Below are 51,534 nucleotides of genomic sequence, written 5' to 3'. Positions count from 1 at the left end.
AAATCTCCAATTTGTCTTCACTATTATTCTACAATGTAGAAAATAGTAAAATTAAAGAAAACCCTTGAATGAGTAGGTGTTCTTAAACTTTTGACCGGTAGTGTATACATATTTTTTGTCTAATAAACACTACAAACAGCCTACCCGACCGCTCGGAGGCTTCCGCATGGTCCTAAAGCACACTGTTGCCTCGTTTTGTATCACATTCCAATGATAAAACTGGTGGGATGGACAAAAATGCATGTCCCCCTGTCCCCAGTGAAATTTGCACACCTGCTTATTCCTGTCATAACCTCCTGTTGGTTCTACTACAGTATGGACTGACTCAGGCTCTGCCCTGGCTGTATTTCTGCCTTGTCATTGTGACTCAGCATTCTGGAGTCTCAAGCAGAGACGGAAGAGGAACAGAGACAGCCCACTCCTTCATTTTTTCCCTCAATGGAAGTCAACTAACTAAGCAGACCACTATCGCATTGTTGTCTGCTTAAGGAGCCACCTCCTTAAGCAGACAGTGGTAAATGGCCTGAGTGAACTATCTTCACTATCTTGGGCAAAGACCGGCTGATACCAGATTTGAAGAAAAGGAAAAAGGGAAGAAGGAGAGAACAGCAGGAACATATACTATACTATGCAACTTACAAACACTGTGTAACTTACGAAGGCATTTTTAAACAAATAGCTGTTTCGGGTGAATTGAAGGGAAAATACAACAACTTTCCTGAAAATGTTGTCAATTTAGTCAATCAGAACTCAAATACCAATATTTTTCTGTATTACTTTAAACTGTTGGTCTAACTATAACAGTTCAGAATGTCACCACCAATGTCAAAACCCATTATTCTATTTATGTTCCCTTCACAATGTTTGGGTAGTACATGGTCTTGAAATGACTAATTTCTTTATATATATTAGTATTTTCTCTCTCTTTATTGAGATATCAAGTTATGAATGAGAAGGGGGTGACAGAAAGGTAGAGGAATACAGATATGAAGGCGTAGGTTTGAATCCATGCCGCAAAGGGACATGTGTGGTCCAGAGTCAGCAGCATTACCACTAGACCAGACTATGGCACAAAATTAATAATGTCTAATACTCAATTAACTTAAAAGGAGTCGAGGCACTCAAAGTCAAGAAACTGCTGACTTGAGTACACACTTTAATTGCACTATCAATTCATTAAAAAGTATACATACATGGTTGTAAAGGAAATCATGTTCAGTCCTAATAAGCTGAAGATTCTATAATGAATGAAATTCAACAAGTATTGTGTTAGTCTACCTGAAAGAGAGGCTGATTACTTTGTTGTCGTGAAAGTGAACTGGGATAGAAATACATGATCAATCCAATTAAAGTGAGTGGCGTGATGCCAACTTTGGACCAACTACATTAAGTGTCAAGGCTTGGATAGGCCTATGTCTCAGAATATGGAATAGAATGTGAATGGTGGGCTTCTCACTCAAGTATTAATTCAAATATACAGTATCTTATAGGTTGTGGGCGGAAGCTGGAAAAACGTGAAGTTGATCGATCCCCATCGAGGGAGGAGCAGATTTTTTGTATATGACAGTTAAACATTCTTATAATAACTATAAGATTCTTGTAATAACTATAACTTATCTTGCACATTGTCTCATAAAAGTATAGTTTAACACTGCTTCTATCTAGGATGTAAACACAGCCTCAATTGAGGTCTGAAAAGTCAAACTGCTTGCTGTATGTGTTTGATGAACTCCCAAAGAGTGAAATAAGATAAACATCTGTTTTTGAGTGCACTTGAAAAATCAAATCAAATTTATTTATATAGCCCTTCTTACATCAGCTGATATCTCAAAGTGCTGTACAGAAACCCAGCCTAAAACCCCAAATAGCAAGCAATGCAGGTGTAAAAGCACGGTGGCTAGGAAAAACTCCCTAGAAAGGCCAAAACCTAGGAAGAAACCTAGAGAGGAACCAGGCTATCAGGGGTGGCCAGTCCTCTTCTGGCTGTGCCGGGTGGAGATTATAACAGAACATGGCCAAGATGTTCAAATGTTCATAAATGACCAGCATGGTCAAATAATAATAATCCCAGTAGTTGTCGAGGGTGCAGCAAGTCAGCACCTCAGGAGGAAATGTCAGTTGGCTTTTCATAGCCGATCATTAAGAGTATCTCTACCGCTCCTGCGGTCTCTAGAGAGTTGAAAACAGCAGGTCTGGGACAGGTAGCACGTCCGGTGAATAGGTCAGGGTTCCATAGCCGCAGGCAGAACAGTTGAAACTGGAGCAGCAGCACGGCCAGGTGGACTGGGGACAGCAAGGAGTCATCATGCCAGGTAGTCCTGAGGCATGGTCCTAGGGCTCAGGTCCTCCAAGAGAGAGAAAGAAAGAGAGAAAGAGATAATTAGAGAGAGCATACTTAAATTCACACAGGACACCGGATAAGACAGGAGAAGTACTCCAGATATAACAAACTGACCCTAGCCCCCCGACACATAAACTACTGCAGCATAAATACTGGAGGCTGAGACAGGAGGGGTCAGGAGACACTGTGGCCCCATCCGATGATACCCCCGGACAGGGCCAAACAGGAAGGATATAACCCCACCCACTTTGCCAAAGCACAGCCCCCACACCACTAGAGGGATATCTTCAACCACCAACTTACCATCCTGAGACAAGGCCCGAGAAAAGCCCACAAAGATCTCCGCCATGGCACAACCCAAGGGGGGGCGCCAACCCAGACAGGAAGATCACGTCAGTGACTCAACCCACTCAAGTGAAAGAGCACCAGTAAGCCAGTGACTCAGCCCCTGTAATAGGGTTAGAGGCAGAGAATCCCAGTGGAGAGAGGGGAACCGGCCAGGCAGAGACAGCAAGGGCGGTTCGTTGCTCCAGAGCCTTTCCGTTCACCTTCACACTCCTGGGCCAGACTACACTCAATCATATGACCCACTGAAGAGATGAGTCTTCAGTAAAGACTTAAAAGTTGAGACCGAGTCTGCGTCTCTCACATGGGTAGGCAGACCATTACATAAAAATGGAGCTCTATAGGAGAAAGCCCTGCCCAGCTGTTTGCTTAGAAATTCTAGGGACAATTAGGAGGCCTGCGTCTTGTGACCGTAGCGTACGTGTAGGTATGTACAGTCTTGATATGTTCGTCAAAAGAGAGATCAGGGTCCAGAGTAAATGTCCTTCACAGTTTTATTTGAGACGACTTTACAACCATCAAGATTAATTGTCAGATTCAACAGAAGATCTCTTTGTTTCTTGGGACCTAAAACAAGCATCTCTGTTTTGTCCGAGTTTAAAAGTAAAACTTTTTCAGCCATCCACTTCCTTATGTCTGAAACACAGGCTTCTAGCGAGGGCAATTTTGGGGCTTCATGCCATGTTTCATTGAAATGTACAGCTGTGTGTCATCCGCATAGCAGTGAAAGTTAACATTATGTTTTCGAATGACATCCCCAAGAGGTAAAATATACAGTGAAAACAATAGTGGTCCTAGAACGGAACCTTGAGGAACACCAAAATGTACAGTTGATTTGTCAGAGGACAAACCATTCACAGAGACAAACTGATATCTTTCCGACAGATAAGATCTAAACCAGGCCAGAACTTGTCCATTTGGGTTTCCAATCTCTCCAAAATAATGTGGTGATCGATGGTATCAAAGGCAGCACTAAGGTCTAGGAACACGAGGACAGATGCAGAGCCTCGGTCTGACGCCATTAAAAGGTAATTTACCACCTTCACAAGTGCAGTCTCAGTGCTATGATGGGGTCTAAAACCAGACTGAAGCATTTCGTATACATTGTTTGTCTTCAGGAAGGCAGTGAGTTGCTGCGCAACAGCTTTTTCAATTTTTTTTGAGAGGAATGGAAGATTCGATATAGGACGATAGTTTTTTATATTTTCTGGGTCAAGGTTTGGCTTTTTCAAGAGAGGCTTTATTACTGCCACTTTTAGTGAGTTTGGTACACATCCGGTGGATAGAGAGCCATTTATTATGTTCAACATAGGAGGGCCAAGCACAGGAAGCAGCTCTTTCAGTAGTTTAGATGGAATAGGGTCCCGTATGCAGCTTGAAGGTTTAGAGGCCATGATTATTTTCATCATTGTGTCAAGAGATATAGTAGTAAAACACTTGAGTGTCTCTCTTGATCCTAGGTCCTGGCAGAGTTGTGCAGACTAAGGACAGCTGAGCTTTGGAGGAATACGCAGATTTAAAGAGGAGTCCGTAATTTGCTTTCTAATGATCATGATCTTTTCCTCAAAGAAGTTCATGAATTTATTACTGCTGAAGGGAAAGCCATCCTCACTTGGGGAATGCTGCTTTTTAGTTAGCTTTGCGACAGTATCAAAAATAAATTTCGGATTGTTCTTATTTTCCTCAATTAAGTTGGAAAAATAGGATGATCGAGCAGCAGTGAGGGCTCTTCGATACTGCACGCTACTGTCTTTCCAAGCTAGTCGGAAGACTTCCAGTTTGGTGTGGCGCCATTTCCGTTCCAATTTTCTGGAGCTTGCTTCAGAGCTCGGGTATTTTCTGTATACCAGGGAGCTAGTTTCTTATGACAAATGTTTTTAGTTTTTAGGGGTGCAACTGCATCTAGGGTATTGCGCAAGGTTAAATTGAGTTTCTCAGTTAGGTGGTAAAATGATTTTTGTCCTCTGACGTCCTTGGGTAGGCAGAGGGAGTCTGGAAGGGCATCAAGGAATCTTTGTGTTGTCTGAGAATTTATAGCACGACTTTTGATGCTCCTTGGTTGGGGTCTGAGCAGATTATTTGTTGCGATTGCAAACGTAATAAAATGGTGGTCCGATAGTCCAGGATTATGAGGAAAAACATTAAGATCTACAACATTTATTCCATGGGACAAAACTAGATCCAGAGTATGACTGTGGCAGTGAGTAGGTCCAGAGACATGTTGGACAAAACCCACTGAGTCGATGATGGCTCCGAAAGCCTTTTGGAGTGGGTCTGTGGACTTTTCCATGTGAATATTAAAATCACCAAAAATTAGAATATTATCTGCTATGACTACAAGGTCCGATAGGAATTCAGGGGACTCAGTGAGGAACGCTGTATATGGCCCAGGAGGCCTGTAAACAGTGGCTATAAAAAGTGATTGAGTAGGCTGCATAGATTTCATGACTAGAAGCTCAAAAGACGAAAACGGCATTTATTTTGTGTGTAAATTTAAATTTGCTATCGTAAATGTTAGCAACACCTCCGCCTTTGCGGGATGCACGGGAGATATGGTCACTAGTGTAACCAGGAGGTGAGGCCTCATTTAACACAGTAAATTTATCAGCCTTCAGCCATGTTTCAGTTAGGCCAATCACATCAAGATTATGATCAGTGATTAGTTCATTGAATATAACTGCCTTTGAAATGAGGCAGTTATAGCAATACAAATTGTCCCATGAAGAGGTAACTCCGTTGACCATTTAGCCATTTAAAAAAAAAGCTAGCCAATGTTAGTTTGACTAGCCTAGCCTGCTACTGTAAATGTCAATTTGCCTGCTCATGAGGCTAGTGTTCCATTAGCTTTCTGTCAGTGACATTTTTTAAAATCATGTTTTGGTCTGATTATATGTCTCTTTTCAACTAACTAACTGCAGGTTTAAAGAAACATTCAATCATATACTTTGGTTAGAAAGCCAAATAAAAGCGTATAGCTAGAAAGATGTGTGTGTCATGTATGCTGGAATGTAGGTTTAAAAACTAAGATGCATATGCAAATTAGCCAACACAGCATATCCTACACATATACAGTAGCATACCTTGCAATACAATGTCCTCTAAAAAACAGCTGGGAAAAATGTATATAATTTGGTCTGCAATAAGAGAACCAGAGTTTGATTTATAAACCAGAGGACAACAGAATTCTATTCAGTACATGTTACAATAGTAAAACAATCTCTTTGTCACCTCGTCACACTGATTCTGTATTAAATGTAGTCTTTGAGATGGTCTAGAGAGCATGTGTATCTGTGGTTGGTGCTCTTCAACTCTAAAATGCACTATATCCCTCAAACTCTACTCTGAACCTAGAAGCCAGTTCCACTTTTTTTTTTAATTGTTCCCCTCTAATCAGGGACTGATATATACCTGCGACACCAGGTGTGTGCAATTTTACGAGTTGAATACTCCTGCACTACATTTACATTTACATTTTAGTCATTTAGCAGACGCTCTTATCCAGAGCGACTTACAGTAGAGTGCATACATTTTTATTACATTTTACATACTGAGACAAGGATATCCCTACCGGCCAAACCCTCCCTAACCCGGACGACGCTATGCCAATTGTGCGTCGCCCCACGGACCTCCCGGTTGCGGCCGGCTGCGACAGAGCCTGGGCGCGAACCCAGATAGCTGACTACTAGCTAGTAGCTAGTTAGCTGGCTAGCTTCTGTTGGGGGTTCCGGTTCTAAAGTAAAGAAAATAGCAGATCCATACCACATTGGGAAAGGCGGGTTGCAGGAGAGTATGTTGAAGTTGGGTTTAAGAAAAAAATATAAAATATATGCAAAGAAAAAAGATTTAAAAAATATATAAAAAGATATATACACGGGACATGACAAGACGAAGACAAAAGATGCCTGACTGCTACGCCATCTTGGAGAAAAAAAGGAAAAAAATGATCAGGTAGAACAGAAAACCAGCAGGCTCCAGGCCTCATAGGGTTCGAGTTGAATACTCCTGCACTAAAACGTAGGCAACAAAGAAAAGGCAACAGACAAATGCACAAACACTAGAGAAAACTAAGAAATATATTTTTATCTGCTATCTATCTGCGTTTTCTCTGGTATTTCTAAAACCACCTGCAACTGGACACGGACATGTGTAAGATAACTGGTTTCCAGAATTGGGAACGAAGAGGGTACTGCCAATACCAGGTTAGTTGTAGAATCTACTGCAGTGTTTTGATTTGGCAAACCTGTAATGTCCAGAAATGCTGGATAACAACAATCTTTGGTTATATCATATCTAGTGTAGCTACAATCTATGGATTATTTTGCCATGGGGCAGAGAGAAAAATGTTTTAGAGCTCAGGGATTCTTAAAAGATGGGACAGTCAACTTTTTTATACAAACATTTGTCGTAATATTAACAAAATGTGAAGTTTCTATTTTGACAGACCAAAGTATCAGCTATTAACACAATGTAAAGGAACAACCTCCTATTTTTTCATTAAATGCAACTAAGTGGATTTATGTCAACTCCGTCAGACACCATAAAAGGCATTTCATTTGTACAATTATTGTCAAACAAGTGTTTAAAGGCCTTGATTGTTTAATGCTAACATTTAGATTATTCATAAATGCGTAATACAAATTTCCAAACATATTTTTGCTTTGTTTTATAGCTATATTAAATGCTCCAGGGCTAATTTAGTTAGAAATCTGGCATGGTTTTCTAGATTTTGAACATAAAAGAACAATTATAAAGCTAACATTATGCCTTAGGTCTAGCACAGCAAATACATTAATTGTTGAAGCATATGTTGCAGAACAGTGATTACAATATTTGTTCAGAATATTGACAACAAAATAAATACATCTTAAGGGGGTTAGTTCCTCTGTAGAGATTGGAGAACCTTCCAGAAGGACAACCATGTCTGCAGCACTCGACCAATCAGGCCTTTATGGTAGAGTGGCCAGACGGAAGCCACTTCTCAGTAAAAGACACATGACAAGCCACTTGGAGTTTGCGAAAAGGCACCTAAAGGACTCTTACACCATGAGAAACTAGATTCTATGGTCTGATGAAACCAAGATTGAACTCTTTGGCCGTAATGCCAAGCGTCACGTCTGGAGGAAACCTTGCACCATCCCTACGGTGAAGCATGGTGGTGGCAGCATCATGCTGTGGGAATGTTTTTCAGCGGCAGGGATTGGGACACTAGTCAGGATCGAGGGAAAGCTGAACGGAGCAAAGTACAGAGAGATCCTTGATGAAAACCTGCTCCAGAGCGCTCAAGACGTCAGACTGGGTGAAGGTTCACCTTCACTAAACCCCTAAAATAAAGCAGGTTATTTTGAATTTTAAACCCCAAATCTATTTCGCATAAAGAAACAACCTGTCTTGGATCAAAAACTTTGTGGACTGGGAGGGGTGCGGCCCAGAGGAGAGCTATTGGGTTTCGGCAGCCGACATCCTGGACCCCAACATTGTCCAGGATTTCCATCTCCGCCGTCTGGACCGGCCCGCTCTTCGGCCTAGGTCCGTCCTCCTGGCCGGCATCGTCGGGAGGGAGTACTGTCACACCTACTCCCTCTCCCTCTCTCCAGTGCTCAACTTTCCCGGTCTACTAACCACGGGCCTTGGCAACCATTATTACGCACACCTATTTCCCATCATTACGCACACCTTCTCCCCATCATTACGCACACCTGGACTACATCATCACCTTGATTACCTTCCCTTTATTTAGCCCTCAGTAGCCTCAGTCATTAGGCAGTATTCTTTTGTTTTCATGTTCAGTACACATCCCCTATTTTGTTCATTTGCTTTGCAACATTGTTATTAAACTCTCCTTTTGCACCTGCTTCCTGACTCCCTGAGTATAGATGACAGCATGTAAATGTTAAGTTGTAAATTGTTTTTGGCCATGTTTTTTTGTAAAAAATATATACATATATACGATTACATGGACAGGGAGGACCTGATCCTATATCAGCACTCCTGTTCTGACAACAGACTTGAAACATTTAAACAACCTCTAGTCTGTCATGGCCTAGTATGCTCACCCAGATGTTTGAGAACACAATCCCCCCTTTCCAAATATGTAACCCAAAACCGTCTCCATTAGTTTGTCATAGCTACTATCTAGGTTTATTGCTTGTTTAAAAATTAAACAATGCTTCAAATGGGGGAAAGGGTATTTGAACATAGAAAGCCCTTGAAGTGTGTGCTCTGCTCTCTGTTACTTTGACCAACTCTTAGATTGAACCTAACTTTATAGCCTAATGTTTTGGAGACAATGAGACGAAGCCCCTTCAGACTTTTGGGAGTGACAGTCTTACTGTATGCTTAAACCAGTGTTGCAAAAGGCCTGTGACCTACCTAGCATTCCTTTTCTTTGCGATAAGTGACATCACTTTTTGACCTAATTATGTGTCATGCTTAGGAGAGATAGTAATCCATGATTCAGATCAGGAGGTATTTGAGTCAGTTTCATAGTATCACAAAAGGACAAATGTTCCTATAATTGCTGTCATTTCAACTGTTGCTAGTCAGCAGCAACCCTTATGAACTGTTGTTAGTCAGCTGCAACCCTCACTCATTCAAAGTGACCTTGTTTTAGCAGAAGGGCCAACTTCAGGAGTGAACATTATTTATAATGTAATTATTATTATAAGGGTTACAGAGAAAATCGGACAACTCTGAAATGAAAATGGATGTCTCTACCTTCAGCAAATTATATTTTACTTAAACCCTCCCTGAACGCTTGAGAATGAAACAAGTGACACTCCTCATAACCCAAAAATTATTAAAACAAAGTGGATAACTGTCACGATTGTCATAATAACTGGACCAAAGCGCAGTGTGATCTGGGTTCCACATCTTTTTATTTCTAAGTGAAACTCACAGCAAAAACAATAAATCTCAAAACGAAACGTGAAGCTAGCAATAGTGCTAACATGCAACTATCCATAGTCAAGATCCCACAAAGCACAAAGGGGAAATGGCTGCCTAAATATGATCCCCAATCAGAGACAACGACAAACAGCTGCCTCTGTTTGGGAACCATACCTGGCCAACATAGAAACATAATCCCCTAGATGACCCACCTCTAGTCACACCCCGACCTAACCAACATAGAGAATAAAAAGCTCTAAATGATCAGGGCGTGACAATAACCAGAACATCCTTACAGTTTAACCTCAGCTATTAGAAACACCAGAGCCTTAGATATGCCGTTTTAAAAACTGTCCTTCGTCCTGTCAGCATTACATGGCAACGCAGGAATTTTGATAGCGCACAGGTCTGCAGGGCAGAAGGTTGTGTGTTCACAGACCCCTATGGACAAGAGTAAGTGTGGAAAGATCTAATTCATAGTAAAAGCATTGCATGAGTCTATCATCGTATTTGCAGGTCCGAGAAAAATGTGCCTTTATAAACAATTCATGCAACTCTACGTAATTTTACATATTAGCAGAATATTTTTTTATACTACACAAATTACTCAAATTACAGGCTAAGAATGGACATGGAGATTGCCCTATGTGTTCATCTTATCCAGTGATGACCTGTCATTCAGGGCAGCTTTGTTTTTCATGTTTAGCTTTGTTTGAGCCTCACCTGTTTTGCATGTTATTCTGGCATTAATACGTGTCACATATCAGTTTGCAAACAATGTACAAAAAAGAAAAAGCATTGAGTTGATAAAGCCACATACAAACATTCTCTTTTTTTGCTTTCTTGAGTAAGGCAGCTCCAAAATGCAGGTGTTTCCGCCTAGCTCAGTGCTTTCTGTGGTGGTGGTGGTGGTGGTGGGGCAGCCAGAAAATACAGAGAGTAGGGGTTGGTAATGTTCTCTACTTGCGCCATGATTGGCTCAGTGTTCTGTCATTCATGTGGACACCACGTCACAGAAAAATGTATGGGGAGAGCTCGGAAATTCAAGCCCCTTGGGTGCTGCCATATAGTTACATTAGAAGTGCCCATCTAAGAAGGCTCAAGGTCATTGACCGCAGATAAAATTACCTCAAATCACGTTATATCTACCGTAGCTGTCACGTTCTGACCTTAGTTCCTTTGTTTTGTCTTTTGTTTTAGTATGGTCAGGGCGTGAGTTGGGTGGGTTGTCTATGTTAATTTTTCTATGATTTTCTGTGTTTGGCCTGATATGGTTCTCAATCAGAGGCAGCTGTCAATCGTTGTCCCTGATTGGGAACCATATTTAGGTAGCCTGTTTTCTGTTGGGTTTGGTGGGTGGTTATTTTCAGTCTTTGTGTGTCTGCACCAGACAGAACTGTTTTGGGTTGTTTCTTTGTTGTTTTGTTATTCAGTGTTCAGTTTTGATTATTATTAAATATCATGAACACTTACCACGCTGCACCTTGGTCCTCACCTTCTTCCACCGACGACAGCCGTTACAGTAGCTTTGATTGGAATGATCATGTCAACATCAAACTTTCAAAATCTTAGTTAGCAAGCTAGCAGTCATCATCATGAATTAAGTTGACAATCTACTGGCAAATCCTTTTCAATCCTTGTCATATGAAGGAAATTCTGAAGAGAAATTATAGATAAAACGTATCGGTGCTAATCGGCCATTGGACATAAACATTGCACAACAAATTGGTAATCGCAAATTCAACAATGAGTGGTTTGGAAGGAATCAGTGGCTAACTGCAAGCATTGCAAAGCAATCACTAGCCTACTATTCAGTTGAGTTGGTGTGTGGGGTTAAGGTTCTCTTTTCCAAGCTTAAAAGGATAAACATTCAACATTGGCCATGCCATTGGCCGAGTTCAAAACAACTGGAAACTTGGAACTGGGAAATCTCAGACTTCAGTGAGTTCAAGATAACTGGGAACTCAGAAAGCTCAGACTGGGAAAATACGTTTTGAACGGTCATCCAACTTGGAATTCCAAGTCGGGAACTCAGGCATCTTTCTAGAGCTCCGACCTGAAGATCACTGACTTCATGATTCGACCTTGTTTCTTTTGTAGAGTTTCCAGTTGTCTTGAAAGCACCATAAATCCAGAGAAAGCCAGACTTTGATGACAAAATTTGCCCACTAGGGGGGCCGCTGTGGGCACAGCACACATGTGAGCACAGCACAAACATTTGAGTCCAGAAAGGCCTTGTATGCTGCTGCATAAATTATGTAATATGCCAGAGAGATATGCATACTGTAGTTAAGAAAGTAATACCAAGTGTATGTTGTGTAGTAAGCTGTTAGTAGCCCATGTCCCTTACTCTAATAATTGGGTCCTTTTCCCCCTCATAACATAGCCTACTGTTCTCACTTGGTGGTGCACATGTAGCCTATAGCTTGTTTTAGAGAAATGTCATCAACAAATATTGTAAGAGCTTTCATTGTCTGCTTATAGGCCCCCTTTGTTTATCCTACGGTTCTGACTTGGTGCACAGGGACAATACTGTAAGAACGGCCCATGTTCTGCATTCTGCCGCTGTACATTTCAAAAGTGCTGACCAAATAGTTATATTCACTACGTTCGTCCTACTTTGCATATTAATGTCTTAATCGAAATTACGCATTGCCTCTTATCCGTTCGTCGTCCCCTTATGCCATCATTTGTGCTTCTCATTGTCAGTAGAAACAACTGATATGGCAAGTCAGCCATACCAGCTATCTGTTTTTAATAAAGGCAGTAATTGAGGCTGAATGAACTGTATTGCTGCCAAGTGTAGCAATGGTAAAGTGTTGAGACTGCTATTGGAACAGCTTTATTTAGGCCCTAACAGTTTGGCACCGTTATAATGCAATTAATGTATTGTGTAGTGCTTTGCTGACATGCATCTACATTTTAGTGGGGGAGTTTGCCCCACCAGTAATCTTATATTTCTCCAATGTCAAATCAGTGTGTCTTGTTTGCAACAAAACTGTCCCTGTTAGGAATCTGAGCATGGTACTTTGAACAACCTTCATTTACCCACCATCTTTGGCCTGAAGGCCATTCTTTTCCACTATCACCGTGACAATGGTGGAAGGAGACTGGGTCTCATGACTGTGGAAACAGACTTGAGCGGTGGTGAGTGGGCGAAAACATGCTGAGTTTAGGGAAAAAAGGGAAGAAGGAGAGAACAGCAGTAACATATACTATGTAACTTACTAAGGCATTTTTAAACAAATAGCTGTAATATGGTTGTTTCTGATGAACGTTGGAGGGAAAATACACCAACAACTTTCTGATAATTTGGACAATATACCCAAATCACAACTCAAATAACAACATTTTTAAATATTACTTTAAACTGTTGGTCTAACAGTTTAGAAAATCATCACCAAACCCCTTGGTTTTTCACACTCAATAGTTTCACGTGTGTATCAAGAACGATCCACCTCCCATAGGGACATCCAGCCAATTTAACACAACTGTGGGAAGCATTGGAGTCAACATGAACCAGCATCCCTGTAGAACGCTGTCGACACCCTTTAGATCGGGTCCTTGCCCCAACGAATTGAGGCTGTTCTGAGGGAAAAAGGTGCGTTTGCAATTCAATATTAGGAAGTTGTTCTTAATGTTTTATACACTCAGTGTATATATACAGTGCCGTAAAAAAAGTATTTCCCTCTTTCTGGTTTTCTCTATTTTTGTTATCAGATCTTCAACCAAAACCTAATGTTAGATAAAGGGAACATAGGTTTACAAATAACAAAAATGTATACTTATTTTATTTATTTAATTAGCCAAGTTACGCAACACCTAATTCCCCTGTGTGAAAAAGTAATTGCCCCTTTACACTCAATAACTGGTATTGCCACCTTTAGCCTGCAATGACTAAAAACAAATGCTCAATAACCATATGGGTCCATATTATCAGGCAGGTGTGTAATTTAGCAACAAGCATGATACCCTGTATCATGTATAAACACTGAATAATGTAGGCCTATCTGTTACAACAGAATTCTGTTACTGCCTACCATGCTATGTTGTTGTCTTAGGTCTCTCTTTATGTAGTGTTGTGTTGTCTCTCTTGTCGTGAAAGGCCTTTTGCCTTTTGGTAGGCCGTCATTGTGAATAAGACATTTTTCTTTACAGACGTGCCTAGTTAAATAAACATAAAAATAAATAAAGCACCTCTCTGCAGCTTTTGACATTATTGACCATAATCTGCTGGAAAAAGCGTAAGTGTTATGGCTTTACATGCCCTGCTATATTGTGGATCTAGAGTTACCTGTCTACCAGAACACAGAGGGTGTTCTTTAATGGAATCCTCTCCAACTTAATCTAAGTAGAGTTAGACATTCCCCAGAGCAGCTGTCTAGGCCCCTTATTTTTTCTATCTTTACTAATGACTTGCCACTGGTGCTGAGTGAAGCCTGTGTGTCTATGTAAGCTGATAACTCAACACTATACACATCAGCCACCACAGCAGGTGAAAACACTACAACAAATAAAGGGGTGCAATCATTTTCAGAATGGGTGGCAAGAAATAAGTTAGTCCTAAATACATGAATTTCAAAAACTAAAGGAATTGTATTTGGGACATAAAATTAAAACACTAAACCCTAAACCTCAACTAAATCTTGTAATGAATAATGTGGAAATGTAACAAGTTGAGAATAAACTTCTGTCATGGTAAAAATATATTGATACAACAGTAGCTAAGATGGGGATAGATCTGTCCATAATAAAGCACTGCTCTGCCTCCTTAACAACACTATTAACAAGGTAGGTTCTAAAGGCCCTTGTTTTGTTGCACCTGGACTATTGTCCAGTCGTGTGGTCAGGTGCCACAAAAAAGGACTTATGAAAATTACAATTGGCCCAGAACTGGGCAGCACAGCTCACCCTTAAATGTACACAGAGAGCTAACATTAACATTATGAACGTCAATCTCTCATGGCTCAGAGTAGAGATTGACTTCATCACTACTTGTATTTGTGAGAAGTATTGACATGTTGAATGCACTGAGCTGTCAGTTTAAACTACTAGCACCCCACAAGACATGCCACCAGGTCTCTTCACAGTCCCCAAGTCCAGGACAGACTATGGGGGGTGCACAGTACTACAGAGAGCCATGACATGGCTACTATTCCACATCAAGTAACTCATGCAAGCAGTGAAATAAGATTTAAAAATAGATAAAAATACAACTTACGGGACAGCGGGGACTGTGAAGAGACACATATGCACTAGACACACACACATGGATTTTGTGTTGTAGATATATGGTAGTAGAGTAGTGGCCTGAGTGCAAACCCTTAATGTGTTGTGAAATCTGTTTAGTAATGTGATGTTAGTTGTATTGTATAGAACTGCCCATAATTTGTCAGACCCCATGAAGAGTAACTGCTGCCTTGACAGCAGCTAATTGAGATCCATAACAAATACAAATGTTGGTAAATTAAGGAATATGCAAATTAATCAGATGCCATCTAGTGGGTTTTTTGGTTGTCAGATTATCACAAATCTCTGGCCCTGTGTGGCCTTGTAAAATATGTCAAATAGAATGACCAAGTTGTGAAACTTTAACCTAAATATAAACCAACTTAGTACCGTACAAATGTACTCAATTATTTTACCATGTCAATACTTCGTGGTTGTAAATGTTGGTGGCAGTTATGAAAAGAAAATAGTTTCATAGTTATTGAAAATGCTATTGCTGATTAGACAGTTCTCATTAGGCCATTTTCCCCTTTAACCAAATGGTTTATCCACTAGAAACTCATTTACTATATTAACACATTAGAAACATCAATATTTGTCAGTTAAACTATTAAAGTTAAGCTTGCCTTTTAATTACCAAAATGAAAGTGTTCAGTAATTTCAGTAAATTACCAGTAGCTTTGCAACCATATGAGAGCTCCAATAAGACCCTTATGGTGAATGAGAGGCTTGTAGAATCATTACTATTTTAGTATTCAGTTCATAGTTTACTGTAGGGGGACTATTGGGCATTAAACACAATGATTAGAGTAATTTCTTAGTAAGAGCTGAACTTCCATCACTAGAGAAATGCGCCATAACAGCTGGCTAACGGTTTTGATTGACCTCTAGGCCGTCTAATAAACTTGTGATGCACAGAGTAAAGGTCTACGTCAACTGTAGTAACCCATTTTACTCCTATGGACCTAGAGTAGACAGTTGGGCCCTTAATTGACATGGCACTATAACAAGATACAGTAGAGGACACGCTCTGTGGTAATGTCCTTTATTAACCTCCCCTATTGTTATGACCCTCAGTCACTAGTAGGTCTACAATTGTCAGTATTTATCACTAGGAAATTGAGATGCTCAGTTAGACGGAGCAAAGAACCCAAATAGACTGATACAACATCCATTACTACAGGTCAACAATTAGAAAAGAAACTTTAGTGATATTTTTTAATTTTTTTACAAGATGCCTTCACTCCAAAATACAGTAGTGTTGTCAACAAAAACACCTCAATGTTACAGCTGTGCACTGAACCAGTTTTACACTCTCCCCTCCATATAAATGATAAGCCAGTAGGATCTATCAGAGAATGCAGGGGTCCTGGTCGAGGCTGGAGGCCGTAGCCTGGGGATGGGAGTGGTTTAGCTCTGGCCTCCCAGGGTGTGCTTGTCAAACAGGTACTCTGCCATCTTGTTTTTGACAGCATCCATCTTGGTGAGGTTGGTGATGTGGTCTCCCAGCTTCTTAATGGCCTCCACCTGCTCGTTCAGGTAATGGGTTTCCAGGAAGTCACACAGCTAAAGAGGGAAAACACAGGTCAGACATGAGAATGACTACAGACTATTGTAGATACAGTAACACAAGAGCCTGGTGGTAATGGCATAAGTGCAGATAATGTTTCCAGCTTTTTTTTAACTAGGCAAGTCAGTTAACACATTCTTATTTACAATGACTCCTAATGTGGAACAGTGGGTTAACTGCTTTGTTCAGGGGCAGAACATATTTTTCCTGGTCAGATAGGGGATTCAATCCAGCAACCTTTGTTACTGGCCCAACGCTCTAACCACTAGGCAACCTGCCGCCCTTTATGCAAAATGATGCATTAGCTGCATTGTGTGTATAGTGTGCATCTGGGAACTATTGTGTGCGTGTGAAGCAGCAGGTCACACAATCCTGTGTCATTAATCATCAGAGCTACAACAACCTGATCATCTCCTGAGACAGTACCTGTCTTCTATGTGATACATACATGTGATGTGCGGTTCCTCAACTTACATGGGGGTCAACCTTGCCAGAGGCAATCTTGTGCAGGTCCAGCAGGGCCTGGTTCACATTCTTCTCCAGCTGCAGAGCACACTGCATGGCCTCCAGCCCATTGCCCCACTCATCACGTTCTGGCTTCTACACAGGACAGCGTGAACACAGAAGTGTTAAGGACTACTAGCAGACATTAAGGTTAGGATAAAGTGAACAGAGTTACACCCCTCACACTCAGTTCAGTGGTTAGAGACAGTATGTTCAGGACTACTCCAGGTTCTCTAGATCAACTCTGTAGACACTCTCCTTCATGAAGTAAAGACATTTCTATCAGTCTACAATCTAAAATGGGGTTTTCGATGCTCAGGCGCTCACCTTGATGTCCTGGAGTAAAATGCGTCCACCTCTCTTGTTCTGGAAGGAGAGTAGCTTGTCGGCGTGCTCGCGCTCCTCGTCGCTGTTCTCCTTGAAGAAATGCGCGAAGCCAGACAGAGCCACATCGTCACGGGAGAAATAGAAAGCCTGGGTGGATAAACAAGACAGTGTGGTTAGAGAGAAAAAAACACCCCAAACATGACAGCATTCTGTTGTGGCAACTAAACTTGATGACAAAAAGCATGAATCAGTCTAGTCCGTAGTCTACTTGGTAACCTGACAATTAACCTGTCAAGGAGTTGTTACGCGCTCTGTCCAAGGTAGGATAGATTCCCGGCTTCATTTGAATGTTATATCTACCTGAAAACTCAATAACAAAGTAAAACTCAAATATGAACTTCAGGGAGTTACATTTCTTGGCTCTTTAATTGTCTAGGCCCGTAGAAAAGTCATGTGAAAAATGGCATTTAGGCTCAGGAATAATAATACACAGGTAGATCAACAAAACGGTCATCTTGGTAGACTCATTACCATTGAAGTGTAGGTGTAGGAGGCGAACATCTCCATGTTGATCATCCGGTTGATTGCAGCTTCACAATCGTGGTGATAGTTCTGGCGGATCTGAGACTCCATTTTGGCAGATTTTCTTTTATATCAAAATGAAATGTACAAAAATAAACTTCCTTCGACTATTTTGCTATTACAGTTAGAGTAAGTATTACGTTATAAATCCGGAATGTTCTATAATGCGGGACGAAGGCAAAGGAGTTCCGTTCAATCACTGTTGAAGCAAGAACTTCTTCATGCGTCTTCCCAGAATTGTGAACTGAAAGGAACTTTGTTCGCTCTATTTATTGTTCCAAACGGAACGCGTCAGTGAAATCCACCCTCACAGAGCGTAGCCAATCACCATTAGAATTACAACAGGAACTAGGCGGATCATTTGACGACGAGCCCACTCATACACATGACCTAAAGCAAAGATTATTTATTATATTGACAAGAGAGACGAGTGACAACTCCAACAATGGAAATACATGTGCCCAACGATTGAAGACAGGCAAGACTATAACCAATGAGAGGGCAGGTACGCGTGTAAACAACAAGCACAACTAAACATCGTTTTTCTCAAAGTTGCCGGAATGCCACGTGGATCCACATATAATATATGTGTTGGCGTTTGTAAAAGCTTTTGTAAAAGCTTAAACATTACGAAACTTCTATTCGATCAAAATCCTTAAGTAATTTGACACTCTGTTATATACCTCCACACATAAACGGCCTTATCTCACGCGGACAGATTTTGGGCGGAGTAAATGCTCTCGCCTTGACCTCTTCATCTCGATCTGTTTCTTTGTTTATTACAAAGTAACATTTTATTGGAAACAACTAAAGGAGTAGTATCAGCCAAAAGCAATGCTACAGTGCAGGTCTAACTACAGCGGTTATTGTTGAAAAATGTGTGTGTGTTATATCCTTAGAAGAAAATAGGAAGAATTTGAACACTCATTCTAATATTAGGCTAATTGAGAAATAGTCTACGTTTACATTTGATTTAGGATATAAAAGGAGTTGAACTTTGAGACGCAGTTCTGTAAACTTCTGTTTCATTCTCTAAGAGCACATGTTTCAATAGCATATGTAGCTTAATTATTGACCTTTTACAGAATGCAGTCAAAAGAAAAACTGTAGGGTTATCACACTTTTTTATATCAGCTCAATGTTCAATATGAGGTATGGGAATACAGTAGTGGACAGAGAAAGAAAGGCTGGCTTTTGTAGAAATGGTATTTGATGATACACCTTTCGGTTTCAAATGACAAATGGTATATCAAAGTTGATTACATTAGCCTAGAAATAACTACACAAAACCAGTAGCTACATACATCTAACCATACATAGGTTATTAAGCTAAAACTGTGAAGTGGAAAACTTTTTACAGCTAATGAAAATCAAAGACTACAGTAATAAAGTAACCTTCCTAACAACTTCAGTTCACATGACCTGATCTTCCACAACTGTTGACAGGGTGCTTTCAGGGTGCTGGGTTATTGCTCAATACATCCATGTAGTTGCAACATCATTGGTATTCATAAGAACTAGAGCTGTGTTCGAATACTCATACTAACCGCACTAACCATACTATTTGTGATGTAAGTGGAGTATGTAGTATGGTTATTGGTCATAGTATGGATATAGTTAGTATGCCAAAAGTTCCCGGATGTCATACTAAATTAGCCAAAATACGAAGTATACAAGCAGTGGACATTATTTCCGTGCTTTCAGGGCCCATAATACAATTCTTCAGAAAACGGGCGTGGCCACACAACGTTTTCAGATTTTAAGAAAATAGTGGAAAATATGCAGCCGAAGTCAGACGAGAGTGGATACAATTTCATTGCTTTAACTAATTATGACAAATGTTAAGAAAATGTTCAGCGATGTAATGAATTTTCAAATAAGTTACAATTCTTTAGCTACGCTATCCTTATGAACCGCATATTATATCATTGCAGTAGTATGTACCGTTATGTTAGCTAGCTACCTAACATCAATTTAGTTGGCTATTAAGACATCAGGCTTAGCTAAGTGGTATAGTCATTGTGCGTTCTCAATGGACATTGTTAATTCGCTCTGGCTATCTACTCCGATTTCAGAGCACTCTCATCTGAGTGCACCAAATCGCAGATTAATTGATGAATTTACAAACGTAACACCCATTGAAAATAACCGGTGTCAGTAAACGTCTGCAAAAAAAATCGTATTAAATTGTTGCCAACACCATAGTTACAGTCACCAATGCTCTGGATAACATGAAAACAGCCTAATCAGCTCTGCTAGGGCGAGTAAAATGGTCAGAGTGAGGTGTTCTCTCATTTGTGTCTGGAAGTATCTAGCAAGCTAGCCAAAGTTAGCCAGTTAGCTTGGGCACTTGACTGCCGTTGTGAGGTCAGAACGCTCGGATCAACCCTACTCCTCGGCCAGAGCGTCCAGTGTGGGCTCTGAATGCTCAGAGAGCAAAACGCTTTGAATTTACGAACGGACAATCTGACAACGCTCTGAATTTACGAACGCCCAGAGCGTACTCTGGCACTCCAGATTGAATTTACGAACCCCCCGAAATCGTATGATGTCTAGCTAGTAATTTGTTATGCTAACAAGCTAGCAAGAGGTTGCATATCAACAGCATAAGCTTCTGGTAGACAGGCGATGCGCTAGTAAACTAAAATTATACCGTTCTTTTACAGTAAACTAAAATGTAACCTTTGTTTAAGTAGGCAAGTCAATTAATAACAATTTTTTTTTTTTCAATGACGGCCTATTCCAGACTACGCTGGGCCCAATCACAGCCGGGTGTGATACATGCTGGATTTGAACCAGGTACTATAGTGACACCGCTTGCACTGAGATGCAGTGCCTTAGACCGCTGCGCCACTCGGGAGCCCTATGAACTAATAGTATATGTTATGCAGTATGTACTCATTAAGTATTTAGTATATAGTATGTTAGTATGGGTATTCGAACACAGCTTAGGTCTTTTGGGGCAGTATGCATCAAGCCTCTCAGAGTAAGAGTGACGATTTAGGATCAGTTTGGCCTTTTAGATCACATTGAATAACATTACATTTACGGGGAAGCTCCTCCCCCCAGCCTCCACTGATTTATACAGCCCCTGGTCTTTCCTGGCCTAGTATGTAAGGTAGTGCCTCTACTCCAATTGTTTGAGAACAGGACCCCCTTTTTCCTAAAATGTAATCCAAAACAGACTATCTATCAGTTTGTCATAGCTACTATCTAGGTTCATTGTTTGTTGAGAAATTATGAAGCTGCTTCAAATGGGGGTAAGGGTCTTCAACATAGATAATCCTTGAAGTATGTGCCCTGCTCTCTGTTACTTTGATCAACTGTTCTAGGCTGAACCTCCCTTTATAGCGTAATGTTTTCATTATGAGCGCAAACAAAGTTTTGGAGACAATGAGTGGAAGCCTCTTCAGACTGTTGGAAGTGACAGTAGACTTATGCTTAAACCGGTGCTACAAAAAGGGCTGTGACATACTTGGCATTCCTTTTTTTTTGCGAAAAGGGACATCACTTTTTGACTAAATGATGTGTCGTGCTTAAAGGATAAGTGTGGGTGAGCATATAAGGCGAACGTCTAGCATCCCAATGGTTGCTTGTAACTCATCACAGGCAACTTTAGCTTTTTTTTTCTAATTATCAACTTCGCAATGATTTACAAATTTTTATCTACTTTGAAACTACTTAGCATGTTAGCTAACCCTTCCCCTAACCCTAACCGTAACCCTTTAACCTAACTCCTAACCTTAACCTTAGACCTAACCTTAACCCTTAACCCCTAGCCTAGCTAACTTTAGCCACCTAGGTAATGATAGCACCTAGCCACCGAGCTAACGTTAGCCACAACAAATTGGAATTCGTAACATATCATATGTTTAGCAATTCGTAACATATTGTACGAATTACAATTCGTAAAATATAATATGAAATGGATGATGGACATGCACAAATTAATACATACCATACAAAACATATCATACTAATTGGAGTATCTCAAATTTACTTTTACTATGTTACGTCTACCCCTGAGTCCAGGTTGTTCTAAGTGACCTTATTTTAGCAGAAGGGAAAACATAGCATTACAATTGAAATTGACAAAGAATTGTCTTAATTTTTTAATGCAAATCTCTTCTGTAATGTTCAACCCCGAGAACCTGTGTTAAGTTGTAAAAGTCATGAACTGGTCCATCATGTGACCAGCCGCACAAAGTTATAAACAGTAAGTAATACTGTAAATGGTTAACCATTACATAACTCTTTCTATTGAAGTTCTGAAGGGTGACACAGTGTTTTTAGTCTGTACTCTTTCCCCCTCCCCCTCTCTCCCTATTTGTCTCTCCCTCCCACTATTATTACCAGGGGCACAACTTGGTTTTAGATGTGGGGGGGACATATATATTTATATTTTGGGGGGTTTGAATAAACACTGCAAACAGCCTTCCCGACTGCTCGGAGGCATCCGCATGGTCCTAAAGCACACAATTGCCTCGTTTTGTATCACATTCCAATGATAAAACTGGGGGGGGGGGGGGGGACAAAAATGCATGTCCCCCTGTCCCCAGTGAAATTTGCACCCCTGCTTATTCCTGTCATAACCTCCTGTTGGTTCTACTACAGTATGTACTGACTCAGGCTCTGCCCTGGCTGTGTTTCTGCCTTGTCATTGTGACTCGGCGTTCTGTAGTCTCAAGCAGAGACGGAAGAGGAAGTGAGACAGCCCACTCCTTCACCCCCCCCACAATGGAAGTCAATTAACTAAGCAGACCACTATCGCATTGTTGTCTGCTTAAGGAGCCACCTCCTTAAGCAGACAGTGGTAAACGGCCTGAGTGAACTATCTTAATTTATCCACCATCTTTGGTCTCAATGTAGTTCTGTTCTGTTATCACAGTGCCAGTGGTGGAAGGAGGTGCAGTTTTGTGACTGCAGAAACAAACATGAGGGGTGATGAATGGGCGAAGACCGGCTGATACCAGATTTGAAGAAAAGGAAAAACGAAGAGGGATAGAACAGCAGGAACATATACTATACTATGTAACTTACATATACTGTGTAACTTACTGAGGCATTTTTAAACAAATAGCTGTGAATGGTTGTTTCTGGTGAATTTAAGGGAAAATACAACAACTTTTCTGAAAATGTAGTCAATCAGAACTCAAATACCAATATTTTTCTGTATTACTTTAAACTGTTGGTCTAACTATAACAGTTCAGAAAGTCACCACCAATGTCAAAACCCGTTATTCTATTTATGTTGCCTTCACCATGTCTGGGTAGTACATGGTCTTGAAATTACTAATTTCTTTATATATATATTGGTATTTTCTCTTTCTTTATTGAGATATCAAGTTATGAATGAGAGGGGGGTGACAGAAAGGTAGAGGAATAAAGATATGAAGGCGTAGGTTTGAATCCATGCCGCAAAGGGACATGTGTGGTCCAGAGTCAGCAGCATTACCACTAGACCAGCAGGTACATTTTTCTTCTGGACCTTCTTTGGACACTGTGTTAAACCTCTTTGGGGTACGTGGGACGCTACCGTCCCACCTGGCCAACATCCGGTGAAATTGCAGAGAGCGAAATTAAAATGACAAAAATCGTAATATTAAACTTTCATGAAAATACAAGTGTCATACATCTTTTAAAAGCTTAACTTCTTGTTAATCCAGCCGCTTTGTCAGATTTCAAAAAGGCTTTACGGCGAAAGCACAACATGCGATTATCTGAGGACAGCGCCCCGCGCACAAAAGCATTACATACATTTTCCAACCAAGCAGAGGTGTCACGAATGTCAGAAACAGCGATAAAATAAATCACTTACCTTTGAAGATCTCCATCTGGTTCTTTTGTTTGATAAAGTCCTTCTTTATATCCCAAAAAGTCAGTTTAGTTGGCACGCTTGACTCAGTAATCCACAGGTTTCCCTCGTTCAAAATGCATACAAATGAATCCTGTAAGTTACCAATAAACCTCGTCCAGACAAGTCAAACAACGTTTCTAATCAATCCTCAGGTACCCTAATATGTTAATAAACGATCAAATTTAAGACAGAGAATAGTATGTTCATTACCGGAGATAAATAACGAAGTGCATGCTCTCATCCACGCACCCGTGAAAACACTACAGCCAAAATGGGAGCCACTTACAAAAACTACAAATTCTTGGAAATTTTTCAAAAAACAAGCCTGAAACTCTTTCTAAAGACTGTTGACATCTAGTGGAAGCCCTAGGAACTGCAGTCTGGGAGGTATTCCTTTTATATTCCCATAGAGAGCCATTATAATCAGTGGTGAGCTCAACAACAACAAAAAATTCTGGATGGATTCTCCTCGGGTTTTCGCCTTCCAAATCAGTTCTGTTATACTCACAGACATTATTTTAACAGTTTTATAAACTTTAGAGTGTTTTCTATCCAATACTACCAATTCTATGCATATCCTAGCTTCTTGGCCTGAGTAACCGGCAGTTTACTTTGGGAACCTCATTCATCCAAACTTCCGAATACTGCCCCCTACCCCGAAGAAGTTAACTAACCTCCAGACGAGCTTCAATGCCATACAACTCTCCTTCTGTGGCCTCCAACTGCTCTTAAATGCAAGTAAAACTAAATGCATGCTCTTCAAACGATCACTGCCCGCTGCAGTAGTTTATGTGTCGGGGGGCTAGGGTCAGTCTGTTATATCTGGAGTATTTCTCCTGTCTTATCCGGTGTCCTGTGTGAATTTAAGAATGCTCTCTCTAATTCTCTCTTTCTTTCTTTCTCTCTCGGAGGACATGAGCCCTAGGACCATGCCTCAGGACTACCTGGCCTGATGACTCCTTACTGTCCCCAGTCCACCTGGCCGTGCTGCTGCGCCAGTTTCAACTGTTCTGCCTGCGGCTATGGACCCCTGACCTGTTCACTGTGATTACTATTATTTGACCATGCTGGTCATTTATGAACATTTGAACATCTTGGCCATGTTCTGTTATAATCTCCACCCGGCACAGCCAGAAGCGGACTGGCCACCCCTCATAGCCTGGTTCCTCTCTAGGTTTCTTCCTAGGTTTTGGCCTTTCTAGGGAGTTTTTCCTAGCCACCGTGCTTCTACAGCTGCATTGCTTGCTGTTTGGGGTTTTAGGCTGGGTTTCTGTACAGCACTTTAAAATATCAGCTGATGTAAGAAGGGCTATATAAATCAATTTGATTTGATTTGATTTATTTTAGGGGGTGCCCATGGAGCTGGGGATCAGAAATGTCCCGTGCGAAAGAAGCAGGTTGAGGTTTCCAGGGTTAGAGTAGTGCAGAATTTGTCATATGCTGAGGCAGTTAAGAAGTAGAGGAAGATGGGTCAAGGGGGAGAGATCCAAAGAGGAGGGGTGTGAGGAGTAGATCTGTACCAGCACAGAGGGATAACCCAACAAGTGATATATGTTTCAGTAAGATTGGATTTTTGGCATTTATAGTAATGGTTATCAACGGTACTGCAGGGATGGAACGTAAAGTCGCAGGAAATAGAGGTTGTGGTGGCAGCTGCAGAGAGGTATTTGGGTGTGCGAGTGTAACCGATGTGAAATGGCTAGCTAGTTAGCGGTGGTGCGCACTAACAGCCTTTCAAACGGTGACGTCACTCGCTTTGAGACCTTGAAGTAGTGGTTCCCCTTGTTCTGCAAGGGCCACGGCCTTTGTGGAGCGATGGGTAACGATGCTTCGTGGGTGACTGTTGTTGATGTATGCAGAAGGTCCCTGGTTTGCGCCCGGGTCTGGGCGAGGGGACGGTCTAAAATTAAACTGTTACACTTGACATCAGAGGAGTTTTATCTCTTATTCTTATCTGTATTTTTTAACTGCACAGTTGGTTAGGGGCTCGTAAATAAGCATTTCACTGTAAGGTCTACACCTGTTGTATTTGAGGCATGTGACTAATAAAATTTGATTTGATTTATTTTGAGTTGCAGGGTGTGTTAAGTGGTGGTGTCCCATCCTTTCATGCTGTTGGCCTGAAGTAGGACTAAAGAGATGTAAATAGTGGAGTATGGTAAAAAAAAAAAAAAAATTGTAAGTGTAGTTTTAGATGGTAGGGTATTTGTTGTATTTTTTGTTGTTGTTGTGGTTGTTGATTTTTTTTTAAAGCAAAGTATAAGGGAGTTATACTCCAGTCTAGTAGGTAGAGATAATGCAACATTTATTGGATGCCAACATGCCGTCAAATCTCATCGAAGAAGAGGGTCGATTTCACTGACGCGGTCCGCTTGGAACAATAAATAGAGCGAACAAGGCTCCTTCCAGTTCACAACTCTGGGAAGACTCATGAAGAACTTCTTGCTTCAACAGTGATTGAACGGAACTCTTCTGCCCGCCTCCCGCGCTATATAACATTCCGGATTAAAGTAACACTTACGTGAACTGTTTTAGTAAAATAATCTAAGAATCTCTATTTTTGTACCGTTAATTTTGAATGAAAATGGAGTCTCAGGTCCGCCAGAACTATCACCAAGATTGCGAAGTTGCAATCAACCGGATGATCAACATGGAGATGTTTGCCTCCTACACCTACACTTCAATGGTAAGGTGTATACCAAGATTACCGTTTTGTTCATCTACCTGTGTATTATTATGCCTGGGTTTAAATATTTTCTGTACGCCTAGGCAATTAACAGCCTTGAGGTAGACCTATCATTCAAATAAAGTTGATAAATATATCCTTGGACAGAGCGTATCGCCTTGACAGGTTAATTGGCAGGTTACCAAGTAGGCTAATGATTTTCCGCATCATATTGCTGTGTCAATCATGCTTAGATCCCTCAATAATAGAATGAGTCACGTTTGACATGTGTTTCTAAACAATTTTGTCTGTCCACGCAGGCTTTCTATTTCTCCCGTGACGATGTGGCTCTGCCTGGCTTCGCGCATTTCTTCAAGGAGAACAGCGACGAGGAGCGGGAACACGCCGACAAGCAACTCTCCTTCCAGAACAAGAGAGGTGGACGTATTGTCCTTCAGGACATCAAGGTGAGCGCCTGAGCGTCGAAAAACACATTTGCATTGTTTTTGTTGCGCTGTATACAAACGTAAACTTCTTCATAGAGGGTTCTCTGGTTGAAATGGTTCTTGTCTCAGTTGAAAAGGTTCTACCTGGAACCAAGTGGTTTATCTATAATCTATGGCAAGAAGTCTAAAGAACCCTTTTTAGTAAATCTAGAGCCTTTTTTTCTAATATTGTAACTTCAAGTTGTTTTGTATGAGTAGTCATTCATGTTAATACTGAGTTCAGTGTAAGGCACGCCCTATGTGGCTGCCCTGGTATTAGAGCAAGGTGGCCAGAGGAGATAATGTCCTGACTGCTTAGGCCTGAACACACTGCCTCCATTCCTTCATAACCACTGAAAGAGCACGAGGGGTGTAACTCCATCCACTCTATCCAAACTCTCCCAATGTTAATATAATATATGATCACTGGCCAGTTTCAAAACAAATTTTATTGGTCATGTCCACTTAATACAACAGGTGTCGACTTTACAGTGACATGCGTACTTACGAGACCATTCCCAACAATGCAGAGTCAGACATACTTGCTAAATAAAAAAGGATATGGTAACACAAAGAATAACAAGGCTATATACAAGAAGTACTGAGACATGTGCAGGGGTACAAGGTAGTTGAGAATATAGTACGTACATGTAGGTAAGGGGTAAAAGTGACTAGTGTCAATATGCTTGTCTGTGGGCTTATGTAGTGTGTGTCGGGGTAAAGTCTAGTGAGTGCGAAATAAGTGGTTAAACACATCTACTCAGACCCCTGTTTGCCTCCAGAACAGACTGAATTATTTGGGGCATTCTACAAGGTGTCTGAAATGTTCCACAGGGATGTTGGTCCATGCTGACACGATGGCATCAGGCAGTTGCTGCAGATTGTACGGCGATATAGTCATGCTGTGAACAGCCTGTTCCATCTCATCCCAAAGATTCTCTATTGGTTTGAGGTCTGGGGACTGTGCAGTGAACTGAACTTGCTGTTCCAGTGTAACAGTATAACTTTAAACCGTCCCCTCGCCCCGACACGGGCGCGAACCAGGGACCCTCTGCACACATCAACAACTGACACCCACGAAGCGTCGTTACCCATCGCTCCACAAAAGCCGCGGCCCTTGCAGAGCAAGGTGCAACACTACTTCTAGGTTTCAAAGCAAGTGACGTAACTGATTGAAACGCTAGTCGCGCGTACCCGCTAAATAGCTAGCCATTTCACATCCGTTACACCAGGCAATGATTTCCACTCAATTGCCCACTGGAGCCACTTGTTTTTAGCTGATAGGAGTGTGGTCGTCTGCTGCAATAGCCCATCCGTGAGAAGGATGGACGAGTTGTGTGTTCTGAGCTGGGGGTTCTGTAAACCTTCGGCGTTGCAAGCACCATGATCTATCGACTGAGCCACACCGGACCCATGATGTGCTTCATAAACTCTAGCTTATGTGGTTGTTCATATGGACTGTTAAAATGACTCCATCTTGAGATATACTGAATTTACTTTTAATTATGTCTAGAAACATCTGCTAGTTGTCCCTAACCCTCCTGTGTTCACTCTGTCCTGTGTAGAAGCCAGAACGTGATGAGTGGGGCAATGGGCTGGAGGCCATGCAGTGTGCTCTGCAGCTGGAGAAGAATGTGAACCAGGCCCTGCTGGACCTGCACAAGATTGCCTCGGACAAGGTTGACCCCCATGTAAGTTATGAGGAACCTCACATGTATGTATTACATAGAAGACAGGTACTGTCTCAGGAGATTTTCAGGTTGTAGCTCTGATAACTAATGACACAGGATTGTGTGACCTGCTTCTTCACACGCACACAATAGTTCACAGATGCACACTATACACACAATGCAGCTAATGCATAAGTTTGCATAAAGGGCGGCAGGTTGCCTAGTGGTTAGAGCGTTGGGCCAGTAACAAAGGTTGCTGGATTGAATCCCCTAGCTGACAAGGTAAAAAATATGTTCTGCCCCTGAACAAGGCAGTTAACCCACTGTTCCATGTCATTGTAAATTAGAATTTGTTCTTACCTGATTTTCCTAGTTAAAGCTGGGAACACATTATCTGCACTTATGCCATTACCACTAGGCTCTTGTGTTACTGTATCTACAAAAGTCTGTAGTCATTCTCTTGTCTGACCTGTGTTTTCCCTCTAGCTGTGTGACTTCCTGGAGACCCATTACCTGAACGAGCAGGTGGAGGCCATTAAGAAGCTGGGTGACCACATCACCAACCTCACCAAGATGGATGCTGTCAACAACAAGATGGCAGAGTACCTGTTTGACAAGCACACCCTGGGAGGCCAGAGCTAAACCACTTCCATCCCCAGTCTGAGGCTGGAGACCATAGCCAGGACTCCTGGCTTGTCTGATAGATCCTATTGGCTTTGCATTTATAGGGATGGGAGAGTGTTAAACTGGTGCAGTGCAACACAGCTGTAATATTGAGGTGTTTTTCTGACAACACTACTGTATTTTGGAGGCAAGGCTTCTTGTAAAACAATAAAAAGAATCTCACTAAAGTTTTGTAATTTTTTCTAAGTGTTGACCTGTAGTAATGGATGTTGTATCAGTCTATTCATGTTTGCTCCGTCTTACTGAGCATCTCTATACCAAGTGATAAATACTGACATTTGTAGACCTACTAGTGACTGAGGGTCATAACAATAGGTAAAGTTTAACATGAGGTTTATAAAGGAAGTTACCTCACCACAGAGGGCACTATTACAAGATATGTTATATACACCATGTCAATTAAGGGCCCAACTGTCAACTCTTTACCCATAAGTGAAATGGGTAACTACAGTCAATGTGGACCTTTACTCTGCATCTTAAAAGGGTACATTAGAGGTCAATCAAACCCTTGCCTCCTGCTCGGTAAATTCATATGCCGCATTTCTCTAGTGATGTGAAGTTTGGCTCTTAGAAATGAATCTATAATCATTTTGTTAATTCAGTTTAATGCCCAATAGTTCCCCTACAGCAAACTATGAACTGAATACTAAAATAGTAATGATTCTACAAGCCTCTCGTTCACCATAAGGGGCTTATTGGAGCTGTCATATGGTTGCAAAGCTACTGGTAATTTACTGAACACTTTCATTTTGGTAATTAACAGGCAATCTAACTTTGGTAAATTATACTTTAACTGAAAATATTTATTTTTCATGTGTCCATATAGTGCATGGGTTTCTAGTGGATATACCAGATGGATTAAGGGGAAAATAGCCTAATTATTAATTTCACCTTTAACCAGGTAGGCAAGTTGAACAAGTTCTCATTTACAATTGTGACCTGGCCAAGAAGAAGCAAAGCAGTTTGACACACAACACAGTTACACATGGAGTTAAACAAAAGTCAATAATACAGTAGAAAAATAAGTCTATATACAATGTGAGCAAATGAGGTGAGATAAGGGAGGAAGGCCATGGTGACAAAGTAAATACAATATAGCAAGTAAAACACTGGAATGGTAGATTTACAGTGGAAGAATGTGCAAAGTAGAAATAGAAATAATGGGGTGCAAAGGAGCTAAATAAGTACATTAGGGGAAGAGGTAGTTTATGCTAAATTATAGATGGGCTATGTACAGGTGCAGTAATCTGTGAGCTGCTGGTGCTTAAAGCTAGTGAGGGAGATAAGTGTTTCCAGTTTCAGAGATTTTTGTAGTTTGTTCCAGTCATTGGCAGCAGAGAACTGGAAGGAGAGGCGGCCAAAGGAGGAATTGGCTTGGGGTGACCAGAGAGATATACCTTCTGAAGCGCGTGCTACAGGTGGGTGCTGCTATGGTGACCAGCGGGCTGAGATAAGGGGGGACTTTACTTAGCAGGGTCTTGTAGATGACCTGGAGCCAGTGGGTTTGGCGACGAGTATGAAGCGAGGGCCAGCCAACGAGAGCGTACAGGTCGCAGTGGTGGGTAGTATATGGGGCTTTGATAGACTGCATCCAATTTATTGAGTAGGGTATTGGAGGCTGTTTTGTAAATGACATCGCCGAAGTCGAGGATCGGTAGGATGGTCAGTTTTACGAGGGTATGTTTGGCAGCATGAGTGAAGGATGCTTTGTTGCAAAATAGGAAGCAAATTCTAGATTTAACTTTGGATTGGAGATGTTTGATGTGAGTCTGGAAGGAGAGTTTACAGTCTAACCAGACACCTAGGTATTTGTAGTTGTCCACATATTCTAAGTCAGAACCGTCCAGAGTAGTGATGCTGGACAGGCGGGCAGGTGCAGGCAGCGATCGGTTGAAGAGCATGCATTTAGTTTTACTTGTATTGAAGAGCAGTTGGAGGCCACGGAAGGAGAGTTGTATGGAAGTTGTAATGAAGTGTTTTATCAACAATGGCATTTCCAATAATTCTCCAACTCATCCATTTTTCTTTACACAACTGCCACCAACATTTACAACCATGAAATACTGACATGGTAAAATAATTGATTACATATTTTTTAAATAAAGGTAAAGGTTTTCACTAAGTTGATGGTTTATATTTAGGGTAATGTTTTGCGGCTTTGTCATTCTATTTTAAAGTATATTTTACATGTGATTAGGCCACACAAAGGGCCAGAGATTTGTGATAATCTGAAGTACGCAAAAAGGCCACTAGATGGCACCTGATCAAATGACATATTCCTTGAAATGTCAAACATTTGTGTTTGTTATGGAACCCAATTAGCTGCTGTCAAGGCAGCAGTTACTCTTTCTGGGGTTCAGCAAAGAAAAGGCAGTTCTATACAATAAAAATAACTTTACATTACAAAACAGAGTTCACAACACAAGTGTTTGCCCTCAGACCACTACTCTACCACATATCTACAACACAAAATCCATGTGTGTCTATAGTGAATATGTTATTGTGTTTTTATGTTTTAAATATGACTTTACTGCTTGCTTGAGTTACTTGATTTGGAATAGTAGCCATGTCATGGCTCTATGTAGTACTGTGCACCTCCCATAGTCTGTTCTGGACTTGGGGACTGTGAAGAGACCTGGTGGCATGTCTTGTGGGGTATGCATTGGTGTCTGAGTTGTGTGCTAGTAGTTTAAACTGACAGCTCGGTGCATTCAACATGTCAATACTTCTCACAAATACAAGTAGTGATTAAGTAAATCTCCTCTACTTTGAGCAATGAGAGATTGACATGCATAATAATGTTAGCTCTCTGTGTACATTTAAGGGTGAGCCGTGCTGCACCAGTTCTGGGCCAATTGTATTTTTCCTAAGTCCCTCTTTGTGGCACCTGACCACACGACTGGACAGTAGTCCAGGTGCGACAAAACTAGGGCCTGTAGGACCTACCTTGTTGATAGTCGTTAAGAAGGCAGAGCAGTGCTTTATTATGGACAGACCTCTCCCCATCTTAGTTATTGTTGTATCAATATGTTTTGACCATGACAGTTTACAATCCAGGGTAACTCCAATAAGTTTAGTCTCCTCAACTTGTTACATTTCCACATAATTCATTACAAGACTTAGTTGAGGTTTAGTGTTTTAATTTTATGTCCCAAATACAATGCCTTTAGTTTGTCGTGGTAATTTCCTGTATTACTCAATAAAGAGAGAGAGAGAGCCAACCACACACAAGTCAGAGTTAAATTATATATTCCATTAATAATATATATACAAGCTTCACCAAAGCCCTTTTTTGACACTCAGATCAATTCAGTGTCTATAAATGAATTCTCTGAGAGTGTCTACAAAACAATTCTTAGTTTCATTTATAGCCAAGATACACCCCTCTCAACTTCCAAAGAATCCTTTACCCGAAAGAGGAGTATCCTATCGCTAGACAGCATCAGCTATAAATCATCGTTCAGTTTGATCTCCCAAGACAAGGCTTAAATCTCATGCTTGATACTTCACTGTCTACCAAAACATTACCCCATCCAATGGCATATATCAATTGTCATTTCTAGATACTCCCAAACCTGGACAAACTCAAAATCAGACAGTGAGCCCCTTAGGTCAAATACTAGGTCAAGATAAGGGCAACCTCAGAGGGGACATACAATGGTTCCAAACACGGCCAAACTCCTTCCCCCTATGAGAAAAGTAGGGATTGACTGGCGTACAGACATTGTATGAGATAACTAACTGGTTCCCCAATTAATAACTCCATCCCTTCACATGGTTTAGGAATAGTTACAAACAACGTTCCCATAAGAAACCAACGTTCCACTCTGTCCTCCTCCCCTTCTGATATTCTACTTAGCACCACATGGTTTAACAGATACATTGACTTATGAAGACAAGCCTGACCTCTCCCCTCTCTGGCCCCAAGTTACCAATCCCTAGCTCAGAAGATTCTAATGACAAGTATCTCACAAGCATATGATGAAAATAACATCTTATCTATCTATGTTACTTAGCTAAATCTGATTCTGCCACGACAAGTTTTTGAAAATCATGTATTTAGGACTAACTTATTTCTTGCCACCCATTCTGAAACTTACTACAGCTCTTAAGGTTTGCAGTGATTACACCTGCTGTGGTAGCTGATGTGTATAGTGTTGAGTCATCAGCATACATAGACACACAGGCTTCACTCAGCGCCAGTGGCAAGTCATTAGTAAAGATTGAAAAGATAAGGGGCCTAGACAGCTGCTCTGGGGAATGCCTGACTCTACCTAGATTATGTTGGAGAGGATTCCATTAAAGAACACCCTCTGTGTTCTGTTAGACAGGTAACTCTAGAACCACAATATAGCAGGGGATGTAAAGCCATAACACTTACGCTTTTTCCAGCAGAAGATTATGATCAATAACGTCAAAAGCTGCAAAGAAGTGTTTAAAACATTTTTTTAAATGTTTCTGTATTAAATATTTATAATGTTTTGACCTTTATTTAACTAGGCAAGTCAGTTAAGAACAAATTCTTATTTACAATGACGGCCTACCATGGCCAAACCCTAACCCGGACGGCGCTAGGCCAATTGTGTGCCACCCTGTGGGACTCCCAATCACGGCCGGTTGTGATACAGCCTGGAATCGAACCAGGGTTTGTAGTGACGCCTCTAACACTGAGAGTTATGTAATGGTTAACCATTTACAGTATTACTTACTGTTTATAACTTTTTGCATCTGGTCACATGATGGACCCGGTTGTGACAACTTAACACATGTTCTCTGGGTTGAACATTACAGAAAAGATTTGCATTAAAAAAATAAGAAAATACTTTGTAAAATGCTATTTTAATGCTCTGTTTACCCTTCTGCTAAAACAAGGTCACTTAGAACAACCTGGACTCAGGGGTAGACGTAACATAGTAAATGTAAATCTGGGATACTGCAATTAGTATGATATGTTTTGTATGGTATGTATTCATTTGTGGAAGTCCATCATCCATTTCGTATGATATGTTAGGAACTACAATTTGTACAATATGTTAGGAATTTGCAAAACATATGATATGTTACGAATTCCAATTTGTTGTGGCTAACATTAGGTCGGTGGCTAGGTGGCTAATGTTAGCTAGACTAGGGGTTAGGGGTTAAAGTTAGGGTTAGGTCTAAGGTTAAGGTCAGGATTTAGAATAAACGTTTAAGGTTAGGGGAAAGGTTAGCTAAAATGCTAAAGTTGTCAGTGATGAGTTTCAAACAACAAACGTATCCTTTAAGCATGACACATCATTTAGTCAAAAGTGCCAACACTTTTCACCAAAAAAGAGATTTCCAAGTATGTCACAGCCCTTTTGTAGCACCATTTTAAGCATAACTCTACTGTCACTCCCAACAGTCTGAAGAGGCTTTGTCTCATTGTCTCCAAAACCTTGTTTGCGCTCATAATGAAAACATTACACTATAAAGTGAGGTTCAGTCTAAAACAGTTGATCAAAGTAACAGAGAACAGGGCACATACTTCAAGGATTATCTATGTTGAAGACCCTTACCCCCATTTGAAGCAGCTTTATCATTTTTCAACAAACAATGAACATACAGTGGGGCAAAAAAGTATTTAGTCAGCCACCAATTGTGCAAGTTCTCCCACTTAAAAAATGAGAGAGGCCTGTAATCATAGGTACACTTCAACCATGACAGACAAAATGAGAAAAAAAATCCAGAAAATCACATTGTAGGATTATTAATGAATTTATTTGCAAATTATGGTGGAAAATAAGTATTTGGTCACCTACAAACAAGCAATATTTCTGGCTCTCACAGACCTGTAACTTCTTCTTTAAGAGGCTCCTCTGTCCTCCACTCGTTACCTGTATTAATGGCACCTGTTTGAACTTGTTATCAGTATAAAAGACACCTGTCCACAACCTCAAACAGTCACACTCCAAACTCCACTATGGCCAAGACCAAAGAGCTGTCAAAGGACACCAGAAACAAAATTGTAGACCTGCACCAGGCTGGGAAGACTGAATCTGCAATAGGTAAGCAGCTTGGTTTGAAGAAATCAACTGTGGGAGCAATTATTAGGAAATGAAGACATACAAGACCACTGATAATCTCCCTCGATCTGGGGCTCCACGCAAGATCTCACCCCGTGAGGTCAAAATGATCACAAGAACGGTGAGCAAAAATCCCAGAACCACACGGGGGGACCTAGTGAATGACCTGCAGAGAGCTGGGACCAAAGTAACAAAGCCTACCATCAGTAACACACTACGCCGCCAGGGACTCAAATCCTGCAGTGCCAGACGTGTCCCCCTGCTTAAGCCAGTACATGTCCAGGCCCGTCTGAAGTTTGCTAGAGAGCATTTGGATGATCCAGAAGAAGATTGGGAGAATGTCATATGGTCAGATGAAACCAAAATAGAACTTTTTGGTAAAAACTCAACTCGTCGTGTTTGGAGGACAAAGAATGCTGAGTTGCATCCAAAGAACACCATACCTACTGTGAAGCATGGGGGTGGAAACATCATGCTTTGGGGCTGTTTTTCTGCAAAGGGACCAGGACGACTGATCCGTGTAAAGGACAGAATGAATGGGGCCATGTATCGTGAGATTTTGAGTGAAAACCTTCCATCAGCAAGAGAATTGAAGATGAAACGTGGCTGGGTCTTTCAGCATGACAATGATCCCAAACACACCGCCCGGGCAACGAAGGAGTGGCTTCGTAAGAAGCATTTCGAGGTCCTGGAGTGGCCTAGCCAGTCTCCAGATCTCAACCCCATAAAAAATCTTTGGAGGGAGTTGAAAGTCCGTGTTGCCCAGCAACAGCCCCAAAACATCACTGCTCTAGAGGAGATCTATCTGCATGGAGGAATGGGCCAAAATACCAGCAACAGTGTGTGAAAACCTTGTGAAGACTTACAGAAAACGTTTGACCTCTGTCATTGCCAACAAAGGGTATATAACAAAGTATTGAGATAAACTTCTGTTATTGACCAAATACTTATTTTCCACCATAATTTGCAAATAAATTCATTAAAAATCCTACAATGTGATTTTCTGGATTTTTTTTTCTCATTTTGTCTGTCATAGTTGAAGTGTACCTATGATGAAAATTACAGGCCTCTCTCATCTTTTTAAGTGGGAGAACTTGCACAATTGGTGGCTGACTAAATACTTTTTTGCCCCACTGTAGATAGTAACTATGACAAACTGATAGATAGTCTGTTTTGGGTTACATTTTAGGAGAAAGGGGGTCCTGTTCACAAACAATTGGAGTAGAGGCATTACCTTACATACTGGGCCAGGAAAGACCAGGGGCTGTATAAAGGTATCAAGCCTGTTGTCAGAATAGGATTAAATGTAATGTTTTTCAATATGATCTAAAAGACAAAAACTGAAACTAAATCAGCAATGAGACGTTTGATACATAGTGCCCCAGAAGACCTAGTTCTTATGAATAACAATGACGTTTCAACTACATGGATGTATTGAGCAATAACCCAGCACCCTGAAAGCACCCTGTCAACAGTTGTGGAAGATCAGGTCATGTGAACTGAAGTTGTTAGGAAGGTTACTTTATTACTGTAGTCTTTGATTTTCATTAGCTGTAAAAAGTTTCCACTTCACAGTTTTAGCTTAATAACCTATGTATGGTTAGATGTATGTAGCTACTGATTTTGTGTAGTTATTTGGAGGCTAATGTAATCAACTTTGATATACCATTTGTCAACTACAATATGTCATTTGAAACCGAAAGGTGTATCATCAAATACCATTTCTACAAATGCCAAAATGTCTGTGTCAAGCCTGCATGAAGGGTTTGGTGGTGAGTTTCTGAACTGTTATAGTTAGACCAAGAGTTTAAAGTAATACAGAAAAATATTGGTATTTGAGTTCTGATTGACTATATTGGGCTCCCGAGTGGCACAGCGGTCTGAGGCACTGCATATCAGTGCTAGAGGCGTCACTACAGACCCTGGTTTGATCCCGGGCTGTATCACAACCGGCCGTGATCAGGAGTCCCATAGGGTGGCGCAATATTGGATCAGTCGTCCGGGTTAGGGGAGCATTGCGTGAAGCCCGAGGGGTTTGTGCTGATTGAACGGAGATTGTGACAGCCGGTTAAATGGCGTCCCTTGACAAGGCGAGAGCAAGACGTTAGTCAGGAGAAGTGCAGTATTATCAGAAGGAGAGTTTACACTCAACGTGATCAAGACAAAGGAGGTGATTGTGGACTTCAGGAAAAGGAGGACCGAGCACGCCCCCATTCTCATTGACAGGGCTGTAGTGGATCAGGTTGAGAGCTTCAAGTTCCTTGGCGTCCACATCACCAACAAACTAACATGGTCCAAGCAGAGGGCATGACAAAACCTATTCCCCCTCAGGAGGCTGAACAGATTTGGCATGGGTCCTCAGATCCTCAAAAGGTTTTACAGCTGCACCATCGAGAGCATCCTGACGGGTTGCATCACTGCCTGGTATGGCAACTACTCGGCCTTCGACCGCAAGGCACTACAGAGGGTAGCGTGTACGGCCCAGTACATCACCGGGGCCAAGCTTCCTGCCATCCAGGACGGGTTGCATCATTTCTACAGTGAAATAAGACAATAATCACTAACCAAAACAGCAATGGACAAGGCATATTGACATTAGGGAAAGGCATGCGTAGTATAGTGATCGTACAGTGAGTAGCTGGACGGGCTGGAGACACAACGATTCAGACAGCTAGTGGGTCGGGGCTAGCAGGCTAGCGGAAGAGCCTTAAAGGGACGTCATGACGGAAGAAGTCTGTTGTAGCCCCCTCGTGCGGTTACGTCGGCCAACCAGTCGTGATGGATCAGCAGGGGTCCGTGTAGTAAAAGGGTCCAGGCCAATACGACGACAGCCGTTACAGTAGCTTTGATTGGAATGATCATGTCAACATCAAACTTTCAAAATCTTAGTTAGCAAGCTAGCAGTCATCATCATGAATTAAGTTGACAATCTACTGGCAAATCCTTTTCAATCCTTGTCATATGAAGGAAATTCTGAAGAGAAATTATAGATAAAACGTATCGGTGCTAATCGGCCATTGGACATAAACATTGCACAACAAATTGGTAATCGCAAATTCAACAATGAGTGGTTTGGAAGGAATCAGTGGCTAACTGCAATCATTGCAAAGCAATCACTAGCCTACTATTCAGTGAAGTTGGTGTGTGGTCCAAGTCTGGGGTTAAGGTCCTCTTTTCCAAGCTTAAAAGGATAAACATTCAACATTGGCCATGCCATTGGCCGAGTTCAAAACAACTGGAAACTTGGAACTGGGAAATCTCAGACTTCAGTGAGTTCAAGACAACTGGGAACTCAGAAAGCTCAGACTGGGAAAATACGTTTTGAACGGTCATCCAACTTGGAATTCCAAGTCGAGAACTCAGGCATCTTTCTAGAGCTCCGACCTGAAGATCACTGACTTGATGATTCGACCTTGTTTCTTTTGTAGAGTTTCCAGTTGTCTTGAAAGCACCATAAATCCAGAGAAAGCCAGACTTTGATGACAAAATTTGCCCACTAGGGGGGCCGCTGTGGGCACCACACACATGTGAGCACAGCACAAACATTTGAGTCCAGAAAGGCCTTGTATGCTGCTGCATAAATTATGTAATATGCCAGAGAGATATGCATACTGTAGCTAAGAAAGTAATACCAAGTGTATGTTGTGTAGTAAGCTGTTAGTAGCCCATGTCCCTTACTCTAATAATTGGGTCCTTTTCCCCCTCATAACGTAGCCTACTGTTCTCACTTGGTGGTGCACATGTAGCCTATAGCTTGTTTTAGAGAAATGTCATCAACAAATATTGTAAGAGCTTTCATTGTCTGATTATATGCCCCCTTTGTTTATCCTACGGTTCTGACTTGGTGCACAGGGACAATACTGTAAGAACGGCCCATGTTCTGCATTCTGCCGCTGTACATTTCAAAAGTGCTGACCAAATAGTTATGACTACGTTCGTCCTACTTTGCATATTAATGTCTTAATCGAAATTACGCATTGCCTCTTATCCGTTCGTCGTCCCCTTATGCCATCATTTGTGCTTCTCATTGTCAGTAGAAACAACTGATATGGCAAGTCAGCCATACCAGCTATCTGTTTTTAATAAAGGCAGTAATTGAGGCTGAATGAACTGTATTGCTGCCAGGTGTAGCAATGGTAAAGTGTTGAGACTATTGCAACAGCTTTATTTAGGCCCTAACAGTTTGGCACCGTTATAATGCAATTAATGTATTGTGTAGTGCTTTGCTGACATGCATCTACATTTTAGTGGGGGAGTTTGCCCCACCAGTAATCTTATATTTCTCCAATGTCAAATCAGTGTGTCTTGTTTGCAACGAAACTGTCCCTGTTAGGAATCTGAGCATGGTACTTTGAACAACCTTCATTTACCCACCATCTTTGGCCTGAAGGCCATTCTTTTCCACTATCACCATGACAGTGGTGGAAGGAGACTAGGTCTCATGACTGTGGAAACAGACTTGAGCGGTGGTGAGTGGTCGAAAACATTCTGAGACTAGGAAAAAAAGGGAAGGAGAGAACAGCAGTAACATATACTATGTAACTTACTAAGGCATTTTAAACAAATAGCTGTAATATGGTTGTTTCTGATGAATGTTGGAGGGAAAATACACCAACAACTTTCCTGATCATTTGGCCAATATACCCCAATCACAACTCAAATAACAATATTTTTCAATATTACTTTAAACTGTTGGTCTAACATTAAACGATTAATTTGATTGCTTTTCTGATTTGTGACCAAATTAACTGATGCTAGGTGTACTTATGGTTTTGTTGAGCGATCGATAAATTTACACAAACGCTTGTATTGCTTTCGCTGTAAAGCATAATTTCAAAATCTGAGACGACAGGTGATTTAAAAGGCTAAGCTGTGTTTTGCAATATTGCACTTGTGATTTCATATTATTTACATGTGGCGCTATGCTAGGCTATGCTAGTCAGGGTTTCTGATGACAATTATCCCAGATTCGGGATGGGTAGTCCAGAAATGTTAATTTCCAAAATTGTGTTCAGTAAATTACCAGTAGCTTAGCAACCATATGACACCTCCAATAAGCCCCTTATAGTGAACGAGAGGCTTGTACAATCATTACTATTTTAGTATTCAGTTCATAGTTTGCTGTAGGGGAACTACTGGGTATTAAACTGAAATAAACACAATGATCATAGATTCATTTTTTAGAGCCGAACTTCCATCACTAGAGAAATGCGCCACAGCTGGCTAAAGGCTTTGATTGACCTCTAGGCCGTCTAATAATAAACTTGTGATGTGCAGAGTAAAGGTCTACATCAACTGTAGTTACCCATTTTACTCCTTTGGACCGAGTTGACAGTTGGACCCTTAATTGACATGGCACAATAACAAGATACAGTAGAGGACACTCTGTGGTCAGAGGTAATTTTTTTTATAAACCTCATGTTAAACTTTAACTATTGTTATGACCCTCAGTCACTAGTAGGTCTACAACTGTCAGTATTTATCACTGGGTAATGAGATGCTCAGTAAAACAGAGCAAACATGAATAGACTAATACAACATCCATTACTACAGGTCAACACTTAGAAAAGATCAAACTTTAGTGAGATTTTTTTTAATTGTTTTACAAGATGCCTTGCCTCCTAAATACAGTAGTGTTGTCAACAAAATCACTTCAATGATACAGCTGTGCACTGCACCAGTTTAACACTCTCCCCTCCCTATAAATGCAAAGCCAGTAGGATCTACCAGAGAAGGCAGGAATCCTTGACTGAGGCTGTAGCCTGGGGATGGAAGTGGTTTAGCTCTGGCCTCCCAGGGTGTGCTTGTCAAACAGGTACTCTGCCATCTTGTTTTTGACAGCATCCATCTTGGTGAGGTTGGTGATGTGGTCTCCCAGCTTCTTAATGGCCTCCACCTGCTCATTCAGGTAATGGGTCTCCAGGAAGTCACACAGCTAAAGAGGGAAAACACAGGTCAGACATGAGAATGACTACAGACTATTGTAGATACATTAACACAAGAGCCTGGTGGTAATGGCATAAGTGCAGATAATGTGTTTACAGCTTTTTTAACTAGGAAAGTCAGTTAAGGACAAATTCTTATTTACAATGACATCCTAACGTGGAACAGTGGGTTAACTGCCTTGTTCAGGGGCAGAACATATTTTTACCTTTACCTTCAATCCAGCAACCTTTTTTACTGGCCCAACGCTCTAACCACTAGGCAACCTGCCGCCCTTTATGCAACTTTACTTTGCTAGCTGACAGCACCTTCAACAGCCGAAGCTAAGTAGTAACATTAACATGATGTCTTCTAATTGCAGTCGCTGTACTCATAATATACAGGAGAACGATCGCCTTACGGCGAGGATAGCTGTGCTACAAGCCCAGCTTCAGACGCAATCGTTAGGCAAGGGTAATTTCAGTGTAGGAAAGGAAGAAACAGCGTCTGTGCCACAGTAAGTACAGATAGTAACGTTAGTATAAACCCCCCCGCACAGTCCCCGCAGCCGGACAACTTTCTCATGGCTTCTGGAGGGAAATGCTGTAGGAATGCTCAACTGGTGTCGCTCATTCAGCCGACAGAAACTTTCAACCGGTTCTCCCCATTATGTAGCGAGTCGGAGTCTGAGGCTGAGTCTTCTCTTGTCTCTACTCCTCCCGCTACGGGGTCTGAGACGCCGAAGGCTCCAACCATTAGCTCTGACAAATTGAAAACCCTAGTCATTGGCGACTCCATTACCCGCAGTATTAGACTTAAAACGAATCACCCAGCGATCATACACTGTTTACCAGGGGGCAGGGCTACCGACGTTAAGGCTAATCTAAAGATGGTGCTGGCTAAAGCTAAATCTGGCGAGTGTAGAGAGTATAGAGATATTGTTATCCACGTCGGCACCAACGATGTTAGGATGAAACAGTCAGAGGTCACCAAGTGCAACATAGCTTCAGCGTGTAAATCAGCTAGAAAGATGTCGGCATCGAGTAATTGTCTCTGGCCCCCTCCCAGTTAGGGGGAGTGACGAGCTCTACAGCAGAGTCTCAGCACTCAATCGCTGGTTGAAAACGGTTTTCTGCCCCTCCCAAAAGATAGAATTTGTAGATAATTGGCCCTCTTTCTGGGACTCACCCACAAACAGGACCAAGCCTGACCTGCTGAGGAGTGACAGACTCCATCCTAGCTGGAGGGGTGCTCTCATCTTATCTACCAACATAGATAGGGCTCTAACTCCTCTAGCTCCACAATGAAATAGGGTGCAGGCCAGGCAGCAGGCTGTTAGCCAACCTGCCAGCTTAGTGGAGTCTGCCAATAGCACAGTCAGTGTAGTCAGCTCAGCCATACCCATTGAGACTGTGTCTGTGCCTCGACCTAGGTTGGGCAAAACTAAACATGGCGGTGTTCGCCTTAGCAATCTTATTAGGATAAAGACCTCCTCCATTCCTGCCATTATTGAAAGAGATCGTGATACCTCACATCTCAAAATAGGGTTACTTAATGTTAGATCCCTCACTTCAAAGGCAGTCATAGTCAATGAACTAATCACTGATCATAATCTTGATGTGATTGGCCTGACTGAAACATGGCTTAAGCCTGATGAATTTACTGTGTTAAATGAGGCCTCACCTCCTGGTTACACTAGTGACCATATCCCCCGTGCATCCCGCAAAGGCAGAGGTGTTGCTAACATTTACGATAGCAAATTTCAATTTACAAAAAAAAAAAAAAATGACGTTTTCGTCTTTTGAGCTTCTAGTCATGAAATCTATGCAGCCTACTCAATCACTTTTTATAGCTACTGTTTACAGGCCTCCTGGGCCATATACAGCGTTCCTCTCTGAGTTCCCTGAATTCCTATCAGACCTTGTAGTCATAGCAGATAATATTCTAATTTTTGGTGATTTTAATATTCACATGGAAAAGTCCACAGACCCACTCCAAAAGGCTTTCGGAGCCATCATCGACTCAGTGGGTTTTGTCCAACATGTCTCTGGACCTACTCACTGCCACAGTCATACTCTGGACCTAGTTTTGTCCCATGGAATAAATGTTGTAGATCTTAATGTTTTTCCTCATAATCCTGGACTATCGGACCACCATTTTATTACGTTTGCAATCGCAACAAATAATCTGCTCAGACCCCAACCAAGGAGCATCAAAAGTCGTGCTATAAATTCACAGACAACACAAAAATTCCTTGATGCCCTTCCAGACTCCTTCTGCCTACCCAAGGACGTCGGAGGACAAAAATCAGTTAACCACTTAACTGAGGAACTCAATTTAACCTTGCGCAATACCCTAGATGCAGTTGCACCCCTAAAAACGAAAAACATTTGTCATAAGAAACTAGCTCCCTGGTATACAGAAAATACCCGAGCTTTGAAGCAAGCTTCCAGGAAATTGGAACGGAAATGGCGCCACACCAAACTGGAAGTCTTCCGACTAGCTTGGAAAGACAGTACCGTGCAGTACCGAAGAGCCCTCACTGCTGCTCGATCATCCTACTTTTCCAACTTAATCGAGGAAAATAAGAACAATCCAAAATTTATTTTTGATACTGTTGCAAAGCTAACTAAAAAGCAGCATTCCCCAAGAGAGGATGGCTTTCACTTCAGCAGTAATAAATTCATGAACTTCTTTGAGGAAAAGATCATGACCATTAGAAAGCAAATTACGGACTCCTCTTTGAATCTGCGTATTCCTCCAGGGCTTAGCTGTCCTGGATCTGCACAGCTCTGCCAGGGCCTGCGATCGGGAGAGACACTTAAGTGTTTTAGTACTATATCTCTTGACACAATGATGAAAATGATCATGGCCTCTAAACCTTCAAGCTGCATACTGGATCCTATTCCTACTAAACTACTGAAAGAGCTGCTTCCTGTGCTTGTCCCTCCTATGTTGAACATAATAAACAGCTCTCTATCCACCGGATGTGTACCAAACTCACTAAAAGTGGCAGTGATAAAGCCTCTTGAAAAAGCCAAACCTTGACCCGGAAAATATAAAAAACTATCGTCCTATATCGAATCTTCCATTCCTCTCAAATTTTAGAAAAAGCTGTTGCGCAGCAACTCACTGCCTTTCTGAAGACAAACAATGTATACGAAATGCTTCAGTCTGGTTTTAGACCCCATCATAGCACTGAGACTGCACTTGTGAAGGTGGTAAATGACCTTTTAATGGCGTCAGACCGAGGCTCTGCATCTGTCCTCGTGCTACTAGACCTTAGTGCTGCCTTTGACACCATCGATCACCACATTCTTTTGGAGAGACTGGAAACCCAAATTGGTCTACACGGACAAGTTCTGGCCTGGTTTAGATCTTACCTGTCGGAAAGATATGTTTGTCTCTGTGAATGGTTTGTCCTCTGACAAATCAACTGTACATTTCGGTGTTCCTCAAGGTTCCGTTTTAGGACCACTATTGTTTTCACTATATATTTTACCTCTTGGGGATGTTATTCGAAAACATAATGTTAACTTTCACTGCTATGCGGATGACACACAGCTGTACATTTCAATGAAACATGGTGAAGCCCCAAAATTGCCCTCGCTAGAAGCCTGTGTTTCAGACATAAGGAAGTGGATGGCTGAAAACTTTCTACTTTTAAACTCGGACAAAACAGAGATGCTTGTTCTAGGTCCCAAGAAACAAAGAGATCTTCTGTTAAATCTGACAATTCATCTTGATGGTTGTAAAGTCGTCTCAAATAAAACTGTGAAGGACCTCGGCGTTACTCTTGACCCTGGTCTCTCTTTTGACGAACATATCAAGACTGTTTCAAGGACAGCTTTTTTCCATCTACGTAACATTGCAAAAATCAGAAATGTTCTGTCCAAAAATGATGCAGAAAAATGTATCCATGCATTTGTTACTTCTAGGTTAGACTACTGCAATGCTCTACTTTCCGGCTACCCGGATAAAGCACTAAATAAACTTCAGTTAGTGCTAAATACGGCTGCTAGAATCCTGACTAGAACCAAGAAATTTGATCATATTACTCCAGTGCTAGCTTCCCTACACTGGCTCCCTGTTAAGGCAAGGGCTGATTTCAAGGTTTTACTGTTAACCTATAAAGCGTTACATGGGCTTGCTCCTACCTATCTTTCCGAGTTGGTCCTGCCGTACATACCAATACGTACGCTACGGTCACAAGACGCAGGCCTCCTAATTGTCCCTAGAATTTCTAAGCAAACAGCGGGAGGCAGGGCTTTCTCCTATAGATCTCCATTTTTATGGAACAGTCTGCCTACCCATGTGAGAGACGCAGACTCGGTCTCAACCTTTAAGTCTTTACTGAAGACTTATCTCTTCAGTAGGTCATATGATTGAGTGTAGTCTGGCCCAGGAGTGTGAAGGTGAACGGAAAGGCTCTGGAGCAAGTGTAAGGGCGTCAACATGAGGTAGACCTAGTGTAGGGAAAACTTTTCTAAACTATAATTTCAATGGCAAACTGGCTGAAAATTGTCGACTCAGGTGGTCATCATCTTCGTTATCCTTTACTGACACTGTTGCTAATTTCAGATTGCGTCACCATGATTTTAGACCTTGTTTTGGAAAACTGTTTATATCTATATTCACAGTTGCAAACTGGTGAAAATTGGTCTCATAGTGTTCCTATCATCTCTTCTCCGTCCTAAACTTGTTGATACTTAGATTGCGTCAACATGATTTTAGACCTTGTTTGGAAAACTGTTATATCTATGATTTCACAGTTGCAAACTGGTGAAAATTGTCCTATAGTGTTCCTATCATCTCTACTACCTACTGCACTTGTTTTACTTACAAATTGGTCAAACATGATTTTAGACCTTGTTTATGGAAAACTGTTTATATCTATATTCACAGTTGCAAACTGCTGAAAATTGTCTCATAGTGTTCCTATCATCTCTACTACCAGTACTGCACTTGAGTTACTTAGAAATTGCGTCAAACATGATTTAGACCTTGTTTATGAAAATGTTTATATCTTTATTTCACAGTTTCAAACTGTGAAAATGGTCTCATAGTGTTCCTATCATCTCGACTCCTTCTACTGCACTTGTTGTTACTTACAAATTGAGTCAAACATGATTTCAGACCGTTTATGGAAAACTGTTTATATCTATATTTCAAGTTTCAAACTGGTGAAAATGGTCTCATAGTGTTCCTATCATCTCTACTACCAGTACTGCACTTGTAGTTACTTAGAAATTGCGTCAAACATGATTTAGACCTAGTTTGGGAAAACTGTTTCTAACTATATTTCACAGTTGCAAACTGCTGAAAATTGTTCATAGTGTTCCTATCTTCTGACTCCTTGTACTACACTTGTTGCTACTTTCAGATTGCGTCAACCATGATTTTAGACCTTGTTTTTTGGAAAACTGTTTATATCTATATTCACAGTTGCAAACTGGTGAAAATTGTCTCTAGTGTTCCTATCATCTCGTTCCTTCTACTGCACTTGTTGTTACTTACAAATTGAGTCAAACATGATTTTAGACATTGTTTATGAAACTATTTATATCTATGTTTCACAGTTGCAAACTGGTGAAAATTGTCTCATAGTGTTCCTATCATCTCTACTACCTGTACTTCACTTGTTGTTACTTACAAATTGCGTCAAACATGATTTTAGACCTTGTTTATGGAAAACTGTTTATATCTATATTTCACAGTTGCAAACTGCTGAAAATTGTCTCATAGTGTTCTATCATCTCTACTACCAGTACTGCACTTGTAGTTACTTAGAAATTGCGTCAAACATGATTTTAGACCTTGTTTATGGAAAATTGTTTATATCTTATTTCACAGTTCAAACTGGTGAAAATGGTCTCATAGTGTTCCTATCATCTCGATCTTCTACTGCACTTGTTGTTACTTACAAATTGAGTCAAACATGATTTCAGACCTTGTTTATGGAAAACTGTTTATATCTATATTTCACAGTTTCAAACTGGTGAAAATGGTCTCATAGTGTTCCTATCATCTCTACTACCAGTACTGCACTTGTAGTTACTAAAATTGCGTCAAACATGATTTTAGACCTAGTTTAGGGAAAACTGTTTCAACTATATTTCACAGTTGCAAACTGCTGAAAATTGTCTCATAGTGTTCCTATCTTCTGACTCCTTGTACTACACTTGTTGCTACTTTCAGATTGCGTCAACCATGATTTTAGACCTTGTTTTTGGAAAACTGTTTATATCTATATTTCACAGTTGCAAACTGGTGAATTAGTCTCATAGTGTTCTTATCATCTCTTCTGCAGTCCTAAACTTGTTACTACTTAGAAATTGCGTCAAACATGATTTAGACCTTGTTTATGAAAACTGTTTATATCTTTATTTCACAGTGCAAACTGTGAAAATTGTCTCATAGTGTTCCTATCATCTCTCTACCAGTACTGCACTTGTAGTTACTTAGAAATTGCGTCAAACATGATTTTAGACCTTGTTTATGGAAAACTGTTTATATCTATATTTCACAGTTGCAAACTGCTGAAAATTGTCTCATAGTGTTTCCATCATCTCTACTACCAGTACTGCACTTGTAGTTACTTAAAATTGCGTCAAACATGATTTAGACCTTGTTTATGGAAAACTGTTTATATCTTATTTCCCAGTTTCAAACTGGTGAAAATGGTCTCATAGTGTTCCTATCATCTCGACTCCTTCTACTGCACTTGTTGTTACTTACAAATTGAGTCAAACATGATTTCAGACCTTGTTTATGGAAAACTGTTTAACTATATTTCACAGTTCAAACGGTGAAAATGGTCTCATAGTGTTCCTATCATCTCTACTCAGTACTGCACTTTGTTATCTTAGAAATTGCGTCAAACATGATTTTAGACCTAGTTTAGGGAAAACTGTTTCTAACTATATTTCACAGTTGCAAACTGCTGAAAATTGTCTCATAGTGTTCCTATCTTCTTGACTCCTTGTACTACACTTGTTGCTACTTTCAGATTGCGTCAACCATGATTTTAGACCTTGTTTTTGGAAAACTGTTATATCTATATTTCCAGTTGCAAACTGGTGAAAATTGTCTCTAGTGTTCCTATCATCTCGTTCTTCTACTGCACTTGTTGTTACTTACAAATTGAGTCAAACATGATTTTAGACATTGTTTATGGAAACTATTTATATCTATGTTTCACAGTTGCAACTGGTGAAAATTGTCTCATAGTGTTCCTATCATCTCTACTACCTGTACTTCACTTGTTGTTACTTACAAATTGCGTCAAACATGATTTTAGACCTTGTTTATGGAAAACTGTTTATATCTATATTTCACAGTTGCAAACTGCTGAAAATTGTCTCATAGTGTTTCTATCATCTCTACTACCAGTACTGCACTTGTAGTTATTAGAAATTGCGTCAAACATGATTTTAGACCTGTTTATGGAAAATTGTTTATATCTTTATTTCACAGTATCAAACTGGTGAAAATGTCTCATAGTGTTCCTATCATCTCGATTCCTTCTACTGCACTTGTTGTTACTTACAAATTAGTCAAACATGATTTCAGACCTTGTTTATGGAAAACTGTTTTATATCTATATTTCACAGTTTCAAACTGGTGAAAATGGTCTCATAGTGTTCCTATCATCTCTACTACCAGTACTGCACTTGTAGTTACTTAGAAATTGCGTCAAACATGATTTTAGACCTAGTTTAGGGAAAACTGTTTCTAACTATATTTACAGTTGCAAACTGCTGAAAATTGTCTCATAGTGTTCCTATCTTCTGACTCCTTGTACTACACTTGTTGCTACTTTCAGATTGCGTCAACCATGATTTTAGACTTGTTTTTGAAAACGTTTATATCTATATTTCACAGTTGCAAACTGGTGAATATTGTCTCATAGTGTTCTTATCATCTCTTCTGCCGTCCTAAACTTGTTCTACTTAGAAATTGCGTCAAACATGATTTTAGACCTTGTTTATGGAAAACTGTTTATATCTTTATTTCACAGCTGCAAACTGCTGAAAATTGTCTCATAGTGTTCCTATCATCTCTACTACCAGTACTGCACTTGTAGTTACTTAGAAATTGCGTCAAACATGATTTTAGACCTTGTTTATGGAAAACTGTTTATATCTATATTTCACAGTTGCAAACTGCTGAAAATTGTCTCATAGTGTTCCTATCATCTCTACTACCAGTACTGCACTTGTAGTTACTTATAAATTGCGTCAAACATGATATAGACCTTGTTTATGGAAAACTGTTTATATCTTTATTTCACAGTTTCAAACTGGTGAAAATGGTCTCATAGTGTTCCTATCATCTCGACTCCTTCTACTGCACTTGTTGTTACTTACAAATTGAGTCAAACATGATTTCAGACCTTGTTTATGGAAAACGTTTAATAACTATATTTCACAGTTGCAAACGGTGAAAATGCTCATAGTGTTCCTATCATCTCGACTCCAGTACTGACTTGTTATTACTTAGAAATTGCGTCAAACATGATTTTAACCTAGTTTATGGAAAACTGTTTCTAACTATATTTCACAGTTGCAAACTGCTGAAAATTGTCTCATAGTGTTCCTATCTTCTTGACTCCTTGTACTACACTTTTGCTACTTTCAGATTGCGTCAACCATGATTTTAGACCTTGTTTTTTGGAAAACTGTTTATTCTATATTCACAGTTGCAAACTGGTGAAAATTGTCTCTCTAGTTCCTATCATCTCGTTCCTTCTACTGCACTTGTTGTTACTTACAAATTGAGTCAAACATGATTTTAGACATTGTTTATGGAAAACTTTTATTCTATGTTTCACAGTTGCAAACTGGTGAAAATTGTCTCATAGTGTTCCTATCATCTCTACTACCTGTACTTCACTTGTTTTACTTACAAATTGCGTCAAACATGATTTTAGACCTTGTTTATGGAAAACTGTTTATATCTATATTTCACAGTTGCAAACTGCTGAAAATTGTCTCATAGTGTTTCTATCATCTCTACTACCAGTACTGCACTTGTAGTTCTTAGAATGCGTCAAACATGATTTTAGACCTTGTTTATGGAAAATTGTTTATATCTTATTTCACAGTATCAAACTGGTGAAAATGGTCTCATAGTTGTCCTATCATCTCGATCCTTCTACTGCACTTGTTGTTACTCAAATTGAGTCAAACATGATTTCAGACCTGTTTATGGAAAACTGTTTATTATATTTCACAGTTTCAAACTGGTGAAAATGGTCTCATAGTGTCCTATCATCTCTACTACCAGTATGCACTTGTAGTTACTTAGAAATTGCGTCAAACATGATTTTAGACCTAGTTTAGGGAAAACTGTTTCTAACTATATTTCACAGTTGCAAACTGCTGAAAATTGTCTCATAGTGTTCCTATCTTCTTGCACTCTGTACTAACTTGTGCTACTTTCAGATTGCGTCAACCATGATTTTAGACCTTGTTTTGGAAAACTGTTTATATCTATATTTCACAGTTGCAAACTGGTGAATATTGTCTCATAGTGTTCTTATCATCTCTTCTGCCAGTCCTAAACTTGTTATACTTAGAAATTGCGTCAAACATGATTTTAGACCTTGTTATGGAAAACTGTTTATATCTATTTCACAGCTGCAAACTGCTGAAAATTGTCTCATAGTGTTCCTATCATCTCTCTACCAGTACTGCACTTGTAGTTACTTAGAAATTGCGTCAAACTGATTTTAGACCTTGTTTATGGAAAACTGTTTATATCTATATTTCACAGTTGCAAACTGCTGAAAATTGTCTCATAGTGTTCCTATCATCTCTACTACCAGTACTGCACTTGTAGTTACTTATAAATTGCGTTCAAACATGATTATAGACCTTGTTTATGGAAAACTGTTTATATCTTTATTTCACAGTTTCAAACTGGTGAAAATGTCTCATAGTGTTCCTATCATCTCGACTCCTTCTACTGCACTTGTTGTTACTTACAAATTGAGTCAAACATGATTTCAGACCTTGTTTATGGAAAACTGTTTATAACTATATTTCACAGTTGCAAACAGGTGAAATTGCCATCATAGTGTTCCTATCATCTCGACTGCCAGTACTGAACTTGTTATTACTTAGAAATTGGGTCAAACATGATTTTATACCTAGTTTATGGAAAACTGTTTCTAACTATATTTCACAGTTGCAAACTGCTGAAAATTGTATCATAGTGTTCCACCATCTTGACTCCTTGTACTACACTTGTTGTTAGTTTCAGATTGCGTTCACCATGATTTTAGACCTTATTTTTTGGAAAACTGTTTATATCTATATTTCACAGTTGCAAACTGGTGAAATTGTCTCCTAGTGTTCCTATCATCTCGACCTTCCTACTGCACTTGTTGTTACTTACAAATTGGTCAAACATGATTTTAG

General features: G+C 40.6%; 2 protein-coding genes across 2 annotated transcripts; one reads left to right on the top strand and one right to left on the bottom strand.

Moving 5' to 3' along the window:
• Nucleotides 1-16,107: 16,107 nt before the first annotated feature.
• Nucleotides 16,108-18,033, bottom strand: LOC120032790 (ferritin, middle subunit-like). The gene is made up of 4 exons (XM_038978974.1): nt 17,733-18,033; nt 17,202-17,348; nt 16,845-16,970; nt 16,108-16,366 (listed from the first exon to the last, which is right to left on the bottom strand). The coding sequence occupies exons 1-4, from the start codon at nt 17,832-17,834 to the stop codon at nt 16,211-16,213; spliced, it is 531 nt and encodes a 176-aa protein (XP_038834902.1). The 5' UTR covers nt 17,835-18,033; the 3' UTR covers nt 16,108-16,210.
• A 7,985-nt stretch (nt 18,034-26,018) lies between these two features.
• On the top strand, nt 26,019-29,311 carry LOC120032769 (ferritin, middle subunit-like). Its single transcript, XM_038978953.1, has 4 exons — nt 26,019-26,326; nt 26,626-26,772; nt 28,356-28,481; nt 28,947-29,311. The coding sequence occupies exons 1-4, from the start codon at nt 26,219-26,221 to the stop codon at nt 29,100-29,102; spliced, it is 537 nt and encodes a 178-aa protein (XP_038834881.1). The 5' UTR covers nt 26,019-26,218; the 3' UTR covers nt 29,103-29,311.
• Nucleotides 29,312-51,534: the final 22,223 nt, after the last annotated feature.

Source organism: Salvelinus namaycush, chromosome 3 (genome assembly GCF_016432855.1).
Source record: "Salvelinus namaycush isolate Seneca chromosome 3, SaNama_1.0, whole genome shotgun sequence".
Lineage (NCBI taxonomy): Eukaryota > Metazoa > Chordata > Actinopteri > Salmoniformes > Salmonidae > Salvelinus > Salvelinus namaycush.
This window is presented reverse-complemented; position numbering and strand designations above follow the sequence as displayed.

Coding starts and splice junctions, on each gene's coding strand:
- LOC120032790 (XM_038978974.1), bottom strand. CDS start 17,834: ATGGAGTCTCAGATCCGCCAGAACTATCACCACGATTGTGAAGCTGCA. Junction 17,349..17,732: donor CCTACACCTACACTTCAATG/GTAATGAGTCTA, acceptor TTATCCACCCAG/GCTTTCTATTTCTCCCGTGA. Junction 16,367..16,844: donor CTGGCAAGGTTGACCCCCAT/GTAAGTTGAGGA, acceptor TTCCCTCTTTAG/CTGTGTGACTTCCTGGAAAC.
- LOC120032769 (XM_038978953.1), top strand. CDS start 26,219: ATGAAAATGGAGTCTCAGGTCCGCCAGAACTATCACCAAGATTGCGAA. Junction 26,327..26,625: donor CCTACACCTACACTTCAATG/GTAAGGTGTATA, acceptor CTGTCCACGCAG/GCTTTCTATTTCTCCCGTGA. Junction 26,773..28,355: donor TTGTCCTTCAGGACATCAAG/GTGAGCGCCTGA, acceptor TGTCCTGTGTAG/AAGCCAGAACGTGATGAGTG.